This window comes from Rattus rattus, chromosome X, assembly GCF_011064425.1.
Source record: "Rattus rattus isolate New Zealand chromosome X, Rrattus_CSIRO_v1, whole genome shotgun sequence".
NCBI classification, from domain to species: Eukaryota; Metazoa; Chordata; class Mammalia; order Rodentia; family Muridae; genus Rattus; species Rattus rattus.
In genome coordinates this window covers 67,472,273-67,544,361 of record NC_046172.1, presented here as the reverse complement: position 1 = coordinate 67,544,361, position 72,089 = coordinate 67,472,273, and the positions used below count along the sequence as shown (strand labels likewise).

Below are 72,089 nucleotides of genomic sequence, written 5' to 3'. Positions count from 1 at the left end.
CTGCCCTGTTTTTAAAAATGAGATTGTTTCCTTGGTCTTGGGATTCCTTAACCATCCCCAACTACTGGACACTTTTAATTTCTGTCCCTAGTCTATATTTGTCTCAGCAGACTTTGACCTGCTGACAGACTCCATCCAGGGATCACCGATATAGCTGCTGAACTTCGGACTCGCTAAAGCTGATGTTAACCAGTCCAGCCAATGTGATTGTTCCCTGTCTTTCATCTGGATCAGCTAATCAGATACTTCTGATAAGTGTCTTTCTGCCTAGCCTTTGCCTAGCACTTCAGCCTTCCTGGGTCCTTTTTCAACGTCCTAATGTTCACAGGAAACAGCTATGGAAGAGAAATACGTCCCACTTTACAGGCTAAAATACTAGGTCAAAATGGAAATCCCCTGGATACACTCTGAAAAGGACTCCACTTCATGAGCCTGACCACTCTGACGGCCATAAAAATAGAAGAGATCCAATCATAAATTCATCACACTCATCTAAAGTTCATCTCCTAGAAATGTCAGGACCCAGACCAGCGATGAGTCATCAAATAACACCCACAGGATCCATTAAAAATCAGACTAATAAAAGACTCTAGAGACTAGTTTTCCCTTTTGTGTTGCCTCGAGCTGCTGAGTCACAGGCTGTAGTACAACACATATGAACTTTGATTAAAACTACAGAAAAGAGTCTAATTACTAATATTCTTATGGTTTCTCAACCCTCACCTTTAACTTAAATAAGTTATTTGGACCAAAATAAAATAGGTATCCAAGGACTTCAAACATATATCTTCCCCATTCTCTAGGTCTTTTAGATATAAGATCCAAAATATAAAAAATAATTTAGCCACCTTTTAGATATATGCCTGTCCCTCAAATAGAGACCCTGATTGTAGGGGACAAGATATATATTTTTCTGATATATGGTGCTATAAAGCATTAGCTCCCTAGATAAGTGATGAAAACAGTTATACTCAGTTACAAAAAGTTAAGAGCCAGTCTAAAAACCCTAAAAAAACAACCCCATTTAAATAAAAATAAAAACAATATAAATAATATAAAACAGAGTACAGGAAAACAGAGGATGTGTTTTAGATAGGACCACCTGTTGAGAAAAACTATAGCCCTTTTAGACATAGTCATTACATCTACCTAAAAAATGTCCTGTGCTCACTTAGACAAAGGACAAATGACACAATAAACACTTTTGGTCTGAGAGTGCCAGAAAGGGGCACTCATTGATACAGTAAAGGGCAATGAGCCCTCATCTGCCAGACATGGGCTTGGTTACCTCACTGGCCACCACAGCCTACTCTAGATCTCTTCACCGCTGCCTCTGCCATTCCTGCCCAAGTACAAGCTCTGTTGGTGACTGACACTGCCAGCCAGACTCTAATATGAGCAAGGGCCCCGAGCTGCGGGGTTCTGCTTCTGACACAGGACCTACCAATGGCCATATTCAGCTTGTTTCCAATATATGAGATAATATATAAATACAGAAAAGACTCGGGGGCTCTGCCTTTTTACATCTGCCAGTGACCCTGAGATGATGTTCACCGTCCAGAGATTCCAGACCACTAATTACAAAGTCCCTACTTATACACAGGCTCTTGTAAAACATGAAGTCTTGATACCTTCAGCACTGTAATGTAATATGTTAGCTACACAGATTTCCCCTTACTGTTTAGTACCTCCAAAAGGCACTTGATTTACTTGTGCCTTAAGAAGAGCTCTCTATATCAGGCACTTTATCCTCACTAAAACTTCTGACTCTTGCTTACTGGTCCATCTGTGGCCTCTGATATACTATTATTTTAGAAAAGGAGAGTGAGAAGCCTTGGACTTCTACACTGATCCTGGATGGCCAGGGCAGCTCCAATACTAGTAGCCCTCCTAATCGGCATGAACAGCATAAGAGGTCTGCCAGCATAAGAACAGCACTTGTTAATGGAGATCAAAATTTCTAATATTTAAGACAACAAAGGGCGTTGGGGATTTGGCTCAGTGGTAGAGCGCTTGCCTAGCAAGCGCAAGGCCCTGGGTTCGGTCCCCAGCTCCGAAAAAAAAGAAAAGAAAAAAAAAAGACAACAAAGGCTGATATAAAATTCTGTCCTACTGGCCTCAGAAAATAAAATTGAGCCAATGATTTGGCTCATTGGGACAACTCAAAAATTGGGGCATTTTATGGTTACACACCCCCACTTAGAATAGCTACAGCCATTTTGTTCCATGACTGCCAGCGATTCCTTGTTACTGTGTAACATGCCTGCCAGTTATTGATGCAGAGTCGTGATTTGGACTGCTGACCACACACCCTGTTTTGATCTTTATGTTCTAGACGTTCTATAGCAGGTTTACTAATCTTAAAATATTCCACAAAGCTTTATGTAGGAACCATCAAATCAAAGGTCAATATAAACTGTTAGGTCTAAAATGGCTTAAGTCAGAGCTGACCATTGGGCACCTGTGCCTACACCTATTTATGAGCTCACTATGCTTTTTTGGCTGACACTAAAAAATGCTACTAATAAGCCCAAAAGGTTACACTATTCAAGCTATGTTATCTCGATGTTCTGAAACTCCCCTGTTTACCACCCATACATACCTCCCTTACTTTACTCAGGACCAATCAGCTTAAAGGTTAGCTGTTAATACTTTGCCTAGTAAGCCACCTGCTCCTCTTCTTGCCCTTTAAACTTTTGAACCTGGTTTTCCTTTAAAAAGTCTACTCTGAGAGCAGTCCTCTTTACAGTCCTGGGCATCCAATATTCAGGTTGCTTAACCGAGATGGTCTATTTATGGTTCAAGTAATGACTCCTAAACCACAACAGCTACAGAGTCCCTTGTCAGAAGGGGATGGTGCAGATTGGCTCCACTAGAAGGAGAAGGGAAGGGAAATATTCCTAGAGATAACAGCTAACTGGGGTTTGATGAGGTTGGTAATTCTGCCCCCCTAATCCAATAAGAGAGGAACAAGAAGGAGATTGGGTCACCAAAACTCCATCAGGACTGAAAAAGTCGCCTTGGTGTCCAGAAGGAAGAAGATGGATAGCCCTGATCCTGTGGTTACTATCCAAGGCTCCCTGTCAGAGATGGCAGTGGTTGGGCGAAGGGAGCCTGGGTCCTTTCAGTTATCCATGGCTAGACTTCTGTCACTTGGAAGGTGAAGTATACTTAATATCTCCATGCCATGAGGGACATGTGGACAGTCAGCACCCCAATGTCCCCTTTGATGGCACCATAGGCATGGTTGGAATTGTTTGCTGGGGTTTGGACAGCCCATGACCCTCCTGATCTAATTTGAAGCAGGGACCAGGAAGTTTTTGTGCTTTGGAGCCTGGGAAGCTGCTATAGCCAACTAAAAAGCTTTAGCCAGCATCAGGTATTTTAGTTTTTTAACTTTTTACCTCCCCCATGGTATACCATGAAGACCACAGCTATGGAGTCAAGAATTTATTCTCTATACATTCAAGTTTGACCCCAATATCAGGGAAACTCTGAGTAGGTCATAAGGAGTTGTTTTCCATTTGGGGTCTCAGAGTACAAATAGGTATATTGTAAGAGGGACTTTGTAAGGCCTTCTAGGAATTAAGATGGGTTTTCATGTTTGTCCTATATGGCCTCTTGGATGTTTTCATAACTTACAGCTTTAAGGATGGCCTGTGGAGACTGACCAGAAGGCAAGTTCTAAATTGATCCCTAGGTAGGATGCTCCCTGGGGTATCATAATTCCTTTCTAGGTCCTGATTGGTGACTGACTCAGCCACAGCTGAGGGTGGCATTAGTTTAGTAGATTTTGTCTACATGGGCTCTAGCTTGTTCCCAGACTCACCTGCACTCCTTGGAGAAGATTGTTGCCGAGAATCATATAAACATCATGAAGTGAGGTTGTAAGATTGGATAACATACTGGAATTCTGCAATAAAGGTGGAAGCATTAGCAGTGTTGGACTCCTATCTCTTTTCTATTTGGGAAGGTTCACTTAATGAGAAGGAAACATTGTGATGGCTATTCCTGGTTGTCAACTTGACTGTATCTGGAATAAACTATAATCCAGAATTGGAAGCCACACCTGTGATCCAGATCTTGAGGCTAGAAGACACAGGCATCTGACCCAGATTTTGATATAGGATGACACATGCTTTTGGTCCAGATCCTGAGGTGTAGTACCTATGAAATGTTTAGGCCCCAAGCAAGATGGTACATACCTTTAATCGCAGGAGACTGAGGCAAGCATTTTTCTGAGATCAAAGGCAGCCTGGGACAGAACAAAAGGGGTGGTGGTATACACCTTTAATCTGGGTCATACCTTCTGCTGGAGACCTATAAGGATGATGAGAGGAGGGAAGACTCACTCTTCTTCACCTGCTTGCACTTACTTTCCAGCAAACTGTAGGAACCTACTTCTTCAAGATTCCAGTTTATACAGAAGGCCAGCTGAAACAACCTCATGGGACTAAGCAGCTACTAGAACCTTGAACTTCCCATCCACAGTTGCCCATTGATAGCTTAGTTGAACTCCACATTGTAGGACATTACAGTATATTCCCTTTTTTTCTCCATCTTTATTAAATTGGGTATTTCTTATTTACATTTCAAATGTTATTCCCTTTCCCAGTTTCCAGGCCAACATCCCCCTAAACCGTCCCCTCCCCTTCTATGTGGGTGTTCCCCTCTCCATCCTCCCCCCATTGCCACCCTCCCCTTATATGTAGAGATATTCCGTAAGTTCTGTAACTCTAGAGAACCCTGACTAATATAGATGTGCACGCTGACCAAGATGAACACTGCATGTCAGTTTAGTTTGAGTAGGGGGAGATAAATTGGGCCCCATGAAGGACTGGGAGTAGTAGATGGAATAAGGACTGATATGGACTGAAGGTGGATACACAAGAGGGTTGATTTGAGCAGTTGAGGAGGGAAAAAGGGAGAGCAAACTGGCTGGAGAGGGAAAGAAGGGACTGGACTGATGCTGGTAAGGGGGAGGGCTGTTAGTATGATCAAAAATAGTGGAGGCCTCATGTGGTTTTGGCTTCATTGCTTGGAGGAAGCATTTTCATTGGTTTATGCCTTGTGGTGACTTAATCAAGATGGGAGTGAAGTCACATGGCAAAATCCATTCTTTCCAACCTAGCAAAGATGGCTGTCAGCCACAGGGCTGCCTCCATCCTAGTGGAGGGGCAGGGACTAAGATGGTGACTAGTCACGCTTCCTTTAAGATTACCTATGTTTATTTTTAACTATCAACTCTGGTGTTATGGGCTTTAACTTAACCCTTTTGTTATAGATTTTACAGGTTTTTTCTTTAATTCATTTATTTATTCCCTTTACATCCCAATCACAGCTCCCTCCTCAACTCCTCCCAGTTCCATCCTTACAAATCCTTTCCCCACTACACCCTCACTCAGAGAAGGGGAGGCCTCCACTGGGTATCACCCCACTCTGTGACATTCAGTCCCAGCAGGATTAAGCATATCTTCTTCCACTGAGACTCAGCCTGGAAGTCTAGTTAGGGGAAGAAGATCCAATGGCAGACAGCAGAATCAGAGAGAGTCCCCATTGCAGTTGTTAGGGAACCCATGTGAAGACAAAGTTACACATCTGCCACAAATGTGTCCAGCCCCTGTATGCTCTCTGCTTGGTGGTTCAGCCTCTGAGAGTCCTCATGGGCCCAGGTTAGTTGACCCTGTAGGTCTTCTTGTGGAATTCTTGACTCCTCCAGCATGCTCAATATTAACCCCCACCCTTCTAGAAGACTCCACGATTTTACCTGATGTTTGGTTGTGAGTCTCTTCATCTGTTTCCATTCACTACAGGATCGAACCTCTCAGGCGACAGTTTTGCTAGGTTCCTATTTGCGAGTATAGCAGAGAACCATTAATAGTATTAGGGGTTAGCTCTCTCCCATGGGATATGCCTCAAGTTGGGGCAGTCATTGGTTGGCCATTCCCTCAGTCTCTGCTCCATCTTTTTTCATGGAGATCTTGTAGGCAGGGAAATTTGGGGGTTGAAGGTTTTGTGAGTTGGTTGATGTCTCCTTCCCTCCAGGGGAAATCTCGCCTGGCTACTGAAGGTGGACACTTTAGTCTTCATAATTCCTGGTGGTAGAAATCTCATCTAGAGTCACCCCATAGACTCTGGAGCCTCCTCTGTCCCAGGCCTCTTGTTAGTCTCAGAGATGCTTCCTTCTTATTTCTGTTCTCACTCCCAGCACTCTCCTACGCCCTAGTTCCCACACCTATTCCTGAACCCCTTTTCTCTGCTCACCACAACTCCCATGCAGTTCTCTTTCTCTGATGACTGTTCCATTTCCTCTTCTGAGTGAGAATCACACATCCTCCCTTAGGCCTCCTTATTATTTAGTTTCTCTGGGTCTGGATTGTTGCATGGTTATCCTCTACTTCATGGCTAATGTCCACTTACTCTTGAGTACACACCATGCATGTCCTTTTGGGACTGGGTTACCTCACTCAGGATGGTATTTTCTAGTTCCATCCATTTGCCTAAGAATTTCCTGAAGTCATTGTTTTTAATATCTGAGTAGTATTCTACTGTGCAAATGAATCACATTTTCTGTATCCATTCTTCCATTGTGGGACATTTGAGTTGTTTCTAGCTTATGGCTATCACGGATAAGGCTGCTATGCACATTGTAGAGCAGGTGCCCCTGTGGTGTGTGGTGGGGCATCTTTTGGGCATATGCCCAGGAGCTGTATAGCTCAGTAGAATTACTTTTAGTATTCTGAAGAACCGCCAGACTGGTTTCCAGGGTGGTTGTACAACTTTGCAATCCCACCAGCAATGGAGGAGTGTTCCTCTTTCTCCACATCCTCACCAATTAATTGGGAGACATTCTTATTCAAACCACCATATTAACTTTGCTCCCTTCCTGTTTATTGTTTACTGTTTCCTGAGTACTGACTCAAGGTGACCAGATAGCTTTCTGCTGGTATGACTTCTCTGCCATTTACTGTATTTAAAAAAGTCTCCATTCACAAAACCAATTTTTTGTAGTTGAGAGTAAGGAGATATGATATGGCTGTGGCAGCCCTAGAAATTGTTTTTCTGGATACACTGCTTTTTGAAACTGTTGGGTGGGAGAAAAGTTAAACTGCCTATTTTTGCCACTTCTGTATTCCAGGGTATGTGGAAAGGGGTTAGCTGCTTTCCAGAAAATACATTAGTAGTGGGCTTTTTGAACCTTAGGACAGGTTTTAGGACCCTTGTTTTGGGTGAATTTTCCTTTCAAAATAAACCTTTTCTCTGTGAAGTTATTTTTATCAGGGTATTTTAATACAGCAACAAGAAATTAACCAAGAGAACATCCTTTCTTCCTCCCTTCCTCTACTCCTTAGTAGAAATATGCATTCCTCGGTGAGAAATCATTCCCTACACTCAACAAAATAAAGATAAAACTCTTTATGAATAGAGTCTGTCTGGCTCTGGCTAAAGCTCTGGCAGAAGCCATCCTCAACTAGATTTTACTATGTGAAAGATATCCTTCCACACACAGAGTGGGCTGCCCTCTCAGACCCTAGATTAGGCACAAGCCACGCCCAAACACCTGTTTTTACAGAGAGATCCTTTATTAAGCAGGGAGAAAAGTTAAAGTGTCTACTTTCAGACTCAGAACAATGACCTTGCTCGAATAATATTTTAAGAAGAGAAAAGGGGGAGGATGCTATCAGAAAGGGAAAGGATGAGGTGGAATATTTTGATTGGGAATGTTAATTAGATGTACCAACAGGGGATTTTGATTGGTAGACTTTCGTAGTCAGTCTCAGGAGGAGGAAGTGTCCAAATAAGGGAACAGACCTTGGCGGCTAGCTTTAGAAAAGTAATCTAACCGTTTTTAGCAAGGCATAGGGAATGGGGGAGAAAGGTAAGGCCTGCCAGAGCCGTGCTTGCCAGGCAGGGCTGTCTGGAGTCCCTTCACTATGTATATTATGTATACTATGGGTTTATACATTTCACAAACACTATCATCCTATCCTAGATTACACTTTGAACAATTTAAGTAAAGACAAGAGACTGCAAGTTTGCACTTTGGCAGATGGGAGATTTACACAGCAAAGATATTGCACATTGTCAGAATTGAGTACACCAGGATTCTTCCATTTCAAATACTTGCTATCCAGGGTCATCTTGCCCACTTAGCAGAGTTGTGCTTTGCTTAAGAAGAGAACTTAGAGTGAGGTAACCCAATCACAGAAAAACACACATGGTATGCACTCATTGATAAGTGTCTATTAGCCCAAATGCTCAAATTACCCTAGGTGCACAGAACACATGAAACTCAAGAAGGATGACCAAAATGTGAATGCTTCACTCCTTCTTTAAAAGGGAAACAAGAATACCCTTGGCAGGGGATAGGGAGGCAAAGTTTAGAACAGAGACTGAAGGAACACCCATTCAGTGCCTGCCCCACATGTGGCCCATACATATACAGCCACCAAACTAGATAAGATGGATGAAGCAAAGAAGTGCAGGCTGACAGGAACCGGATATAGATCTCTCCTGAGAGACACAGCCAGAATACAGCAAATACAGAGGCGAATGCCAGCAGCAAACCACTGAACTGAGAATGGGACCCCCGTTGAAGGAATCAGAGAAAGGACTGGAAGAGCTTGAAGGGGCTCAAGACCCATATGAACAATGCCAAGCAACCAGAGCTTCCAGGGACTAAGCCACTACCCAAACACTATACATGGACTGACCCGGGGTTCCACCATCATGGGAGGAAATGAATAGCCTGGTAGGAGAGGCAGGGGAAGGGGAGGCCCTTTGTCCAGCCAGGGTTGAACTTCCGGTGATGGTGATTGTTGGGGGGGGGGCGGTAAGGGGGGGAGGATGGGGAGGGGAACACCGATAGAGAAGGGGAGGGGGAGGGGTTATGGGGATGTTGGCCTGGAAACCGAGAAAGGGAATAACACTGGAAATGTAAATAAGAAATACTCAATTTAATAAAGATTAAAAAAAAAAGAGAACTTAGAATCTTATGGCAGGGCAGGACTTATGCATAATTGTCACACTGTGTTGCCCCCTTTAGGCTGCCTGTTAGAGGCATTTTCTCTGATAGAGAAATAGGCCAATTGACTGATGATAGGTCAAGGTCGTCTCCTTTGTTATGGGCATGGACTTAAGGTCTGCTCAATCCTGGTGAACAACCATTTATATCCAAGAATTCTCAATTTGCTTATCTATGATAGGTCTGATTAGCAAGTACTTATATTCAGGTTGTTGTGTTCCTGTGCTAAATTCTATCTTTGTGACCCAATGTCTTCTAATCAACTCTATTAGTAAAATCACATAGCATAAATTATATCACTTTGAGTTTCTTCTACATCAACTTGAGGTCCGATGTTTTAGTCATTCCAAATCTGTTTATTTTCATTCACAGACATAATAAAAATCTTTATAAATTTAACTTCATTTTGTCCTACACTACTCAGAAGTCTCCAATTAATAAATTTCTATTAACAATTCATCTACAGGTATTTAGTGTGCTGAACAAGGAAATATATACATACAGAGGTAGTAAAGTAGGACATGACACATATGTCCAGGGAATAAATAGAAGAATACTGGACAACAGATATCAGGTGAGTGATGCTTAATTATCTCTTGCTTTAATGAAAAATAATGTATGAATTTTACAAAGCTGGAGAAAAAAATCCTCAATCAATCTTAGTGGGAATGGCTTGATTTGGAGAGTTCTCCATTTTTACTTAGAAAGTGGATACCAATACAGACCAGTGGAAGCCATGGATTCATGCACACAGGCTCAGAAAAATCTCATTGTAGTTTTAGTCGTGGAGATTTTAAATAGCAGAAGAAGATAGGGAACCAGACAGAAAGCGTGTAAGAGCAGCCCTAGAGGAGGAAGGAATGGTGCCAGGAAAATCCTTTGGACTTGGTATGCATAAGAGCAGCTGCAGAATACCATTTTTAAAATATCTCTGCTGAGTCAGTTGCTAGACATTCACATCCCCTCTGTTTAGAGGACACATTCATGAAACTCTGAGAGAATGTCCCAGAAGTAGATATTTAACATGGTCAGCAAAATACTGCTAAGCAACAAGCAAAACCCTTTGAATCAGAACCATACAACAATCAGTAAGTTTGGATACTAGTTGGAATCAGAATCTTCTGAAAAAAAAAAATGTTCCAGTGGGGTGCCAGACTTACAAGAAGAATTCCACAGGAGTGGGGACATTTTTAACCCAACCCATGAAGACAGGACATACCATACATAGTACTGCCTTGGGTGGGCTCAGCACTCCCCATTTGTCTTCTAAAGCACTGCCCAGAATGTGACCAGCATTGGAATCCAAATAACTTAAAGCGCAAGCCTGTAGGCAGGCAAGACAACATTCATACTTTGATTTCAATTTCTCTCTTTTTTCTTCTTTATTCCTCTTTAATTTATTTCCCAGGGTCAATTGAGCAAACCAACTCTCTTCTGTATTCTGGCCCTCTCATCTCATTTTCTCCCTTATTGATTCTTTTGTTGTTTTTGGATTCTTTGTTTTGTTTTGTTTTCTATTATGTAAACTTCCCAACAAACTTTGCCTAGATTCATTTACTGACTCTCTTTGTCCTAGCCCTGTGACTTGGGACAGCTATGACTCTCTAATTGTGTTAATTTACTTGTCTTTTTCATTCCAACTTTAGTCAAATCTGCCTTATCTATCTATCCCAGTTTGTTGTAACTGTTTCACCATTTACACCTCTGTTCTACACATAAGTAACAAATAAATTAATGCATACAGTATTATCAGTACTTCCTTAGTTTTTGAAATAATTAGTGCTTATGAGGTGAATGGTCTTTATTTAACTATTATTGTACCTTCACAATAGGATAGTATTTTGATAATGATTATTTTAAAGACAATATCCTAATTTCGGGGGTTTTCCTGGTGCCCTAATCACCCGTCTAGATTAAAAAAACCAAACATCTAACTAAATTGGGTTCTTCTTGAACATTGCAAATATTCTTCTTAAAGAATAAGGATAACTGAAAAATGAAAGCTAAAATAAATTCAACGTTTTCATCTTATTTTTGCTTTTCATAATGCAAAAATAGAAGAAACATACTTTTAGGAAAAATCAAGTCAATATGACTCCTCCAAAAATCACTAATCTCGCAGTAACATCTGCCAATGACATTGAGATTAAATCCCAGAAAAATAATTCAAAAAGAATTATTGTAAATTTAAAAATGAATCACAGAGAACACAAATCAATTATTGAATTCAAGAATGAGAAAAAGATATCAATATGGGATATGAGGAAAAGGAAGTAAGTCAATAAAAGAACACACTAAAGGAAAATTAGATTGAAACACTACAAATGAAAAATACAACCCAAATGAAAATTTATGTAGAAAGTGTAACCAGTAGAATAGATCAGGAGTTTTGGGTGTGAGGGAAGAAGATTGACTCTGAGACCACCATGGTTCATGGGAGTCAAGAAGGTAGTTTGGTTCAATGAGATCTCATACCACTGTTGGCTCACACTTCAAGAGTCTGACACCGAGTCCTTTATTTTAGGCATATTTAAGTTCAGAACAATTTGGTGAGAAGTTGCCTGGTGATAAATCAATCCTTTCTATATAATGAAGCTTAGGAATACATGTCCATAAGCCCCTCAAGGCAAGTGAGTGTCCAAGCCCTACCCCTGATGACCTCCAATAGTCAGACTCCACCCACAGAACATTCTAAAGGCTAGAAAGGCCAGATCCAAAACCTTGAGGTGCAAGTGGCCAAGCTCCTCCCTACACAATAAAAAGTCCAACCTTAGAACTTAAAAACCCACCAAACTGAACTCAAAATCCCACCATTCCATGAGCTATTCCCAAGATTGGAACTTGAAATCCTACCAATCTTCATCTTGGAAATCTCCATCCTGAAAAAGCCGGAGAATCAGGGGGAAAGGCTTTGATAAAATACTTAAAGAGTTTAAAAAAAAAGAGTTTTACTGTTTGCTTTTTCCAGTCCTTTCCCAGAGGTACCTACAGTCTTTTCTCAAGGATAATTATACACTGGGGGAAAGGAAACAATCAGACTTTCTGGAGTCTATATGTTACTGGTTCTGAACTGACACTGGTTCCCAGAGAACCCAAGAAATACCATGGCCTCCACTTTAAGTCGGGGTTTTTATATATATCAGATGATTAATAGTTTTTTTCTGAACTCCAGCTCACAGTAGGTTCCATGGTTTCTCAAATTTATCTTGTGGTTATTTCCTCAGTTACACACACACACACACACACACACACACACACACACACACACACACACGCAGAATTCTCACTCTGGTTCCCTGACCTGTGGAGGAAATGTTGAAAAGGCCAAATGGGAGTGATTGGACATGCCTCTACCAGGGAAAATAGTGAAGCACAAAACATCATCGCATACATGGAGAAACTGCAGGCATTAGTACCACTATCAAGGAGAGATAAGCAGAACTTGTGGTTCCCTTTAAGTTTCTTATCTGGCCATTGCAAAAGACAGATGGACTGTGGAGAATAACAGACTAATGGAAACTTGATCAGGTAGTAACTCTGATAGCAGCTGCTGTATCTGGTGTGGTGTCCTTACTTGAGAAAATGAACACATGTCCTGGCACATGGTATGCAACTGTTCATCTATTAAACGCTCTTTTCTTTGTATCTATCTATGAGGACCACCAGAAGGAATTTGCTTTCAGTTATGGAGACCTGCAATTTACAGTTTTACCTCAAGGGCTGTATTAACACTCCAGCCCTTGTGATAACTTAGAAGTCTCTTCCATAAAATATCACATTGGTCCACTGTATTGGCAACATTATGCTGATTGGACCAAGGGAACAGAAGGTAGCAACAACCACTTTGAACTTATTGGTAGCACAGTAACAATAGAAGATGGGAAATAAATCCAACCAGAATTCAAGGGCCTTTTACTTAGGTGAAATTTTTAGGAGCCTTTTGGTGTGGGGCATGCCAAAATATTTATTTTAAAGTGAAGGATAAGTTATTTCACTTGACTCCTCCCATGACCAAGAAAGAAGCATATTTCCTGGACCTATTTAGACTCTGGAGATAGCGCATTCTTCTCTGTACTCTAGCTCATATACCAAGCCAGTAGGAAAGCTGCTAGCTTTGACAGGGCCTGGAATTGAGGGCATTTCAACAGGTCCAGGATACTGTAAAGGATACTTTACTACTTAGCCCATATGACCCAGTGGACATGATGGTACTTGAAGTCGCAATGGCAGATAGAGATCATGTTGGGGGCTTTGGCAGGCCTGATGTAGGTAATCAGAGGATATCTTTGGACCAAGGCTCTACCATCATTTGCATACAACTATACTCCTTTCAAGAGATAGCTCTGGCCTGCTTTTGGACCTCAGTAGAAATTGAATGCTTGACAGTGGGCCACTGTGTTGGCTACTTTCATGTCAACTTAACGCAAACTATAGTCATTAGAGAGGAAAGAGCCTAAATTGAGAAAATGCCTCTGTATGAACCAACTGTAAGCAAGTTTGTGGAATATTTTAATTACTGATTGACGGGGGAAGGGCCAGACCATTGTAGGAGCCATTCCTGGTCCTTGATTCTATAAGAAAGCAAGCTGAACTAACTCTGGAGAGCAAGCCAGTGAGCAGCACTCCTCCACGTCCTCTGCATCAGCTCCTGCCTCCAGGTTCCCACCCTGGAAGAATTCCTGTCCTGACCTCTGCCAGGGATGAATAGTGATGGAAGCATAAGCAAAGTAAAGCCTTCCCTCCTCGGGTTGCTTGGTCATGGGTTTTCATCACTGTAATAACCCTAACTAGGACAGTCACCAAGCGTCTTGTTTTATTTTTTAATACTTTTGGGTTCTTACTCTTTCTCTAAAGCTCACTCTCCCAGCATGTGGTTATCTGGCGCCTTGTGGGGGACCTCCATGCTGGTATGTCAAATGGCATGGCTTTTTCCCTTTACTTCATCCTCAGGGCAGCTGCTGAGATGTACAGCTTTTCTGTCCTATTTTTTGTTTTTAAACTAATAAAAATGTCAAGCTAGAAAATACATAACTCCAATAAAATTCAAAAAGTGTCATATAGGTCTTGATATAAAAACTGAACTTAGATGCATATTAAATCTGATATTCATTGCACTAGGAAAACCTCTGCCTCATTAAAAGGTTAAATAGAAACAAAAATGTGACTTGATTCTTCTCTATGATTTTATATTAGAATTTCATACTGTGAAATTTTCTGGTTTTCTCCAAGAAACATTCTTCTGTATCCCTTGTACTAACAGGCCTTTCTGTGTCAATATTTATTCATGAGTAACTTTGATATTCACATGTTCTAAAAATGAATGAATCATGATTACTAATGACTGACAGAGTAACTTTTTATGAACACTTTTCTTACTCCATTTTTCAACTACACTCTAACTTCAAAAGTTTATGGACAGAAATTTCTGAGCACAGAAGAAAGAACTATAGTAAAGTTATAGCTGGGTAAGGTAGGAGTTTGTGTTTGCATAAATTATGAGGTTTAGGTTGCACATGAATAGGTTGAGTAATAGGCTACTCAATATTTAAATTTCTTTAACAAACTTAATTGTCGCTGTTTTAATTTTCTCTGTTTTGTGGGGTATGGAGTAAGTTCTCAAATTTTCAAGTAACTGTATTCATATTTTCTTGTCTTTATTCATTTTTCTATTTGTTTCCAGGAAAGTGATTTGAGATAGCACCTCACTATGCCATCTTAGCTAGCCTGGGAATCACTGTGGAGACCATCAGGCTGGCCTCAAATTCACAGGGGTCCTCCTCCTCTCCCTCCCACGTGCTGAGATCAAAGGGCACCACAATGCCCAGCTTCTTTTTTTCTTTAATTTTAAGTTATGTTTTAGTTCTGTTTCTATAGGAAATGTATTTTAATTTAATTAAAAATTTAAAACTTACCCACTTCATGTCCTCACTGTTCCCTCCTGGTCACCCCTGCCACAATCCTTCTCCTCTCCCCCCTCCCCTTCTCCTCCAACCAAAGAACATACATGGGCTGGACCTAGGCCTCCTTGCTCATGTGCAGTACATATGTAGCTCTACTTTCATGTGGGTACTAAACAACTAACTGGAGCAGGGGTTGTCCCAAAAGCTGTTACCTGTCCATGGGATATGTTCTACTAGCTGGGCTGCCTTGTCTGGCCTCTGTGGGAAGGGAAGCACCTAGCCTCACAGAGGCCTTGAAGAATACTTGAAGTGCCAGGGTTGGGGGTCATACTCAGGGGGCAGGCAGGGGATAGAGACTCCACAGGAAGACCAACAGAGTCAACTAACCTGGTCCCTGGGGCTCTCAGAGTCTTATTTTCCTTCCCTTTCCTCCTTCCAATCCTACCCCTGTCAGCCTCCTTTGCCTCCTTTAACTTTATGACCTCTTTTATCTAACTCTCCTCCTCCTTCCTCCCTCCCCCCTCCTTCCCTCCCTCCCTCCCCCCCCTCTGTGTGTGTGTGTGTGTGTGTGTGTGTGTGTGTGTTTTGTGTGTGTGTTTGTGTGTGTAGTCTGTTTAGTGTTACCTGTATGTATGTTTCAGGGATGAGCACTTGGTATTGTAAACAATTAGGGCTCCCAAGGGTGGAAATTAGTAAACCTGAAAGTAAATACTTTCTATCTTCATATTGAGAACAAGGCAAGGATGTGTGCTTTTACCACTTCTAGTCAATGTTTTATGGGCTGCTCACAACCCAAACAGAAAAGAGGTGATTCTGTAAAAATAATGAAAACTACATGAGCTGATAACTAACACAGTATATGATACTTATGGGAAAAGTCAATTCTATTTCTCTATTCCAGCCACAGACAATTAAAATTTAAATAAAAACTAGTATCATTTACTATAAGCACAAAAGCCATGTGATGTGTGTTGATGCCTAATTTAACTTAACAAAGTATATGTAAGACTCATACGTAAAGTTTTGCAAAACTTAGGTAAAGGAAAATGAATTTTTTCAACTTTTATTGGTTCTTTGTGACTTTCACATCATGCATCTCAATCCCACTCATCTTCCACTTTCCTTGAACCTGCCCGCCATCCTTGCAACGTCCCCCAAACATAGGAAAATCTCATTGTGCAAGCTGTAGTGTGTCACAGTGTGTCCCGTGTATAACCTGTCTATCTATACTTTGCTTGCAATGAGTCATTGGTCTGGTATGAGTGCTATGGCTTCTGCTACTCTATCAATACTGGGACCTCAGTGGGTTGTGTGCCATGGAGATTCTATAGTTTTGGATGTAAGAATAGCCTCTGCATACAGCCCAGCTTCACCAGTGGGGTAGATTGTGAGTGGGTCAACGAAGCCCCGGATCTGGCCTGAGAGATATCTGACTTGGTCAGCCCACCAGCTGCCCTGCTCTCCCACCTCAGAGCCTATTCACCCACAACCTCAGCAACCAGGGCCTGCTCTACCTGCTGCCCCTCAAGGTGCACGGCCTGTTCTCCCACGTGTTGCAGCTGTTTAGGGAATATGTTCTCCCATTCTCATGATTCCAGAGGCAGCTCTGTCACAGGTGAGTGAAGGATGGCAGAAGGGAGGAGGGCATCTTTCCCTCATCAGCACCACTTTCCAGCAGACAAGAAGCAGGGCCAGTCTCCTGCCCTCACTCTCTTGGGGCTGACTCACCTGCAACCCCCATGTCCAGGGACAGCTTGATTATTCTACCCAAGTGACATGCTGGGCCTGCTCTCCCAAGTGCTGCAGCAGGTGAGCGGCAGTGCCAGCTTTCTTGCTCTCATGGCCCCATCAGGGCCAGCTCTCCTACCTGCCACAGGTGGCAAAAGGGAGGGGTGGGCATCTTTCCTTCACCAATGTCACTGCAGAGCAGACAAGAGGCAGGGCCAGCTCTTCTGCACTCATGCCATCGAGGCTGGCTCATCCACAACCCCCACATTCAGGAGCAGCTGTATTACTGAGTGGAGTTGCAGTAGGTGAGGAGCAGAGCCTGATGACCTCAGGGCTAGCTCTCCTGCCCACCATAGGTGACAAGGGGAAGGCTTGGGGGAGCATTTGTCCGTCATCCATGTCGAGGCACAGCAGAAAAGCAGCAGAGCCACTTCTCCCCTACTTATACCTTCAGGGTCAGCTCGCATGCACCCCTCCGCCAGGATCAGCTCTACTGTGCTGTCCAGGCAAGGTGCAGGGCCCACTCTTCCAAGTGCTGATGAAGAACCAGGCAGCTCTCATGTTCTCATGATCCCAGGGTCAGATCATCCACCTGCCACAGGTGGCAAGGGGCAAGTGCAGAGGAGGGCATCTCTCCTTCATCCATGCTGCAGCATGGGGGATGAGTAGTAGGGCCAGCTCTCCCACACTATACCCCGAGGGGAGGAGCACCTACAACTCCCGCAGTGTGCAATGCTCGATGTCTGGAGTACTGCAGCTCGCTAAGGGTGGGGTCAACTCTCCTGATTTCACACCCCAGGGCAATGTCTCCCACAATGTCCAGGTGAGTGGTGGGGTCTCACCCTCAGACATTAACTTGTCCCCAGGCAGTAGCCCAGACCAAAGATGGCCATCTAACAGATCCCTGCTGCTGCAGGGCCACAGACCCAGACATGATCCCCAGTGGCAGCACAGACCAGGATCCCACTATGGTCCCAGGTGGTGATCATCTCGGGCTAGCTCCCTGTCTGGGCCCCATGGAGCAGCTCTGGTAGTCATCTCAAGTCTGCTCCTCAACCTGGCCCACCCGAGTGGCCTCATGCAAGGGTCATCTCTCTTGGGCTCATTCAGACCTAGGGCCCACAGTCCCAGGGATGCTTCTTCTGTCTCAGGAAATGTTCTTAAAAGAAATAAAAACAGAAAACAAAATATTTGAATGCAGATGACACCATTTATTGAAATATCAATTTACATATGAAGTATTTAAAGCAAAAGACAATTTCAATTCAGGAAGAAATATATTACTTTCACAATTATGTCAAATACTTTTCTAGCAGATTCACTAGAAAAAAGAGCAAATTGCAACACTTTTGCAATGCACCTTACACATCATTGTTCTGGATTGGAAATCATGAGGACAGCACAATGGCATTAGCCATCAATAAAGTTTACCAGACACAAAATATTAACAAGGCAGTTGGCAGAAATATAGTATAAGAAAGTGACATCAATCACAATTAGTATCACAATTTACTTGAGAAGAAAGAGAAACAGCTGACACTTATAGATTACATAATTTAGAGTACAAGTCTCAACAAGATACAAATAGAAAATTGAAAATACTTAGGCAAAAACATCATTATCCAAGAGTTGAACTTTAGTTTTAAGATGTAAGAGGGGGAGTGAGTTGATATTTTTATTTCTGTAGCATCAAACACTTCTGGGGCTCTACTTAATAAGATTTGTGCAATGAATATTACAGAAGAGTCTATATTTGCATCAAGACAAACTGGATTTTAATGAGATTTTGAACATAAATAAAACAGGCAAAATACTTATACAAACCAAAGATTTCAATGTGTAAAGTTGAAGATTAGCTGTCTTGTTTTTATTCTCAACTGATTCAGACATTAAAATCAATGTCTGAAATCTCCATATCCATGTTTACCAAACTATCAGAGCGAAGGTTAGGTATATATGACAGGTACAGATTAAATAACATTGGAGTTGAAATAAAATATAAAATCATCCTTTCAGGGTAGTTAAGGAAAAAAATTATGACAGCAAAAATTGTCAGTGATTAAATAAAAGTGCTGCTGCTGCTGTTGCTGCTGCTGTCTATATTTCTTTCCAGATATTCTGTGTTTCAAATACAAGCAGAGCAATACTGAAAAACAAAAGTGCCCACATAATGTCACTATATTTGGACAAAAGACTATGTAATAGAAGGAACAGCTACTTCAAAGGGTATAGAATTAATATTGTTTTTAGTTTTTAACATTGTCCCAATAAATATATGGTGAGTTATGCTACAGAAATAAGATTGATTTAGCAATTTACTTTTTAAATGGATACCACCCCTCTGTAATATTCTTTATTTGAATTTTAAATTAGTAAGATATTAAAATACCTGTTGTGAATTTTACAAGATTAGCATAATCATATAGAATGAGCACCAGGCGTTCTACACTCTAGTGCTGCAATAATTCAACCCCTGAATAAATGAAAAGATCACATCAATCTACACCACAGTTTGTTTAAAGATACAATACAGGCCAATTCACACACATTACATATATATTACGATATCACCTTGAATGGTACTTTGTTCAAACATATCACAATAAATATTTAGTAAACAAGAGAGAAGTCAAATGGCCAGCAAATAAAGGCAGTACACAGTTCAGGAACTTAAATACAGCAGTAGTGTAAAATGGACAATGTCTCACCATACTAGTGCACTTCACTGTCCTGGTTTTCTTTGAAAATAAAATCCAGTTGTTTCCTTCACTTTCAAAAGGTGGAAATTTACACTCATAATAAATATTAAAGTTAAAAGCATCATATAGCTTTTGCTGCTTTTAGACAGATTTGTTCTCTAGTCACTGGTGATAGGTGTAGAAAATGAGAAATAAAGAGCTACTAACTTGAAACAGAATGAATGTACTAAGAATAAACTGAAACACTTGGTCGGCGTGTCTGATGAGTGTGAAGACTGGGGAGGTATAATGTGTAGAGGTGGTTTGATTTTTTTACTGAATTTTGATAATAGTCGGTGTTTCCAAATTGATACTACTTAATGAAAGTTTTCTTGTCTTCAAATCCTACTCTGCACTGCAGATGTATTGGTATTATGTTGTACTAAAATGTTAGGTTTTAAGAAAGAAACTTTAGAACCTATTATTTTATAACTTTAGAATCAAATATATGTGTGTTCGTTTAACGACTAGTATATTTATGGAGAAATTATAAAAAATAGTTAATATCATCAAGGATGATCTTCAAAACATTGAGCATCTGGGTAATAATCATAGTATTTTATCATAATTAGGAATTAACTGTGTTAAAATGTCGCATTTTATAGAGAATTTATTTGAAGATGATCTTATCTACTCTAATATATGTATAAGAATAAAGAAGTTGGTTTGTAGGTGAATATTAGCTGTTTAAGATAATGGAAATCTACTAAAGGTGAGTCATTTTAAAAATAAACTCTTAAAATATTATTTTAATAGCAAAAATATGCTCTAGGTAAATTCACAAAGTGCATCTTTTACTGTTTTCCATCAACATATTTTACAATTTAGATGAAGTTGGTATTGTATGTCCATTTATTTTTTTCAAAGAGCCTAAAATAGAATGTTTTTATAATATATAATAAAAGGAAAAATTGGAGACTTTCAAAGTCATTCTGTATATGCTTTCATCATTTTTGAAAATCGGGCATAAGCCATCTCATTTTAAATATCAAGGACTTTTGGTTGGGGGAGTACATGGTATTCTGTACCCTACATTTTGGCATCATCATTCCTACCTGGATATTTTAATACTATAGATTTTTATCTTTATAAATCAAAAAAGGTATTAAATAAATATTTTTATTCCATGGTCTTTACCTTTACCTTAATCTTTATTTCATCATTGATTCCTGAAGGTCAAAATGTGGGGAGAATTCAAGATTACTGGATTACTGCTGGATTGGAGTTTAAGGGTTTAGGTGGGGGGGGGTTTGAGAGAGTGGAGGGGGATATTGGTATGGCAGGAATTGGAAGGAATCTTGGGAATAGGCTGAGAGAAATGATGATAAAAAGGGTGGAGCGAACATGCAGAGAATATCATTGTGGAGTCAGATGGGGAAAGGGAGAAAGCAGAGATGATTCTCAGAACAGTGTAGGGGTGGGGACAGAGCTAAAGTCGCGATGTGGTATGGAGGGTATGGAGAAGGGCTGGGTTGGGGTTAAGTAAGGTAAAGGATGTACTGGGTTGAAGAACACTTCTAGAGGATTAGTGTATCTCAGAACAGTATAAACTTTAGGGCTATTTGTTCATTTTATCAATTAATGAGAGTTTCAAACAGCAGCAGGAAATATCCTCTTAAATAATAACTTAGAACTTTATTTAATTTAAAGCTATACTTTTATTTTAATTTTGTTTTCTTAGATTTCCTTTCATTTTCCACAAAAATTTGTCTTCCACATTAGTGAGGCTCTCTGCTCTTGAAATATTTACTGAAAAAGGCACATGTACTTTGTTAAAAGCACTTTGCTGTATTTTGGATTTTTACTTCTAAAACATACTTAAAACATAATGATTAGATGGAAATATCTTATGTAATTAATGAACATTTCCTGAAAGTTATATTAATTTTTGTTATGAAGTATTTTTATTGAAAAAAACTATGGATCTTACTTTTTTGTATAATTCTGATATTTTTGAGTGACTTAGAGAATTAATTTGATATGGAGAACCCTAAGAAGATAGAGAAAAATCTTGGGAAATAATGATATGCTACTGAACATTTGCACTGCTCAGTTCAATAGGTACTAACAGTAATCAGAAGAATAAAACCACTCTAAAGAATAGTTACAGGATTGAGAATCATCTTCTTAGACCATCTTCACGTTTGATTCTTTACTTGACAGTTTCATTTAATTTCTTAAAAATTGAGAGAGAAGCAGCTGGCCACTGTACACATATTATTATTTAAATTTTAAGCCACTAATCACAACATCCAAAATTATATAGATCATGAGGAATAACACTCACATAGCAGGGTTTAGTTTATAATGAAGTTGGTGTTTTCATGACTGTCTTCAATTATATATTTGTGTTATATATAATTGAACCAAATTTTGTTTACTGTCTTTCTTTCTACTTGTTTATGATAAACATTAGTTCCTCGTAAGTTATTTCTCAGTTTTACTGACTTATTAGGTGTTTTTCACCCACAAGATGGTTTCCTCTGACATTTAGAATGCAATAGCGCTGTTTCCTAAAGTCAGTATTACAAGATAGCATATAGAGTAGACTATCCGTTAAGCAAAGTGATCTGTCAGTTTAGTTTTTTATTTTATTCTCAGTCAAATATTGGCAGTAACTTAAGTAAAGTAGCCTGTATCCTTCTGTGATTTCTGTGGTTTTGCCACCCTGTGAAAAACTCAGGTGACTCAAGACTGAAATGGTATCCCATCTTCTGGGTTGGTAAGAAGTAGGAGAAAACCTCTCACTACCTTTCCTTATTTTCTGAGGCCAAAACCCTGGTTCATAAAGCACATGCTGAACCATGGGGAGTGAAGGGAGGCTAGCCAGCCTCTTTACCTCCTTCTTCAGAGGCCAAGTAAATCTTCTAAAAAGGCAAGTTTGCCTTCAGACCCAAGATTATCACCCCTTGCACTATGTGTTAAGGCACATAATTAAGGGGTTAGGTGGTAACCTATTCTTTAAATTGCCCTTGGTATTGTAAAAACAACAGCAACCGTTATTCAGGAAAGTTGAAATTTTAAATATACAAACTGAATAGTGGCCCAAGTGCCCTAAAACACAGCACAGGATTTATTTTAGGTATGAATAGAAATATAATAGCAGGGTTTTGTTTGTAATGAGATTACCTTCCCAAGCAATTTATCAGTTAATCTCATTACCTTCTGGTAATATTTTATCTATCTTACAAAATTGGTGGAATAAATGTTCCACAAAGCCATGTCGTATAGATAAACCAGGTTGGGTAATTTTAATACTGGGCTGATCATCTGGGCCAATGCCTTCTTCTTTTCTCTAGGAAGAACATCCTATTCATTCATCTCATAAAGTAGTTCAAGAATCCCTATCTTCTATCCTGAATCCTCTTATGCAAATCGACAAGAGTGGTTGGGAAAGGTAAAAAAAAAAATGACTTCTAAACTAAAACCCCTGTTTTAGCATGCAGTATTTTAGGCATCATGTGGTGCTGTTACTGTTGTCTTAGATTAATCTCACAACAACATACGCTATTTACAGTTCTACAGTTAGTTGTCTCCTTGTACTTTTAAGGCTTACTATAAATATTTACAATTTTTCTGTATTTATGTCAGAAAACAAATAGGTATATTTAAATACTTTTGTTAGTGAACATTTTTCCAGATGTCTTTTAAAAATAGTTCACAAAAGAATTGTATTCAAGAATCTTTTGGCAAATTTCCTGGATTCTTAGCTTTCAGTCAATAAACATCTTGGACATTAAGCTAGACCCATTAAAATAAATGTCACTACGTCTGAAATCATTTTCATTTGCCTATCAAAGTATCCAAGAAGATCTGAAATTACCAGGACACATTGTCATTTTAAAATTACTTAGTATTTTGCTCAATGAAGAAGTACACATCTACAACACATTTCTACCAACAGATTACTCTGTATGAATTGAGGACTGCATACAGAATAAACCAGATAGGTACAATCTAGTATATCCAATCTAATAAACAATTATCTCGGTTTGGTAATTAAGTTCTTTGTGTATTCAGAATTTAGATGTCCCATGTAGCATTTTGAGCTGTCAAGTTTGCACATGTCTGTTTTGATGTTAAGTGTCTCTGTTTGTTTCAACTATCATGATAGCTTTGTAATGTCAGTTTTATAACTGGTGTTCACCTATCTTTGAGAGCTCAGTAAGTGGAGAAGATACGATAGGTCTGGAAGCTCTACCACTGCTGCCCACATAAACTCTGAAACCACTGCCCCTGGAAACTTCAGTATTTCCTCCAAGAACTGGAGGATTATCTACGGGAACGCCGACATTAACCATGGGGATAGTATTGACGCCGACATTAACCATGGGGATAGTATTGATTATTACTTGGGAATTCTAATATCGCTTCTGGGACATGCAGAATTATCCTCAGGAATTCCAAAGTTTCCTTGAATTGCAGAATTGTCAAATCTTGGCATAATGTGAAGTTGTTCTCCAGATTGTGATGGAATTGCTCTTTGCCAGTCTCCCTCCATGTTGTATCTTTTCTTGATATTTTCTAAAACACAAAACAAGAAGTTTTAAGTGACTATAGGATTGGCTTCAATTTTGAGAACAAGCTAAGATTAAGAATGAGAATTAATATTTCTAAGTTTGTTTTCAATTTGATAACCTCAAAATGACATGGTTATTATACCACTGTATAAAACTATTATTTAGTAATTACACTTTGGGATGAAAAGATGGACAAAGGAACAAAGTGAGTAAATACTTATATACCGGAAGTTTACGTGGACTAGAAAGTAGAGGCGGTGAAAGAGGAGGAACTAGAGTATAGTGAGAAAGGAGCTACAGGCTGAAGGGCTTTTAGGAACGAAGGCTGAAGGGCTTTTAGGAATGAAGGTTTTTAGTATGCCATTTTATTTCTTTGGTAGTATGAAAAATTAATGCAATTAGGAATTTAATGCAAACAAGAAATTAGATAAGGGGTAACCATGAAAATTAGACACACTCAGGAATTAATTTATTAATTTATTTATTTCTTCAGTGGTGTGTATGTGTGTGTGCACGCACATGCACCTGTGTACCAGTGAACATGAAGGCCATAAAACAACCTAGAGTCTTATTCATCAGGAGTTGCTCATTTTTAAATTTTTTTTTAAATTTTTTTGAGGCAGTCTCTCCCTGGCCTGGGATTTCCTAAATTGTCCAGGGAGGCTACTAGCAAACTTCATTTCTAGGATAACAAACACACACTATTAAATATCTTTTTTTTTCAATCTGAACTTTAAAATCAAACTTGTAAAGCAAGCTCTTTACTGACTAAGCAGTGTCCTGCTGCTAACCCTCTAGCACTCTTAAGAAGGATTTTCAATTTAAGAATAAGTTTGAATCAACTTTACCTTTCAAAGGATAATGTTATCTGAGCTGACCTTAGAATAAATTCTAATTTCTTCATTTGATAACTAACTTCTTAGAGTCCCACATAGAAATATTACAGAATGGGCTAAATTTTGATTTCCAAATAAACTTTGGGTTAGATTTCAGACTTTTCATTGAAACTATCTTTAGTAGTTTGGTGATGCTACTTTTAAAGAAATATTTCTATTGGGCATAATTTTCAAGAAGTTATGGAATTTGGTTTCTAAGAGAAGTTAGGCATGAAAACTCCTAATACTATCCAGCATGTATAGGATCATTTTTGGATAGGCTTACATAGATATGATGATAATTCAAAAGGGTTATTATATAATTAGTAGTAAATTTTAATCTAGTATTTAAAATGTTATAAGTTATGTTAATATTACTTTTAGTCAACTATAGGTTAAAAAATTAGTTGTTGATTTGCTGAGTCATCCTCTCTTGTCAATAGGTGCTCAAATAGAAGAGGAAATATTTGTTTGTTTTTTTACCAGTTTGCTTAGCAATGTCCATTAGTTCATTCTTTGTTCTTATCTACTACTTAATTATTAGCGAATGAATGTGTTAGGGGTTTTGCCCCCTGAATCTATGGTTAAAACAGAATGAGTAAAGATTAGTCATTTTCTCATGCTTTTAGGTTCTTTTTAAAAGGTGAACTTTAATCCAAATTTGAAGTCTTAAAAAAGTTTGTATAGCCCTGCCTGCCCCACACACACACACACACACACACACACACACACACACACACACACATACACACACACAATTCATGATTAGGTGTGGGATTGAATTAAACCTAACTTAAAGTATTTAGGCTTCTTTTAATCAACAAATGTGAATATAATGGTTAAATTTATAGAACAGTAATTAATGTCATCATAAAATGTTTTATGATATAGAAATAACAGATAATGTAGGTGGGATATAAGTTGATTTACTAGTGAAAGTCTACTTATATGAAAATTTTTATTTAAGTTACAAACATAGTGAAAGCAACTTAAGAAAAAATCTTCAATCCTTTCTCTAATTCCTCCAACGGGGACTCTGTCCTCAGTTCAATGGTTTACTGCTAGCATCCAGGGCTTACATCCCCATAAGAACAATAATAGCAACCAACAAGAGCTCCCAGGGACTAAACCACCATCCAAAGAGTGCACATGGTTCAGACCCGTGGTCTAGCTATACTGTAATCCAGAACCATCTATATTCAAGATGACTAGTAATGAAACCCTTTGTATTTTGCCTTGTTATATGTAATTAATACAAAAACCATTGAAGTCTACATATCAGATTGTCATTTTAAAAAAAAGAATACCCAATAAACAAAAAAGAAAAATCTTACCTTCTGTTAGTAAACTACGATCACCAGTGAAGAAGAGAGTTTCTTCTGCGTTTGCTTTGAATTCAGGTGTATTTAAATACTGGCCTCTGACTTCACTGTATCTTGGTAAGCTTCTACTACGCTGCCTCTGGAGCTTAGGGCGCTCGGGCAACAAGGGGAAAGGGCCTTGCAAAGCCTGGAAATGCTGATCCTCGGGATAGGGAATTCCTTGACTCTCTTCCTGTGGTGTTAGTTTGTTCCAACCCATATCTGTGTTTTCTTCATTGTGAACAGTTTGGAGAATATGGAGCCCCTCACTGTTTAGTGGTGCCTCTAAGAGCTCTGCCCAGGAACGCCGGAAGATGGATCTTTCTCTAAAAGGATACATGCTTCTCGCTACTTCCATATCATCACTTCCTGGGGACTCTGCATTTTCTGGAGATTCCATCCACAGATTTCCTGGGGTTCCTGGGCGACTGTATTCTGAGGATGGTGAACATTTATTTATTAACACCTCCAGGTGTACAAACCCGGTGAAGTGCAAAGTTGGAATTTCTGTATCGTCTAGCTCTTCCTTTCCAGGCACACCGGCAACAAGTATTGCGGTGCCTTTCCCCCTTTCCTCTGGACTGGCAATTCCTGTAACGTCTAAGCGTTCAAATTCTAGGACCCATGTAGACATAATTGGTATTTTCTCTAAGCGAAGAAGCCCTGAAGTTTTGGGTTTTACAAGGGCAGCGCTTTCTAACTCCTTAGCTGGTGGGGGGGTGGTAACTGTCACCACCTGATTCATAAGCCCCAAGTCCCCCTGATGGATACCTTCAGGGGTGGGCTGCTGGGAGGCCAAAGATGGATTCTGTTGTTTTTGTTTTCTGGCCCTTTCCTGATTTTCTGCATTAATAGGACGGAAATAAATGAACTCATCAGAAATATTTTGAGTGCGTCTGTATTCGAAGTTTGGATTCACAGAAACAATCTGAAAGAAAATTCAAGTTCAAAGGTACAGTTTATTATGTAAACATTTTGAATAATATTCTTGATTCTAATATATCTTTTATTATAAGGACAGGATAATACTAACAAAGACATTACAGACATGCATTAATTACTCCAAAGTGAGAAATATGAAAGATTTCCACTAAAGTGAACTATTTCTTTCAGGCATAGATTATTTTAGTCTAGTGTTTTCCAAGTTTATTTTCTAATAACCTAATCAAAAACTCTTTGCTATCCTCTGAAAACATACATTATCTATGGCTAATAGTTTGGAAAATAATTTATAAATCTAACTTCCTAATATGTAGTAGAACTCATTTAAATGTTCCTAGAAATGATTTAAAATGGTTATTTCTATTTTTGTATGTATGTCCACATGCTTGCCATGTTGCATCTGTGTGTGTGCGTGTGTGTGTGTGTGTGTGTGTGTGTGTGTGTGTGTGTGTGCGCGCGCGCACGCGCAAGAACATTCAGGCCATAGCAGCTGTGTGGAGGACAGATAAAACTTCCTGTAAATCAGTTCTCTCCTTCCATTTTGTTTCTGAGGCAGTCTTTCTTGTTCTTTATGTTCCTTGGATATGTGCCACAAAAGTGCTGGAGTTACAGGAGCAAGCAACCATATCTGGCATTTTTTTAAGAGTACTGGGGGTCAAACTCAGCTTATTAGGGATGAGTGGATAAGAGCATTTACTTGATGAATCATTTTTCTCGTTTAGAAATATATTGCTATTATTTATTACTGGTTTAGAAATATAATTGTTATATTGCTTATCTTGACGGTACTGATCCCTCAGGGTGGCTAGTTCTTAGAGACAGTAAACAAATTGTCTTTGAGAATACTTTTCAAATGCAAGTCAACCAAGCTACAGTCCATACTTTCAATTGCCTCAGTCTCCAGGCCACTATCACATGAATAGCTATTTTAGGGACAGGCATTGGGCAACTAGAGACAGCTCCTAAGTTCCTGAATCCACAGAAAAAATTTCAAGCATCTGTTTTCCTTGATGTGTTATTACTGATTTTGGTGTTTTCAGTGTGTCTCCTACCTAATATCACCTTTCTTGGGATGTGTGAGTATAGCAAACTATATTTTTAGTGGCTGTCATATACTGATATGTTTGTTAACATCATAATATATAATGATATATGAAAAATAAATTTATACTAAACATCTACTTTTGCATATGATAACCACTTTTAAACTCTGTACTTTGATCTTTGACCCATCACCATTATATAATCCTGGAATATTTTTAAAACCTCTGGGAAAAATCCTAAGACATCAGCAAAGGTGGGAGAAAAAAGACACAAAAGTTCTCCCAAATTATTAAACACACACACACACACACACACACACACACACACACACACTCACTCTCTCTCTCTCTCTCTCATGCATGTACCACTTGTGTATGGCAGCCAGAAAATAAGTGTCAGATTCCCTAGAGCTGGAGTTGTGGTGGTTGTGAGTGCCCTATATGAGTGGTAGGGGACGGAGTTGAATTCTTTAGAAGAACAGCAATTTTGATGGACTGCTGAGCCATCTCTCCAACCAATGAGCACCATTTGTTTTAGTATAGTCTTATGAGCCATTTGTGTGTTTTTACTCCTGTTGGGGAAGAATCTGGAGATGTGGCCTTGTTGCAGGAGATACGTTACTAGGGGTGGGCATTGAGGCCATTCCTGGCTCCATTCCTCATTATCTCTCTCTGCCTCATGCTTGTGGATTAAATGCAAGCTCTAAGCTACTGCTCCAGTGCCATGCTTGCTTGCCTGCTGCCATATTTCCTACCATGGACTTATCTTCTGAAATTGTAAGTCCTCAATAAACTCTTTCTACTGTATACAAAAGTTCTTCTAATAAATGCACTGAAAAAAACCTGGCAGAAAAATAAAAATGAACTTTCAAAAGTCTAGAAATTAGCCAAAGGCTTGGAGTAATTTCTGGTCATTTGTTCAATGTGAGTGGCTGAATTGAAACTGTGGGCTTCTTGTGTGTTCATTTTCCCTGTCCCAACATCACTGTCTCCTCCAGCTTTACAAATCAAAAATGTAGGATCATGGTGGAACCTCAGGACCTAGCAAACACTGAAGGAGATGAAATAGAGTTAAAGGAGCTTCAAATACTCATTCTCACAGAGTTAGTATTAATTGACTTGCCTGTCAACTACTTCATATTGCATTCTAATCACAAAAGAAACAAGACAAGAAAAAGCAAAGAAGATACACACTTGCACACACCCAAGCATTCTATGGTAAAGTTCATCACATTCACTATCTCTGGGTAACATTTGATGATGAGGCTACTGGCCTTTTAGTTTTTTCTCTACCTTCCACCATATGTAGTTGTATAAATGAAATCAAAGAAAAGAGTGACATTAAAGACAAAGTATTATATCGAAAACTTGTAGCTAGCATTTATCAGTTACTTGCTGTATTAATAACATGAATAGGAGTTAATTTTTTCATCTTCAAACTCTGTAGTATTTACTAATTTAGTTTTGAATAAATCGTGTGTATGTGATAATTTTCCTATTTTGTTCATTGGGGTGTTAATATGAAGAGCTCTTTGTTATTTGATTAGAACCACTTTCTCCCAGGATATTTACATGTGATAGTTCTAAAACAATATAAGTGTTTCTATACAGTTGTTGCATATTAAGCTATATTTTGGAAAAAAACTAAATTAAATGCAATTTTAGAAGACTTTCCTGGTTTATGCTGCCATCAGTTGTAAATCAGGCACATATCCTTACCAGCATTTTGTAAATTATTTTTGTTTTTGATAATAGCCACTATAATTTTGGGTGAGATAGAGTTTCAAAGTATTTTTATTGTTAAATTCCACTATAGCTCAGGGTATAGGGTATAGAATATTCTGGAGTATTTATTGGCCATTTGTGTTTCTAATTTTGAGAACTGCCTCAGGTGTTCATTGGCTGATTTAGTGACTGCCAGGTCATACATTCTACATATTAGTTCCTTGTCTGAGCTATACCTGGTGAAGACCTTCTCCCATTCCATACCATTTCTCTCTATTCTGTTGATAAATTCTTTTGCTGTGCAGGTTTTAAATTTTGTGTAATCCTATCAATTCTATTTAGTGTGTTATTGAGGCTCTAGTCAGAAAGCTGTTGCCTGGAACTATGTCTCAAGGTTTGCCTTATGTCTCACATCAACAGTTTCAGTATTTCCAAGTTCAAATTAAGGATTTTGATCCATTTTGGATTTTTCCAGGGTTGATTTAACTTAATTTTTTGTAGCTGTGTGTTCTCTTTTGCTGCTACTATTTACTGAATAAGACACCTTTTTTCAGTAATGTTTTGATATGTCTGTGGATAATTAGATGTACATGGCTATATAGATATACTTTGGGATTACCTATGATGTTGCATTGGTCTACACTGCTTTTTTTTTATATTACCATGCTTTCTGTGTCACTCTATTTCTGACATATATTTTGAGGACAGGTCATCTTATAATTCTGACTGTGCCTTTTTTGCTTCAATTTTTTTGTCTCTGTATTGCATTTTGTGTTTCCATATGAATTTTAAGATTACTTTCTTTTTTAGTTTTGTGAAGGATGTCATTGAAATTTTGAATAGGATTGCATTGAATCTACAGCTTACTTTTGATAGTATAATCATTTTTAAAATATTAATTACTTTAATCCAGGAATGTAGAATGTCCACTATATAAAATCCTCAAAAATTTTTCAGCATCTTAAAATTTCCTTGTAGAGGTCTTTTACCTTATTCATTAGTTTGATTTTTGTTTATTTTTAGTTCTATTATGAATGGAAAGTTTTTCCAAATTTCATTCTTAATGTTTGTTATTGGCATGTATAAAAGCTCCTGATTTTTGTATGTTTATTGTGTGTCCTTTAACATTACCGATAGTGTTTATTGTTGAGTCCTTGGGTCTTTTAATAGTATTACGTTTTCTGTAAATAGGGATAGTCTAACATCTTCCTTCCCAACAGTGTCTGCTTTACATCTATGTCTTGTTTTAATTTCTCTAACTAAGATTTTAATCTCTATATTGAATCAAAATGGAGAGAATGAGCACTTCATATCAATCTGGATTTCGATTGAAATGCTTTTAATTTTTCCTGTTATAATATAATGTGAACTATAGGTTTGTTATATACAGCTTTTATGCTGAAATATGTTGTACTTTATTCAGGGCTTTTATCATGAAGGCATATTGAGAATTGTCAAATGCCTCTTCTCAATTAAGAAGATTAGATGATTTCTATTTCATAACAATTAATATGTTGCATTATATTTATTGATTTGTGCATTTTTATATTTTGGATGAAACTAACTTTGTCAAGATGTATCATCTTTTTAACTCAATTTTGAAGTAAATTGGTCAGTAATTTTTTGAGATGTTTTATGTTTATGTTAATCAGATTATATTGTAATAACTCCCTTTTCATCTCTAATTTTATTAATTTGGGCTTTTCTCTATATCTTTGGTTTGGCTTGCCAGTCTTCTAAATCTTTCCATAGGACCAACACTGCTTGACTTTTTATTTCTCTAGAGCCTTGAGTTCTATCACTAGGTCATTTATTTGAGGTCTTTTGTCTTTTTAAAATGTGAACACTTATAATATTTCTTTCTTTTTTTTCTTTTCTTTTTTTCGGAGCTGGGGACCGAACCCAGGGCCTTGTGATTGCTAGGCAAGCACTCTACCACTGAGCTAAATCCCCAACCCCTGAACACTTATAATATTAATCTTTCTTCTTAGAATTATGTTGGCAGCATGCCAGAGATTATGATAGACTGTGTTCTCATCTTCATTTGATTTTATGATTTCTTTAAACTCCCCTTTTAATTTCTTCTGTAGTATATTATTTGGTCTCCAAGTATTTTATAATTTCTGAGGTTCATCTTACAATTTATTTGAAGTTTAATTCCATTGTGGTTTGATAAGAGGCAAAGGAATTATTTTATTTTTTGTATTTGTTAAGGCTTTCTTTATAATATGTATATTATATTTATAATATAATATGTACACACAAATACACATATAATAGTTTTGTGTTTCAATGAACATTAATACAGAGAGTCCTTAAGTGGTCAAAGTCCAGAAAATAAGAGAATGTGGTAAGCTCAGCCCTGAATGGGTTTTAGTCCTATCCCCAAGGCTCAGGAATCTTTGACAAAGAGGGGGCAGAGTATTTTAGGAGCTAAAAGTGGTGGATACCTGTAGAGAAATTTTAATCCCAAACATGGCTGCTCTGACATGGGATCGCATCCAAAGATATGATCTGGCCCAAATGCAGACAAGCTCTGGATTATAGTATGATCCGCTCAAACACAAACATGCCCATTATACACACCTTCAATTCCAAGCAATGAAGAAAAGGTTAGCTTGTATAATGAAACAGGAATGTTTGAAAGTGAGAGGTGGGGAAAGGGGATAACATTTTAAATGTAAATACATAAAATATCCAAGAAAAAATTATTAAAAAAGAATATTGATAGGCATTGACAACTTATCACCCAGAAAAAAAAAGAGAGTAGCATCTAATTGAGGAGCAGAAAATGCGATGAATCAGAGAAAGACTTGACAGAATGAGTCAGAGCTAGGATACATCCAACTCACTTGAGAACAGCACAGGAAATAGAGACAATTTAAGAGAGAAACAGTTAGCAAGGAAGGGAGAGAAGGAAGGACACAGAGAAAGACAGTGAGATAAACAGAGAAAGATACACTCAGAGAGACACAAAATATACAATGAAAAAAGAAAGCATCTTCAATAAATGGTGCTGGCCTAACTGGCAGTCTGTATGTAGAACAATGAAAATAGATCCATATTTGTCACCGCGCACAAAGCTCAAGTCCAAGTGGATCAAGGACCTCAACATAAAACCAGATACACTCAAACTAATAGAAGAGAAAGTGGGGAAGAGCCTCGAACACATGGGCACAGGAGGAAATTTTCTAAACAGAACTCCAATGGCTCATGCTTTAAGATCAAGAATTTATAACTGGGACCTCATGAAACAAGAAGAAAGCCTCTGTACGTCAAAGGATATAGTTAATAAGACAAATTGGCAACCTACAGATTGGGAAAAAAAATCTTCACTAACTCCACATCTGATAGAAGGCTAATACCCAAAATATATAAAGAACTCAAGAAGCTAACCACCCCCACCTCAAAAAAACAAAACAAAACAAAACAAAAAAAGCCAAACAACCCAATCAAAAAGAAAACGGGGCATAGAACTAAACTGAGAATTCACAACAGAGGAATCTTGAGTGGCTCAGAAGCACCTAAAGAAATGTTCAAAGTCCTTAGTGATCAGAGAAATGCAAATCAAAATCACCCTTCGATTCCACCATACACTAGTCAGAAGGGCTAAGATCAAAACCTCATGTGATAATACATGTTGGTGAGGATGTGGAGAAAGAGGAACACTCCTCCATTGCTGTGAGATTGCAAAGTGGTACAACCACTCTGGAAATCAGTCTGGAAGTTCCTCAGAAAATTGGAAATAGACCTACCTAAAGATCCAGCAATACCACTCTTGGAAATATACCCCAAAGATGCTTCACCATGCCACAGGTTCACATGTTCCACTATGTTCATACAGCCTCATTTGTGATGGCCAGAAGTTGAAACAAACCTAGATGTCCAACAACAGAGGAATGGATACAGAAAATGTGGTTCATTTACACAATGGAATAATTATTCAGCTATTAAAATGGAGGACATCCTGAGTTTGCAGGCAAATGGATGGAACTAGAAAATGTCATCCTGAGTGAGGTAACACAGACTCAAAAGAACATGCATGGTATGTTCTCACTAATAAGTAGATGTTAGCCAAAAAAAGTACAGAATAGCCAAGATACAGTCCACAGAACTCAAAAAGGTCAACAAGCTGAAGGGCCCAAGTGAGGACACCTCAGTCCCACTTGGTAGGCAGAGAAAGCAACCACAGTGAGGGAGGGAGGAAGGGACAGAGGAATGAAAAGGGATATTTTAATGAAATTAGGGACTCTTGAGACTTGGTACATAAACATTTACAGTAGTTATATCCCTTGGGGTTGAAGTCTACATTATGATATATGAAAACTATTATTCTAATTTGTAACTTTCATTTGTTTGTTAGACTGATTTTTATACATTTTTCCTGTTTATGTGTTTTGTTTTGTTTTTTAGACAAAGGATAGCAGAAACTTATTATAATCCATTTACTTCTGTGTTTTTATTTGGTGAGTTGAGGCCATTTTCATTCAAGACTATTTATTGTTGAGAAGTGTTTGCTATTATAAATGCTTTTGCTGGCTGTTCTAGTTGGGTGGTTTATTGGTAGGCTTTTCATCCTGTCCTGGTAGTATTGGATGTTTGCTAATTTGCTGTTTTGATCATGATTAATTTCTTCCTGGTTCATTTCTCTCACCCATTGCTTTCATGAATTGTATTCAATTCTGTGTGCGGGTCATGGATTAGCATAACTTAAGCCAGTAATGAAATATTCTTATTTCTCCATCAATTTTTTTTCTTTTTTCTTTTTCTCTTTTTTCTTTTTTTCGGAGCTGGGGACCGAACCCAGGGCTCTACCACTGAGCTAAATCCCCAACCACTCCATCAATTTTAATAGATAACTTTGACGGGTATAATTGTCTTTGTTGACAATTATTTATGTTCAGGTCTTGAAATGTATCATTGTTCCTTATTTTATGGTTACTGATGTCTCTGCCTCTATGAACTGGCACTTTTCACTAATAGCTTCAAGTTCTATGTCTTTACACTGTAGTTTTGACATCTCGACTATGCTATGATATGCTATAGAGTATATGCTATAGAGTAGCTTCTCTGATCATGTTTATTTGGGGGTTTAAATACTTAGATATTTATTTTGTTCTCTAGATTTGTGAAATTCTCCGGTATAGTTCACTGACTAAGTTGTCCAAAAACTCTTAACTCAGATACTTCTAGACTATGGATTCTTAGATTCAGTCTCTGGAATGTATGTCAGAATTTTTGGAAGTTTTGGTCATATTTAATTGTTTTCTTTATATGTGTGTATATTGTCTTCCATTAAAATTCATTATCTGTCCCCTGATCTTATCTGTTAATGGGGGTTTTGCTGGTGGGATGACTGTTCTTGGTTGTCAATTTGGCTATATCTGGAATTAACTAAGACCGAATCGAGTAGGTACACTTATGAGGGATGTTTTCCTAATCACTTGAAGTGGATAACCCACCTTTACTCTAGATCTTTTGAGGTGGGAAGATCCACCTTTAATCTGGGCCATACATTTTTTGGTACCCTATATAATAGGAAGTTTTTGCTCTTTGCCTGTTTTCCATCATTCTTGTTGGCAAGTTAATTTATTTTTACTGGCATTAGAGCCTACTTCTGGTTTCTGTTGTATACTGAAGAACAGCTGAGAAATCTAGTCATGTGAACTGAACAACTTCTAGATTTTTGGACTTTTCATTGCCAGACAGTAATTTTAGCTGGACAACAGCCTGTAAGCCACTGTAATAAATCCTTTTTACAATATACCCATGTGCCCGCACACACACACCCACCTACAATATAACATACATGCGCACATACACACATACACACACATGCATGCATGCATCTATGCATACATATATACACAAATACATACATACATACATACATACATACATACATACATACATACATACATACATATCCATTCCACCAGTTATATTTCTCTAGAGAATCCTGACTAGTGCAGATAGGTTTTTTTAATTTGGTTAATTGATTCATTTTGTGAATTTTTTCCTTTTTTCTCCCAGCATTTCTGGTTCCTTGCTGAATCTTCCCCTCCTTTGTTTATTTGAGTCTCCTGTTTGGTTATTAAGATGGTTATTATCAATTGTAAACTTGAGAAAGTCTAAAATCACCTGAAAGGTTGGTCTCTGGGCATGCCTATGGGTGGTTTCTTGGGTTAACTGAAGTGGGAAGATCAACCATCAACTGTGGATGGCACTATTTCCTGGGATAGGATCTTGGACTGTGAGCTGAGCGCACATATTCATCCCTTTCTGCTTTGTGATTAGAGACGTGAAGAGATGTGATGTGATAAGCTGTGTCAAGTTTCTGCTGTTGTGGGTTCCACAGCACAGTGGAGAGTAAACTTGAATTGTGAGCCTTTTCCCCAAGGTTTTGTTTTTATTGTTTTTGGTGGTGGTCAGGGTACTTTCATTAAACCAACAGGAAGAGCGATTAAGACAGGTTATTGGTATCAGAAATGGAGGTACTGCTGATATAATTCTGTTGTCCCTATCCTTTTTAAACTAGTTTTTGGGAACCATGTGGAAGGGTTTGAAGGCCCTTGGAATGATATTAGTAGAGCTTAATGGAACATTGTAATGGGATCTTGAAAGACAAAAAATGCTGAGAGAAGTATGGCCAGTGAAGGCCCTGCTCACAAAGTTTCAGAAGAGAACAAGGACTCCATCAGAGTTTAGCTTATTCATGTGATAATTTGGGAAAGTATCTGGTTTCATTCTTCTCTAATCTTAAGAAGTTCAGTGAAGTTACATTTGAATATAATAAATGAATTTGTTTGGCAGAAGAAATTTTAAGCCATCAAACCTTCAGGCTGGAACAAGAAAGCAACTTTAATGTTAAAGAGATAGGAACCATCAAAGAGAAACATTCTATGATAAACTGAGACAATAGGAAAGGGATCCTGAGGACAAAATCCGTATCAAGGGAGGTTCTATCTTGTGAAGAGTCGAATTCATTTAAAGAAGGAAAGCCTGAATTGAAGGGGTGCCTTGCTCATCAAAGGCATAAGGAATTGTTTTCCCAAGGTCAGCACAGAGAAGCTCTGGCTCAAGGAGACTAGCCTGCATCTCAAGGGCGAAGCATAACTTGGCAACAACATCTACATAGTTGCAGGAATTGGGAGATAAAGGACTGAAAGGATCAACATGTGGCAATATTGAAATTCTTCCAAGTAGTAGTCTCTGAGAAGCCATTGTGTGATGCTATAAAGGTGAAACTTAAGTTGCAATAGAGAACTTAGGATACTGTATCTTATAGGACCGTGGGATGGATGTCTGTCTGTTAAGGAAAGCTGGGGAATGGAGTAGAGCTAGACTGAAAGAGAGGCTGTAGCAGATCTAGAGTCACAGGGTTGCTTAAGCTCTTTGTACCCCAGCCAATTTCATTATATGGTCCATATGCCTGGCATGGAGCTATGGGACTTGATATTTGAAGTGCTGAATTTTGTTTTTTTTTTATTCTGTGCCATTGTACATTGGAGGAATGTGACTTTTTTTTCATAAAAAGCTTATAGTTAAAAGTTTGCTTTGTGTCTAAGGTGAGATATCAATTAGGTATTTTTAAACTGTTGTAATTGTTAAAAGACTGGAGACTTTTAAAGTTGGGTTGTATTTTATATTAGGAAATGAACATGAGAAAAAAAAAACGGGAACAGGGGTGAAAGGTTATGATTTAAATCTTGTTCTAGATTTATTTAATTTTATGTGTATGCATATGTATATTTGTATGCCTGCTGCCTGTGAAAGCCAGAAGGGAGTATTGAATGCCCTGGAAATAGATTAACAAATGGTTGTGAACCAGCAAGTGTGTGTTGTGAACTGAGCCAGGTCCTCTGCAAGAGTAATAAGTGCTCTTAACCACTGAGTAATATGTCTAGAACAGTGAAGGAAGTTTATAATCTAAAGGTTTGTATTTGTACTAATATCAACTGTCAATTTGGTTAAATCTATAATCAGGTGGGAGGTGGGTCTCTGCAGCTGCCTGTGGGTGAGATGATCTTTATTAGGTTAATCGAAGTGGGAAGACCCACCCATGGTGAGTTGCACAATTGCTGTTGCTGTGGACTTGAACCAATTATTTGGGGTTATAGCTCAATGCTGTTTTGATAGTGCCATCTATTCACAATTAACTCATTCATTCATTTCTTTTTCCCCTCACCCCCTATTTCTTTCTTCCTTCACTTCTTTCCTTCCTTCCTTCTCTTTATTTCACTCTTCTATCCCCTTCCCTCTTTCCTTCTGTTTTGCCTTCCTTCCTTTCTCTCTCTCTTTTCTTCTTTCTTGCTTGCCTACCTCCATCTGTCTCCCTCCCCCTTCCTTTCTCTTCTCCCACACTTTCTCTCATTCCATGGTCTTACAATATATCCCAGCTAACCTGGAACTTACCATGTATCCCAGGCTGAACTTACGGCAATCCTCCTGCTTCCACTTTCCAAATGGTGGGATTATAGTCATGAGCTCCTGTACCTAGCTTACTGTAGTTGTTCCCTCTAAATTCTGTATTGTATACCAACTGTGAAGAAGGGCTCCAGAGATGGCTCAGTATGGAAAGGTACATGCCACCAAGCCTAACGACCTAAGTTTAGTTCTGGAACTCACATGATAGAAATTGTTCTCTGATGTCAATACAAACACTGTGGAGTATGTACAAACACACACACACATACACACACACACACACACACACACACACACACACATACACACACACACACACACACATGCATGCACGCACGCACACATGCACTCACGCAAAGTAAAAAGTCATCAAGAAAATAAAAAGAAACCTACTTGAAACTATAAGACTTCTGAAATTGTTTTGTAAACTAAAAAGAAATGTTATAATAAGAACTTTATTATGTGAAAGTATACTTCCTATACTCAACTTAGCTTGACACCATCCTTTTAATAGTCAAATAATAAAAATCTGTATCTTAAATGGCCCAACTATTAGACCATTGTTAATTAACCAGGACACAAAAGTGAAGGCACTTTATTTTGTTATTTTTTCTCTATGAATTCTTGTAGTATTAGAAAGAAATTCATATTTCACACTAAGGATGTTTTATACATAATCTCTGAATTATGACACAAATATAGTTTTTTACACTGCTGACTATAAAGTATGAGTTCAATGCATTTGACTGCTATTGATGAGTATATAAATAGTGATATTACTTACGGTAGTTGCTTCTTGGCAGTAGTTACACCAAATCACAGGGAAGTTTCTCTTCAAGTCCACAAGACATTTTGCGTAAGTTGAAGCACTTGCAAGTCTGTATTCTGTAATAAAACATGGCCCTCTGAATTGGAAGACTCTTATAAACAGTAAAGTTGGAATCTTACAAATTTTGTAGTAGTATTATCTATATACTAGATATTGAACAATGGCAATATAACACATTTGAAAATAAACATTGTTATTGTCTTCCCTTCTATCACATAGCCTATTTAGTGTGTACACAGGCCACTGTATTCAACTACCCTTGATATTTTAATTGCTATTGCTTTTGCTGTTGCCAGAGTTTTTAACTATATGATGATATTGCTTGCTGGTGCTATTTTAAGACAATTGAATTGAACTCAACAATGCAAGCATTAGTGAGTAGCAAGTGAGTATAGTATGAAGAGATTGTGCTTTCCTACGCTTCAGTATTGAGTATGTGTGTGTTTCTGTGTGTTGGGAGAATAGTCCTCTAAAAAAATTAACTATTATAAATAACTCTAAGCATTTTTTATTCACTCCTATTAATGAACTCTGCTCTAAGCCTGAAACAATAATGCTCTAATTCTGCAATAAAAGTTTAGTGTAACTTATTATCAACAAATATTATAATTTTGTAAGTAATTTTAAATTTCTTCTTGATGAATATGCAAAGGATTAGAAATGCATTTACTTCCCCCATTAGCCTTTCCAACCTTCATTCTTTTTCTTTTAATTTCTAGATCAGATTATATGAGTGAATTTTAAAAATTATTGAAAAAAGTATATTATAATATTTTATAAAATTATTATTGTTTCATTGATCTCAAGGAAATTTTAAGTGATTCTATGACTGAAAGTGATCAAATAATATTTACTCAATTTGAAAGGAACTAAGTATCTCCAGGTACTTTTTCCTGTTCTCAAATTTTTATCTAGAAAGAATATAATTATATTAAGTATTACAAAAGGGCGCAGACATGATTATCCACTATATTCATGATCATGAAATCATTAGCAAACACATCAGACATTTATTTGTTCTTATGTGGCATTCAAGAAAGTAATAATATTTGAATAGTAACTGTTTTGTATTTGATAAATACATTATAGCAAAACTTCTGGGAAACTTCAAATGGTATAATGTTTGGAAAGCTATAATAATGATAAATTTATACTTAAACCATTTCTTAAAATATTCAAGACAGGGTTTTTCTGCATAGCCCTGGCACTCGCATGGCCATGCTGTCCTTGAACTTAGAGATCCACCTATGCCTTGCTGGGATTAATGTTATGCCTGCCACTGCCTGGCCTATTTCTGCATTTTAAATGTCATAAATATTTGGAACTGTGGAATAATTACCTGCATTAGCAGCTATATCTCCGAAGGAGGAACCAAATGCTAACTGTATTGTCTGACAAACCCAACTGAAAAATAAAAGGGGAGAGCATTAGTTAGTAGAAGAGCTAATAAGTATTGAGTATAATATTACAAGATTTAAAAACTGTTGTTATTATCATTGAAACATTAAAATTTAAAAGGAAAAAGCCTTCACATCAAATGTCAATTATGCCTTTTAATGATACTACTTCTACTGCTAATAATAACAATAATAATATAGTAACAACTAGAATAAAAACAAATGAAGATCATAATGTAAGGTAAGTACAGTAATTATAAAAGAAGCATCTTTAAGTATAAGAGAAAGCTGCATGATTGAAAGTCAAATCTTCTAAGCTATGTTATCAATAAGGAAATAAATGGCTGATATAACAATAATTATATTTATGGCCAAATTTTCACAGTGAGTTAGAAGTAGCATGATGGTATACGAAAATAAAAAACAACTATGTCATGATTTCTTATTCCTAATATACATGAATCATAGTTGTTTTGTCTTGCTTTGTTTTTCTTTTTTGAGACAGATTTCTCTGTGCAACAAAGCACTGACTGTCATGGACTCACTTTGTAGACCAAGCATGCCTTAAATCACAGATATCTGTCTGCCTCTTTTTTCCATGTGCTGGAATTAAAGATGTGAGTTATGGAACTAATTATTATTCATAATACTATGAATCATAGTATTAAAATCAGGGTAAATACTAATAAGCTGAAAGTGTGTAATGATACATTGGCTGATTTAGTCAGACAGTATCTGTGACAAATTGTTGCCAGGCAAAAAGCATGTTTTAGATGCCTACACTAAGAACAGAATAAGACAATCACCCCTTCTACTCATGTAAATACTGTTATTGATTTCATTGAAATTCAAGAATCTGTTATGTGAGTACTAACAAAGAAAGGTAGAAGTTACCTGTCTGAATTGTAAAGAATATTAAACACTTTTACCAGAAATATTGTTGCCTTCATAATGTAGCATTTATAATGTTAATTATGAATAGCTCAAAATTTCATATTTAGTTTTCTTTGTCCAGCCCCAAATATTTACTATCATGTGAACTGACATTGAAAATAGAGATTTTGAAATAAAATAATATAACATAATTAGTTACTATAAATTGGATTATAACAGTAAAAATTATGATACTAAAGGTTCTTATTATTATTGATGAGATACATATACAATACAGATTTCTGTTTCTTTTTTTCATTTTTTATTGGGCATTTTCTTTATCAACATTTCGAACATTATCCTCCTTCCTGGTTTCCTCTCTGGAAATCCCCCAACCCATCCCTCTACCAACTGCCTCCATGAAGGTGCTCCCCGACCTACACACATACACACTCCCTCCCACTTCCCTTCCCTGGCATTCCCCTACACTGGTGAATGGAGCCTTCACAGGACCAAGGACCTCTCCTCCCACTGATGCCTGACAAGGCCATCCTCTGTTACACATGCAGCTGGAGCCATGGGTCGGCTCCATGTGTACTCTTTGGGTGGTGGTTTAGTCCCTGGGAGCTCTGGTAGGGTCTTGTTGATTGACATTGTTGTTCTTCCTATGTTTCTTAGTGACAGACTATAATTTAAAAATTTATGGCCAGAATAATTTTTAACTTATAGTATTTAATCCCTTAGAAATATAAAACACATTCTTCACAGGCCTATTAAATCAACAATCAATAGTAATGAGGCTAGAAATTTCATTCATATTTTAGACACATCCTAATATCATTTTATTAGAATTTTCAGTTAATATGAAAAATAATATAGTATTTTAAGTTATTTTATGGACCCATGCATACAGAAAACCAGATAAAGTTGGAATTCTTGTTTCTTTTCTTAATTTCTAGTATTTGACATTTGTGACTAGTGGTTATATATTGTAGTTTGAAAGTGAAATGATTTGAACATTTGATCTCTAGCCATCAGCACTATTTTGGAAGTTTCAGGAGGCAAAAATTGGCTTGACAAAGTGAGTTTCTGAGACAGCTCTTGGTTTGTGATATCCAAGCTCCATGCCTTGTCTATTCTGATTCCTGACTTTGAGTACAATGTGCCAAGATTCACATGTTCTTCCTGAAATGCCTTTCAACCCTGATAAACCGTATAATTTTAAACTGTTCCCAAAATAAAGCTTTCTTCCTTAGTTGCTTCTTGTTATATATTTGGTCTCAGCAATGAGAAAAACAATACCAACTTTTGATATTGAGGAATGCAGATATTGTCATGGTAAAGTTGATCATGTGGCCTGTAGGTCTTTGGAAATAAATGTTCTGTTGGAGGAAAGTAAAAGAACTTGGAGTTATGTGATACAGAATCCCTACCATGCTGTAAACATAACTTGAGCTATAACTTAGGAGTTCTGAATACCAGGAGAAACAGGGACAGTGGAGGCCCAGTTCTTGAGGTTTCAGAAAGAAAAAGGACTCTATCAGAAACTGTGAGAGAGAACATTCATGTTACATTTGGTCATTTTTCTGGTTTCATTCTGCCTGTGCATTGAAAGGTAATAAATTAATTTGTTAGGCAGAGAAAATTTCCAGATAGGATAGCATTCAGGCTATGCCATGATCACTCTTTATCTAGGTCTACTATGAGAGAAGGCAACAAGTAAAATAAAACAAAATATATATGCAATTTAGTGATGTAAGGTATATAAATGGGGTTGGGGATTTGGCTCAGTGGTAGAGCACTTGCCTAGCAAGCGCAAGGCCCTGGGTTCAGTCCCCAGCTCCCGAAAAAAAAAAAAGAAATTGATCAACTAAGGTATATAAATAAGTTTAAAGTTTCAGATAAGTCAGGAATGAAAATAATTTTGTTACAGTGATTGACACAATAAAAAGAAACTCTAGCCAGAGTATGGTGGCATAAGCCTTTAATCCCAGCAGCCGAGAACCAAAGACAGGTAGGTGGACCTCTGTTCTAGGCCACTCTGTTCTACATAGTGAGTTCCAGGCCAGCCAGGGCTACAGAGGGAGACCCCATTTCATAGGCACAAGCACTGTGGAAGAGATAGAGAGCTAGAGCCAGAGCTATTGATAGATATAGAGAGGGGGAGAGAGGAAGGGAGGAAGAGGAGAGGAAAGAGGGAGGGAGGGATGAGTGGTACTCTTTACTGAAATAGAAAAGTGAGCAAGACCTCACCTATTAAAGTTGCCAACTTATAAAATGCAAATTCATTTGAAAGGAATGGGCTTGAATTGAGAATGCTACTGAAGGGGTTCCTTGTACAAAAATAACTGCTTATGGAAATATTTTTTCTCAGATTCCGTCAACATTGCCTACTACAAGGGGCTAGACTACATCTTGAGTTGTCATTAGAATTTGACAGCATTATAGGTACTAGTTTTGCAGATATGGAAGCTATGAATGAGAGGGTAATCAAGTCTGTTACCAAGGACATAGAAAGACATGATGCCAGGAATTGCATTAAATGGCCATATTCCCTGCAAGGAGAACACTGGGTGAAGCCCAAGTTCCAGTAGAGACCCCAGGATGCTGGAGATACCAGGATCATATGATATATGCTGAAGAAAGTTGCAGGCATGGAGTGAATCTGCCTTTACTTAGAAGTTATGTGTGCTTCAGGTGTCATTATTTGGGGGGGGGCCACAGCTACTGGAACACATTTGAGCCAAGATAAAAGTATCACGAGCTCCAGATGCTGGACAAGGACTCTACAATTTGATAATTTCCCTGTGAAGTTTCTTTCTTTTGTCCAATATTTCTTTGTTATGTCCCCATTCTTACTTTTTGAGATGGTGACATTTAATCTATGGCTTTATAAGATGAAATATGTAACTTAATTTATATAACTTATAAGAGATCACAGTAAAAAAATAAGGCTTCAGGCACTTCTGAAGTTGAAACAATATGTTTTGCATTATCAGATGGCATCAGCCTATAGGGATTAGAGGCAGAAGATTTGGATTTGAATGTGGGTGTATCTATATGCTAATATATTTGAATATTTGGTACCCAAATAGTGTTGCTATTTTGGATGGTTTTGGAACTTTTAGGAAATAGAGATTTTCGAGAACAACTAAATTACTAAAGGTCACCTTAAAATTTAATAGCTGAGACCCACTTCCTGTCTGGTCTCTGCATCTTGACTATAAATACAACAAAACCAGTCACTTCTATTCCTGTTAACTTGCTTACACTGTCATAATGGATTATATCACTTCTTTTACCATAAGTCAAAATAAATATCTCCTCCCAGAAGTTGTTTATTGTCAGGCCTTTAGGTATCTCATCATAATGAAGATCTGTCTTGAGCCCATGTGACAACAGGTTGTGTCCTCTATATTTAGAGGGGCTTGGGGTATTGCCCTAATGTGACTGATGGCCTCAAATCTATGGAGGACTGTGGCTAGTTACAGGCCTGGTTCCCTGGGAGTCAGGCGAAACACCTACCGTCCCTTCAGGGTCACCAGGGTTTCTAGCCTTAGCTCAACCAGGAACCAGACTGCCTTTCTCAGTCCCACAAATACCCAAGATATAGTCCACAGAACTGAAGAACGTTAATAAGCCAAAGGGTCAAAAAGAGGATGCTTCAGTCCCATTTGGGAGAGAGAAGAAAGCAATCACAGGAGGCAGATGAAGGGAGGAACATGGTGGGAGAAGAAAGAGGGGACATGATCTAATATTGGGGGGAGTGAAGCCCTGAGGACCAGAAAGAAGAATGGAAACAGGCAACCTTGGGATGTAGGAGTTGGGGTGACCCTCCAGAATGTAACAGAGACCTGGGAGGTGAGAGACTCTCAGGATTCAAAGGGAGGGACCTTAAATGAAATGCCCAACAGTGGAGGAGAGGGAACTTGTAGAGTCCACCTCCAGTAGAAGGACAGGACATTAAGTGAAGAGATGGGGTTGCTATCCCACAGTCAAAAATTATGACCCATAATTGTTCCTGTCTGAAAGAACTGCAGGGACTGAAATGGAGAAGAGACTGAGGAAAAGAAGGCTCAGTGACAGGCCCAGAGTGTGGTCTAGCTCAAGGGGAGTCCCCAAGACCTAACACTATTACTGAAGCTATGGTGAGCTTCCAAAAAGAGGCCTATCATGACTCCCCTCCAAAAGATCCAACAAGCAGTTGAAAGAATCAGATGCAGACATTTACACCCAACCAATGGACAGAAGTTTCTGACCCCTCTGGTTGAATTAGGGAAAAGCTGGACAAAGCTGAGGAGGAGGGCAACCCTGTAGGAGGACCAGCAGTCTCAATTAACCTGGACCCTGAGATCTCTCAGACACTAAGCCACCAACCAGGCATATTACACAACTGATATCAGGCCCTTGACACATATACAGCAGAGGACTCCCAGGTCTGGGTTCAGTCAGAGAAGATGCACTTAACCCTCAAAAGACTGGAGGCCCCAAGGAGTTTAGAGATCTGGTGGGGTAGGGTTTGGGGGGCAAAATCCTCTTGGAGACAAGGGAGGAGAAATAGGATGTGGAACTGTGGGAGGGCAGACTAGGAGGGGGATAATGACTGGACTGTAAAAAAATAAAATAATAAATAACCTCTTAGAACATTTTTGATCCTTACTGATTGATATTAATTCATATGAATATATTACTTTTAGAAAATATTTCTAAAATTAGATTTGAGATATTCTAAAGATAATATATTTGCACTCATTTGATAAACTAAATCAGTATTGAAATCATTTCAATGCGTTTATTCATTGCAAAAGGCTGTTACGTTTAGACATAGACAAACTATTACCGATAATTAACATATGAATTTGCTTACACTGTTAATAGGTTTGCTTATAAAATGTATATTATAGTTCCATCTGTAAGAACTGGTGCTTCTGTAGATTTTGCAATAATAGTAGATCAATAAATGGGAATAAAATATTTGAAATGACTGACCTCTCATTCTTCTTTGTCAATTGAAAGGAACTAAACTATGCAAGCAATTTCAAAAATGAAACAACGACAACAAAATGTCCTCTTTAAATGCTTCCATTAAAAAATGGAACTACAAAATATCATCCTGAGTGAGGTAACCCAATCTCAGAAAAATACACATGGTTTGCAATCACTGATAAGTGGATATTAGTCCAAAAGCTTGAATTACCCAAGATACAATCCACAGACTACATGAAGCTCAAGGAGAAGGACAAAGTGTGGATGCTTCAGTCCTTATTAAAAGGGGGAACAAAAATATTCATAGGAAGAGGTATGGAGACAAAGTTTGTAGTAGAGACTGAAGGAATGGCCATTCAGAAACTGGCCCACCTGGGGATCTAGCTCATATACATACAACCACCAAACCCAGTCACTATTGGGGATGCCAAGAGGTACATGCTGACAGGAGAAAGCCTGATATAGCTGCCTCCTGAGAGACTCTGCCAGAGTATGACAAATACAGAGGCGAATGCTCACAGCCAACCACTGAACTGAGAATGGGGTCCCCATTGGAGGAGTTAGAGAAAGGATTGAAGGAGCTGAAGGGGCTTGCAGCCCCATAAGAACAACAATGCCAACCAACCAGAGCTCCCAGGGACCAAACCACCATCCAAAGAGTACACGTGGACAGACCCATGGCTCCACCTGCATATGTAGCAGAGGATGGCCTTGTTGGGCACCAATGGGAGGAGAAGCCCTGGGTCTTGCTGTGGCTGAACTCCCTAGTGTAGGGGAATGTCAGGGTTGGGAGGGGGTAAGGAACGAGTAGTTGGGTAGGGGAACACCGTCATAGAAGAAGGAAGGGGAAATGGGATAGAAGGTTTATGGACGGGAAACCGGGAAAGGGGAAAACATTTGAAATGTAAATAAAAAAAATCCAATAAAAAAATCTTAAAATATCTTCCCAGTGGGTCTTGGAGTTGTGGCAAATGCCTGGAATCTCAGAAGTTGTGAGACTGAGGCATGAATATGGGTTATTTGAGGTGAACATGGAAAGCTATCTTTTGAGAGCACAGCCAGTATAAACTACATAGTGAAATTCCGTTTCACAATGTTTCCCCCACTGGTTGGTTGAACTGATGTTCTCATCTAAAGCAGTTACCTTGTTCTTCTTATATTTTCCAACCTTGAATCAATAAGGAAATTTTTTTAGTCAAATACAAATTGAATCTGGTCTTCCTGTACCACTCTTTCCCATATCTCCTCTCTACTGCTCCCTATCTTCCACCAACTCCTTTCCCCTTCCCTCCCTCCAGCCCCCACTACCTTCTCTATAGGCCACTTCTCCCTTTTCCACTTTAGTCTGTTCAAAAGATGTTCATTGTGTTCTCAAAAGAATGACAAATATTTCACACCATAGAAAATAAGCAAGAGACATCCAATAAACTGAACCACCAGCATTGCTTTTATTATTACGGCCATGAGATTACATGTTGACATCACATAGCGAATTTCTCAGTCCACTCTCGAGCCAGTCTATCATATTTTTTCTTGTCTTTGCGGTAGATTTTTGCAATTTCAGGAACCAGTGGATCATCTGGGTTAGGATCACACAATAGAGAGCAGATAGACAGGAGAACTTTAGATACTGTCAGTGCTGGTGACCACTCAGATCTCAGGATGTCTAGACAAATGCTTCCCTTACGGTTGATATTTGGATGGTAAATTCTTGTGGTGAATGTAATCTTGGGTGGTTTGAATGGATAATCTGTTGGAAAATGGATGGCCAGGAAAAAGACCCCGCCTTGGTAGGGGCTGTCATCAGGCCCCATTATGGTCGCTTGCCAATGAAACATATCTTCCCCCACAGGGCCTGCAGAGCACTGGGTTGGAGGATCACGAGCCAGGTCCAGGAGCTCCTTTTCAATACGCTTTAGAGCCATGGTCCCCAAGAAGAAATAGACAAATTCTTCGTACTGGGTCTAGGAAGTGGTAGATGGCTTTGGTGATACAGGACCCAGTTATGAGAAGCCAGAGTGGTAGGTGGTTGGAGCAAGGGCTGGGTTTCGGTGAGGAGTAGGTAGGCTGGGTTGGGGTGATGGGTGGGCTGGGTTGAGGTAAGGAGTGAGCTGGGTTCTTAAGGATATGTCCAGGGAGGTGGATAGGAGTAGAGAGTACCAAGGGCTTCTTAATTGTACCTGAAGGGCTACACAACTCCTGGGACTTGGAATTTTGGCTGATGTGCTGTCTGTAGCTAGAGAATCCGCTGTTGTGGGGAGGCTGTTAAGCCCCAAGGCCGCACAACTGCTGTCAGACACCGCTGCCTGGAGAGGCCAGAGCTCCTGCTCCGGGCAGCCTGCTAATGGCTCTAGACCTGGATGGGCACCTCCGATGCCTAGGCAACAAGCAGGGGCCTATTGTGAAGTCACAGAGGATGCAATAACAGTGCATGTGCCATAGGAATGAGGGGAATGTGGGCCCAGTTGAACATGGGTAGCAAATATTAGAACAGTGGAAAATGGCAGAAGGCACCACTGGATGCACACCTTTTCTAGCACTTATTCTTTGGCCTGGCAAATAAGAACACAATGCACTCTTTCAACCAATTATTAGAAAAATAAGATTAATGAATTTTCTACTCATTATAATGACTTTATCATACTCCCTTTCCACATTATATGCTTACATTACACAGACCCTTACTTCCATGTGTATTTTTTAAGAATATTCTCTAATTTAAACAACTTAGCAAGTTTAATATTTATATATCTTGGAAATATTTTGGTATTATTATCATCCTGAAGATTTTAAAATCAAAATTTTAACATTCTAAGAATGTTGTACAGAATAGGGTAGTGAAAGAATAAAAAAGGGAGGAAAATAGCTAAACATTATTTCTATCTTGTATATAAGGGCTTTAGTAGTGCTTTATAAAACCAATTATATTTGTTTACAATTATTGTCCTAATACAAACATAGTCACACAACACAGTATGTCCTTCCTGGGGGCCTCACAATTATATGTATAGAAATGTAAAGACAAATAATTACTAGGAAATACGTTGGTGTGCAGGTATATAAATTCATTTTGGTTAATTAAGCACAGTAATTTAATAAAACAATTTGTAATTTTTGTTAAGTTATACACATCAGGTCACAGTGGTACTTATCCTTGATATTCTTCAGTTATGAAAATCTTTTGTAGATCTAGTCATCTAATGTATCTATCATCATAACTTAGGGGGGCCCTAGTTTGACAATACTTTACAAAGCAGAGGGTAAGATGTCAAAATGGCGGGGTTGGGGATTTAGCTCAGGGGTAGAGCGCTTGCCTAGGAAGCACAAGGCCCTGGGTTCGGTCCCCAGCTCCGAAAAAAAAAAAAAGAACCAAAAAAAAAAAAAGATGTCAAAATGGGTCTTCCACTATTAAGATAAAGATATCCTCACTGAAAGGAACTTCTCAAAATTTCTTGTTATATGGTTTGTGAACATAGTGTATGTGCTCTGAATGAGCTGTTTAAATTATTGTGGTAAATATTAAATTTTAAAGGCTAGTGGTATTTTAGATAAGATGTATATATAGCATTGAAAGTTTTGAAGTAAACTTCCAAAGTTTTTTTTTTCTGATGAGGATGAGATTAAAATCAAAGATTAGATGTCATAAATTCTAATACGTTTATTGGGTAGGATACTAAGAAAGTCAATTTTGAGTTCTCTAAAGGAGAAAATGTGATCATGCTTTCCAGATCCTTTTTTGTGATTATGTCCTATGGAATGTTCATTTCTATATCCAACAGTATTTCATTCTCAGTGTGGCAGACTTCAGTTACAATAGAAACATTTGCTATCTGGCTCCAATTATATGTTTTTCAGTCAAAATATTGTTAAATTGCCTATACAGTCCAGGCTGGCCTTATCTCAAACTCATATTTTTTCTTCACTCTCCCTAGTGGCTAGAACTGTAATTGCATCCCACCATTTCCAGTTACAACTTTATGTAGATATTTCATTCCCTTTGACTCAGCCTCCTGAGTACTGGGTTTATGGGCATGAATCATGACACTCACCTAAGATATTTTTTTTTTCGGAGCTGGGGACCGAACCCAGGGCCTTGCGCTTGTTAGGCAAGCGCTCTACCGCTGAGCTAAATCCCCAACCCCCACCTAAGATATTTTTAATGATCATGTATGCTGCCAATTTTCCACTATTAAATCTGTCTTCCATAATATCATACAGTATGATCTCCTTTAAACATAAATCAATCACTACCATAGTTGATGGTTACGAGTTTTCAGTAACTTTCAATCTCTTTCAGGGTAAATTCAAAATTTCAGTGCTGCCTCACGTAAGTCCTCTGAAGGGAGAACTATCTAAATCTCTATAACAGCATATATTATACTGCTTCACCATTTTCCTTTAAATATTCATCCCCTTATCCTATCTCATGGCATGTTGACAAGGGGAGTTGGCCTTCATTTTTGTCCTCTTATTACATCTATATATTATACACTTAGAATGTTCTGGGTGAATGCATGCACTTACTAAAAGCTGAGTGATATAATTTATAAAAACACAAATTCTAGTCTTCTATAAATGGTGCTGGTCTAACTGGTATGTCGGGGAATAAAAGTAGATCCGTATTTGTCACCTTGCACAAAGCTCAAGTTCAAGTGGATCAAGGACCTCAACATAAAACCATATACATTGAATATAATAGAGGAGAAAGTGGGAAAGAGACTTGAACACACAGCAGAAAAAAATTTGAACACAACACCAATGGCTAAAGCTTTAAGATCAAAAAATTGATAAATGGGATCACATGAAACTGAAAAGCTTCCATAAGGCAAAAGACACGATCAATAGAACAAATTGGCAACCTACAGATTGGGAAAAAATATTCAGTAACTCTACATGTGACAGAGGACTAATATCCAAAATGTATAAAGAACTCAAGAAGTCAACCTCTGAGAACCCAAATAACTCAATTAAAAAGTGAGGTATACATATAGAAGGGGAGGGGGAGGGTTAGGGGGATGTTGGCCCAGAAACTGGGAAGGGGAATAACAATCGAAATGTAAATAAGAAATACTCAAGTTAATAAAGATAAAAAAAAGTGGGGTATAGATCTAAAGAGATAATTCACAACAGAAGAAAATAGAATGGCTGAGAAGCACTTAAAGACATGTTCAAACCTTAGTCATTCAGGAAATTCAAATCAAACCATCCTGAGATTCCACCTCATAACAATCAGAATGGGTAAGATTAAAGCCTCAGGTAACAGCATGTTGGTGAGGATGTGGAGAAAGAGGAACACTCCTCCACTGCTGATGGGAATCCAAACTGGGTATACCAGACAATTGGAAATAGTTCTACCTGAAGACGCAGCTTTACCACTCTTGGGCATATACCCAAAAGATGCTCCACCATACCACAAGGACAAGTGCTTCACCATGTTGACAGCAGCCTTATTTGTAATAGCCAGAAACTGGAAACAACCAAGATGTCTCTTAACTGACAAATGTGGTTCATTTATACAACATCATGAGTTTTTGAGGCAAATGGATGGAATTAGGAAATATCATCCTGAGAGAGGTATGTCAGACCTAAAATGACATGCATGGTATGTACTCACTTATAAGTGGATATTACCCAAAATGCATAGAATACCTAGGATAAAACTGATCTTAAGAAGAGTAATAAGCAGAAATGCCCAAGTGAGGAGGTTTCAACCCCACTTAGAAGGGGGAGGGAAATGTTCATGGGTGGTGGAGGGAGGGAGGGAGGGATATGGGATGAGAGGGGAGGAAGAGGGAAAGGAGAAAAGGAGAACAGGATCTGGTATGGGGGCCAGGAGAGAAGACTAGAGGACCAAGAGAATGAATGGAGATAAGCAGCCTCAGGGACTGGGGAGTTGGGAGGACCACTAAGAGAGTGCCAGTGATCCAGGAGGTGAGAGACTCTCAGGATTCATTGCGGGTGACCTTAGCCAAAATGCCCAACATTGGAGAAAGGGAACTTGAAGAGTCCACCTCCAGTAGGTAGACAGGTCCTAAAGCAGAGGGACAAGGTTACTAACACACAGTCAAAATTTCTGACTCAGAATTGTTCCTGCCGGAAAGAACTGTACAGACAACAATGGAGAAGAGATTGAAGGAAAGGTCCAGTGACAGGCCCAACTTGGGATCCAGCTCAAGAGGAGGCTCCAAGGCCTGACATTATTATTGAAGCTATGATGTGTTTACAGACAGGAGCCTAGCATGGCTGTCCTCAAGGGAGGTCTAACCGGCAGCTGACTGAGGCAGATGCAGATACCTACACCCAACCATTGGACTGATGTCAGGGGCCCCTATGGTTGAATTATGGGAAGGATTAAAGAAGCTGAAGGGGGAAGTAACCCAATAGGAAGTCCAACAGTCTCAACTTGCCCAGACCACAGGGAGCTCCCAGAGACTGAGCTACCAACCAGGAGCACACACAAGCTGTGCGGAGGCCCTGGTATATATGTAGCAGAGATCTACATGTATCCAAGCTGGCACCAAACATGTTCTACAAAGGATGACTTTAACATGATCTTCCTGTGTTTGCCTCTAAGTCCATGCATTAGAAGGAAGAGAAACCGTACCTGGTTTTTATAGTGCTGAGGATCAAATCAGGTGCTTTTTGTGCTTTATGTATTACTAAACAATCACTCAACCAACTGAGTTACAACCTCAGCCCTGATTAATACGACATTGCCTTTATTTATTAGTTTTATATAGAGGTCATGGTAGATATAAAATTTTGTTTTTAATTTAATTTAATATATATTAATAATAATATAGATGTTATAATATAATAAATTATAGCATTAAAATATATGTAATATATAAATTTTTGCCATCCCTTATAATACTTAGATTCAGTTTGCCATCTTCTATTTTAAAGGCTATTAAAATTTTGGCTTGATTTACAATAAAAACAATAAATAGCTTTAGAAAGTAAAATTGTCTTAGTATTACTGAGCCTTTGAACCACGTAATGGCATGCTTTCCCCTTAAGTGTATTTTAAATACTTTAGCAATGTTTTTCATTTTTTAATGTATACTTTTTACACATATTTTTCATGGAAATCTCTAAAGAGCTAAAATATTTTAAAAGTGATTACCTTTTAATTATTTTGAGTGTGTATATGCATGTGTGGAGGTCTGAGGACAACTTGCAGGAATTGGTCCCTTCCTTCAACCATGTCTGTCTTGAGGATGAAACTCAGGTCTGGCAGTAAGTACCCTTATCTGCTGAGCCTTCTTGCTCAATTATTCAAGTATTTAATATGTCTGGATACTATTTCAAATGGAATTTTAGAATTTTAATTTCTGATTGCTTGTGGTTGAAATAAAAACAAATGATTTCATACATTGCTTTTTAACTAGAATCTTGCTCATTTCATTCATTACACATATTTTCAAAATGACTTGGATCAATTTTCTGTATAGATAATCATATTACCGGTGATTAAAAATCCTCCCACTTACCTCCACATCAAACCAGATACACTCAAACTAATAGAATAAAAACTAGGGCAGCATCTCGAACACATAGGCACTGGAAAAAATTTCCAGAACAAAACTCCAATGGCTTATGCTCTAAGATCAAGAATTGACAAATGGGATCTCATAAAACTGCAAGGCTTCTGTAAGACAAAGGACACTGTGGGTAGGACAAAACGGCAACCAACAGATTGGGAAAAGATCGTTACCAATCCTACAACAGATAGAGGCCTTATATCCAAAATATACAAAGAACTCAAGAAGTTAGACCACAGGGAGACAAATAACCCTATTAAAAATGGGGTTCAGAGCTAAACAAAGAATTCATAGCTGAGGAATGCCAAATGGCTGAGAAACACCTAAAGAAATGTACAACATCTTTAGTCATAAGGGAAATGCAAATCAAAACAACCCTGAGATTTCACCTCACACCAGTGAGAATGGCTAAGATCAAAAACTCAGGTGACAGCAGATGCTGGCGAGGATGTGGAGAAAGAGGAACACTCCTCCATTGTTGGTGGGATTGCAGACTGGTACAACCATTCTGGAAATCAGTCTGGAGGTTCCTCAGAAAATTGGACATTGAACTGCCTGAGGATCCAAATATACCCCCTCTCTTGGGCATATACCCACAAGATGCCCCAACATATAAAAAGACACGTGCTCCACTATGTTCATAGCAGCCTTATTTATAATAGCCAGAAGCTGGAAAGAACCCAGATGCCCTTCAACAGAGGAATGGATACAGAAAATGTGGTACATTTACTCAATGGAATATTACTCAGCTATCAAAACAATGCCTTTATGAAATTCATAGACAAATGGTTGGAACTGGAAAATATCATCCTGAGTGAGGTAAGCAATCACAGAAAAAACACACATGGTATGAACTCATTGATAAGCTGGTAGCCCAAATGCTTGAATTACCTAGATGCATAGAACACATGAAACTCAAGACGGATGATCAAAATGTGAATGCTTCACTCCTTCTTTAAGGAATAACACTCGAAATGTATATAAGAAATATAAGTTAATTAAAAAAGGGGGGCAAGAATACCCTTGGCAGGGAATAGAGAGGCAAAGATTAAAACAGAGACTAAAGGAACACCCATTCAGAGCCTGCCTCACATGTGGCCCATACATATACAGCCACCCAATTAGACAAGATGGATGAAGCAAAGAAGTGCAGGCCGACAGGAGCCAGATGTAGATCGCTCCTGAGAGACACAGCCAGAATACAGCAAATACAGAGGCGAATGCCAGCAGCAAACCACTGAACTGAGAATAGGACCCCCGTTGAAGGAATCAGAGAAAGAACTGGAAGAGCTTGAAGGGGATCGAGACCCCTTATGAACAACAATGCCAAGCAACTAGAGTTTCCAGGGACTAAGCCACTACCTAAAGACTATACATGGACTGACCCTGGGCTCCAACCTCATAGGTAGCAATGAATATCCTAGTAAGAGCACCAGTGGAAGGGGAAGCCCTGGGTCCTGCTAAGACTGAACCCCTAGTGAACTAGATTGGGGGGAGGGTTGGGGGGAGGGTGGGGAGGGGAACACTCATAAAGAAGGGGAGGGGGAGGGAATAGGGGGATGTCTGCCCGGAAATGGGAAAGGGAATAACATTCGAAATGTAAATAAGAAATACTCAAGTTAATAATAATAATAAAAAAACAGAAGGATCCAGAAAAAAAAATCCTCCCATTTATTCACCTTTCTCGTTTGACAATAGAGAATAAAAATCTGAAGTATAATATTGAATATATAATAAGAATAGACACTTCAACTTTCTTCCTGACCTTAGAATGAAATACTTATTTCGAGATTAATTCTAATTTTAAATATATTTTATTTGTGGCTATTTTTATCAAATTAAGATACATTTTTCCATTCCTTCTATGATGTGAATCCTCATGGGTAATTGATATTGTCATAGGTGATTTTTGTTTCTACTGAACTAGGATAATTTTTGATGTATTTACATGGCATAATTATATGGAGTATTTTTCACACTGCTGTAGTTAAAGAAGCCACAATAAAATTTATCATTTGAATTATTTTCCTATATAGTTCATTGTGCTAAGTTTTATATATATCAGAAGTTTTAAATCATGTGGAATTGAAATGTATCTCCACTAAATGTCACACACTTGTTGTGCTTCCATTGTTCAATTTTCTATTATTTGTGAATTTAATTAATTTAGGAATTTTGTAGTATTATTACTTTTATGGCTGCCCTGTGTGAGTACTGGGAACAAAACTCATTAAGATTGGTTCTATCAAGAACATGCCCTTCCTTCTTCTAGATTTAGGGTTACTTTGTTTCACTGTTCTTACAAGGGTGAATTATAGTTGTTAATTTGTGATCATTCTTTTTTGTATATGTGTTCATTTGTGTTGATTGGATTTTATTTTTGGTTTTTCAACTTGAAACAAATGAGAAACACTGGGGAACAAGGAATCTTAATCCAGAAAATGGCTTCATATGCTTGACCTACACAGAGGTCTATTGGGCATTGTGTTGCTTAATGAATAATGCAGGAGGTGCCTCCTAGGTTCGTGATTCTGGAGTACATGGTAAGCACTCTGAGCCATCCATGAGGAATAAGCCAGTATGCAGTATTTCGCTATGGTCTCTACTCAAGGTCACGTCTCCACGTTCTAGCCTTGAGTTCCTGCTCTAATTTCTCTTGTCATTGGTGGGGATGTGAAAGCCAAATAAACGCTTGCTTTGCCAAGTTGCTTTTGATATGGGTTGTATTACAGCAGCACAAAACAAAATACCACAGTTTATGGTTATAACTTCCTTCTTAGCCCTGGTTTTGTTGCATCTTATACGTTTTTGGTATATTTTATATTCTTTATTTTTATCTTTTTCTACATCAAAGTATTGTTAAGTTTCTCATTTGACTTCTTTGATTCATGTGTTTAATTCCAAAATATTTGTGGATTATTTATTTTTCATAAAATAATTGAGAGTTGAATTATTATTTTGAACAAACATGAAACACAGAAACTAGAAATAACAATTCAATTATATTTCTAACCTCTATTCCCACCAGACAGAACTTAAATAAGGTTGAATTTGACATATATTCACTGGAGAACAAGAGTTTATGATGCCTAAAATCTGTGATCAAAAAATTTGTCAGTCCTTTATACATGTGTACTCTTGGGAAATTTTCTATATAGAACTTTTAGCCTTGTCTTTTTGCTTGTCTAATATGTCTCTTAACTTACCTAGATATCATGGTGATACCTATTATAAAATGAATAAGCAAGTGGTAATCATAAAAACATCACATACTGCAATTTTTTGCTGCATTAGGGACTTGTAAATTCAGTCAGGTTTAAGAACAATGAAAACCCAGCCTTACTTTAGTTGTAATATGGGTGTGTTTACTAGAGTCATCTGTACAGTTAGCATGACATGCATTTCTATATACTTCATCAGATAATAGCCACCATTTTGAATTTTCAGTTTATAATTCCATTACTGGCTTTTCCAATACTGTTTATGAGTATTGAATGAATTTACTGTTTTTTAAGCTTTTTGGTCTCAAATGCCATGGTCCTTCTCTAGTGAGATGAAAAGAGTGAGTGAATTAACTTTCAGTGGTTTAGGAATGACCAAATTGAAAACAATATTGACCTCAAAGTTTTAATTCTCTTACTCTTTTGATTTAAAAGAGTAGATTAACATATATATTTTTAATAGTAGAAATTAATGTGTTGAGTGTTTTTATATCAAATTAAAGATTCTGAATTATTTGTAAGGATTTTTATTTTTCTTTCCTTTAGTTAAGGAAAGACACTTGTAAACTTTAATCCTTTTAAAATATACTAAACCTTATTTTATGATCAACTTAGTGGTCTAACTTAGAGAATTTCCCATGATTACTTAAGAATGTGTTTCTGTTTATTTTTCTGTATTTGCATTTGTTTGTGTGTACATGTTTTCATGCTTGTATAGTATATGTGACACAAGGCATGTATGTCACATGCATGTGGAGGTCAGAGGAAAACCTGCATATTTGGGAGTCCGCATGTTCCTTTCATCATGTACATCCAGTGATATACTTCAGATCACCAATATTGACAACAACTATCTTCACCTTGCTCTTATTTTTTTTAAAAAGCAATTCTTGACTTAAAGTTCATATTTTTCCTGATTAAATTTGGGCATTTTTGCTTTCAATTAGTTTCCACTTTCTACCACTGTGCTATATACAGCCCCAGCACAGTTTTCATTTTCAAGGAAATTTTTCATCCTTTCATTTTCTATATGCACTTATATAATATGGTTTAAATCTGCTAGTTTTTAAAAATAAATTGAGATGATCTGTCCTTTGACTGTAGAATATATTCCATTTAAATATAATTTCTGATATCGAAGGACTCACTATTGACAGTTGTGTGTTTTATTTTCCTCCGGGTATTGTGGGTCTTGTTCTTCTCTTCCTTTCCTCTGAATTTCATTCACTTTTTATAATTATATTCAGTGACATCTATTTCTTTTGTATATGTCCAAAGATACTTTGTTTCTGGTTACCATTTCAGTTGCATAACATATATTAAAGTTACAACCTTATATTTTAAATTGACAATTATTTCCATCAAGTTGAACAACTCTACTGAAGGAGTTTTCTTCTGCATTTTGTCACTAAAACAAATACATATATTAATTTTATATACTATGAATATAGATTATTATTTTTTAATAATTGTTTTAACATAAGATCTCACAATGTAGTTGAGGTGTCCTTGAGAACCTACTGCCTGAGCAGAAGCATTGGGATTATAGATTTGTGTTAATAGACCACTTAAAATATTGTATTCAAATTATGTATAAAAATTAGAATTTAATTGGTAGACAAAATTATACTAATGTAGCTACTCTTTTTGTCTATGTGTCTAATATTACCCAAAATGTGATTTTACATTAATGCAAAATCAAATTTATGTTAGAAGTTTTTGCTATTACATGTTTTTGATATTAGATTCACAACTTCGATCAGTGAAACTATACTGAGTTAGGTGACATTTTAGTCAACTCCTGAACTCAGTTTTTTTTTTTTGTTAAGTAGTTAATTTTGTTTTCGAAGTATGAAAGTATCTCTTTCCCTAATAAAACGGAAAAAATACTTATTATTTGTTAAAACTGCTTCCCATCCAAGTACTATCAAGGTTACACCCTACTTAGCATCAGAGAGCAAGTGAGATAGGTGAATTAAAGGTGGTATAGCCATATATGACTTTCAATGTTTTAATTTTCACTTTCCAATTATATATGTGAAGGCAATTATATTTCAATGTATTTATCTTAATTTAAACAGTTTTAGGTATCCTTTCTTTCACTTCTATGATTTTGAGGGAAAAATAATAGTAAATACTGAAGATGAAAATAATTATTGGCTAGCTTTAATTATTTCTTTCTCAATAAATGAGACTTGTTAAATTTTTACATTACATACAATCCCTGCAAAAAAGGAATGAAGATTTATGGGTTCTTACTGCACATTGTGACATAGTAATATGAATATTTTACATTTAACCAACAAAGACTTATCACAGAGTACTTTTAGCATTTGTAGACTAGAAAAGATTGTTATGGAGAGAATGCCATGGAATACATTCACTTAGAATGCACTTGAACATTAAAAGATAAGGAGAATGAGTCACATGTTAATTGCCAGGGTTAAAACACTTTTGCTTTGAAACAGTTGAATTGTTTTGATGTTATTTAAGCAGCCAAATGTCTAAGATTTGTTTCTTCTAGTCATTTTGTATCTAATGACACATTGTAACTCTTTTGTAAGCCATTTAACGAACATGTAATGGATTTAACTCTTTTGAAGCACCACAACTTCTTCTTCATGAAGACAAGAGGCCAAGAGGCATGATTATACTTAAACACTGCCCTTATTCTCTATTTTCTTCCAAATGCCAATCTTCTCTTACTTTCTGTCTTGACAGCATAAAATGCACTTATTTAGGTATATTTTTGGTGCCCTTTCATGAGGATTCTAGCTATTCTAATTAGAATTCCCTTTTCTGAGAAAGCTCATATAACATCTCTGATAATTGTTAGAATTTGATTTTCTTCTTATAACAAGTTATTAGTTAAGTGCTGTCAAGAAGGAGGTTATTTTTTTCCTCCAGACAATAAGAAAGTTGTGTTTGGGTCTCTAAGGCATAAATTATAGACAGTAGCAATGTACCAGTATTAAATTAAACATAATTAAAAATTGAGATTGGGATATAATAAACTCACTAAAGAAAGAACAACCCTTCCTTCCGGCATGTTGAATACAAATGTTAGCAATATTCTCTGAAATTAAGGGTAATTTAATTTAATTTTAATTAAACATGAATATAGAGCATGCTATAGATGAAAATTCATTGTTAATGTTAGTTAACTCGCCTTAAAATTTGTAGGATGTAGCTTAAAATACCAAAAAGCTTTTTTAATTTGAAATTAATGTCTGGCAGGGCATATTTTATTCACATGAGTTTTTTTGTTACAATGGTAAAATTGCATCCATCTACTTCTATAGACATGGTGTTTAATATACACAGATTAAAGGTGATATACTTGAAAGAATAATAAATTTTCAACTAATTTGTGGCACAGAGGTATAGTCAATTCATGGACAGCAGAATAATGAAGATAAATAAGAAATGATTTGTCAATTGTATTGTGTAGTATTTCAAAGATCCTAGCAAATTAATGTAAAAGTAATTGAATAGCACATATTTCTTCATTATACAAAACAATATCAGCCTGTAAAAGGCAGCTGAACAACCACTTTGATAAAGTTATTTTCAACAATTCTCCAAAGATTTTCCAAAGCACCAACTATAGTACATAGAATATCCTATTTGTTCTGTAGTTGCCAATGCCAGTAAAAACACTGTGATTATTGATGAATGTTGAATGAAACTATTGTATAAGGTATCTAAAGGTATTTTTGGTTTTACCTTTACAACGAGAAAACAAAGTAACGTAAATATTAGACAGCTCTGATTAAAATCATTTGGTTTTTGAATTTAGGCATATTTTTAGATAATTTAGGATAGGGGAAATGGGCATTTATGCCTGTATCTATAGATACTTACACATTAACTTCTGAGACAAATATCATAAATACAAATAAATTGTAGTTGGAAAAAGCATTCAGTTAGAAAGTATAATCATTTTTTCTTCTTTAGGGCATAATACTGTCTCTGCTACAGAATCTCAGAGTATATAAAATAATTATGTTTAGAATCATTGCAATTATGCCTGTATTCCTGAAATTTTTATTTTACAGGCTATACTCAGGTATTAAATGTTTAATTGTCCAGAGGTCCCTTTTCACTCTTATTTTTCTTATGTCCTCTTTCTAGGTCAGTGTTTCTCAGAGCCCTAGAATCATCAAAATCCTCATCATTACCCAGAGGCTTGTTAAATGATTAAGTTGTATGAGTTAAATATAGGCCCCAGAAATATGTGTTTTAATAATATCTATGGTATATTCTGACCTTGTGAACCACTGTACAGATTGTTCTCAAGTATTCCTATGGCTTCAAGTATTATTATCACTGTAGATGATATCTCCATTTGAATCTTTTACTCTGAGATCTACTCAAAAGCACTGTTCACTTTAAATTCCATAGGATATATAAAGATACCCTACATGCTCTCAGTCAAAACTCATACACTTGTCCCAGAAATATGTTCCACTATTCCCCATATTATTGAAAATTATGATGAAATCTATCTTGGTTTATGTATCAGATATCTAGTCATCCTTGACACTTTCTACATTGTCTGGTCCCGTAGAAAACTGAGTTGATTTTCCCTCCTAAAGTTTTCTTAAGTATATCTACTGGTTTTCAACTTCATTGCCACTGTTATAGTCCAAGTAATTCTTTTTACCTATCTCACTGTAAGGCCTTTAATCTTTTTTCCCCAAGCTTCTTCTCTAAATGACCTTACCTATTTCTGAAATGTGTTTAACTATTTCTTTGCCTCTTGAAATAGTTATTTATTTGATTGTTCATAAACATTTCAAGCACCAATGTACCTTACCTGTAAATCTTATCTGGTCTTATTTACTTCCTCACACTGGCGCCCTGAACTTATACTACACTATATCACAATAGAATGAAAATGAAATATCTTTTACAATGACGTTATTTTCTTTATTGAAGGATATACCTGTAACATAATTATTCTTCAATATACATTAAGTGAATAAATTAACATAAACTACTTACTAATTCATCTCATCCGAGCATGAACCAGCAAAGTAGAAATCCTTGATTCTTGCATGGGTGGCTTGGAACGCACTATGGGAAAAAGACAAAAAGCAGAGAATTCATTTTTCTTTCTAACAATGATTGGAACACTTAATGCTATAACACTCTGAAAATATTGAAGTGGTCATATAGTAAAATATCTAATAGAGTGGCTTTCAAACTGCGGGTTGCATACCCATTGGGGGTTGAATGTTCCTTTCACAGGGTTCATCTAAGACTATCAGAAAATACAGTATTTATATTATGATTTGTAACAGTGGCAAAATTACAGTTATAAATTAGGAATGAAGGTAATTTTATGATTGGGGGGGTCACCATAACATGAAGCGCTATATTAAGCATTAGGAAGGTGAGAACCAGACTATTCATATATATATATATATGTATATATATATAATTATTATATATAATTAATATATATAATTAATTCTTTAAAGGTTTAAATTAACTTGCCAAAGGTAATATGTTAGCAACTAAATCTCAAGGAGGACACTGCTTCTTTATCAGGTACTCTGAGAATATTCTGGTTATTGAAAGGTTTAAAGTACTATTATTTTTTAAGCAAGCTGATACACTAGGATGATTTAAAATAACTGAGTTATTAATCAGATTCTATGCTTCTGAAAAATAATGGAATTTCTCTTAGACAGTTCCAGTAGGCATTTTTCTATAGATATATAGAAACAAATAAATATGACCATCTTCTTTCTTTTGATCTATGTCTTACCAATAATGAATGAGGTATCTGTACCTAGGAAGTAATTTATATCTATCCATCCATCTATCTCTTATCTATTTGGCATATATATATATATTTTTCTTATATATTATATAGCTGCCCAGAAAGAAAGATGGCACTCAAATACTAGTGTCAACTTAGCAATAATATAAATTATGCTTTAGTGGAATAAACAAATTTTCTGAGGATCGTACTTTGTTTAACTAACTCATTAATATCACTAGCAATTATATATGAATATAATCCCAACTCTAATATTTTGCTTGCATTCTAGTTTTACATGTATTTAAAAGTTATTAGAACTAAAAGAAATTTTCTATGTACCTCTTATTCATTAATTAATATATTTCATGGTTTATATTTCCATGCATAAAATATATGCTTTCTAGAAGTAAATTATGGAAATAAAGACAAAACAATGAACATTTTTAAAATGTTCTGTTAAAACAGAGCCCTTAGAGTATCAAATTAAAAATAATTGATGTAATATAGAGCACTCTGTAATATTACAGGGTATTTATAACACCAAGTTTTTTTTTTTGGTCAAAATCAAACTATTGTATGATTCCTATCACAGCATTTTCTAGTCAATGCAATATAATTTGATAGTATCCCTAGTAATAGAAGCTGTGATTGCTCTCTTGGAGATTTTATAAGTTTCTCCACAAGGCTGAGTTTTCTGATATCAACTTTTAGACAGAATTTTTTTTTCTATACTCACCTTGATTCTACACATTTGTCCTACTCTAGCAAGAAAGGATCACCCTCATACTGCTTCATTATTAGAACATTATTTTCAATTACTATAAATTTTATAGTTAGGTAAGTTCTTTTCTATTCATTATATGTGTTAAAAGGTTACTTGGTGCCAGACAATGTTCTTAGGAACTGGTAGAAAACATCTACTCTTACTTATCTCTAAAATAGGGATGTTGGCTTTGAGTAAGAAAATATCTATAGGAATTTTTAAAAATCATTTTTAAGTAAGTCTGGAAATACACATAAAAGCTTAAATCCAAATGAATTCTTTTAAGGGAAGCCTTCATTTTTGAAAAACATTTTAAACCTTTGGCAGTATGATAATGAATTAAGAGTTCAAACTTGCTGTGGCTATAGCTTAGCAGTAGAGTACATGCACAGTGCGTTCAAAACACTTAGGTCTATGAAAAATGGTCAGCTTTCCTTAAATCCACCAGACTGCCAGTTGTGAAATGAGTTTGGACAAGTATATTTAATCCCTCACTCATCTCATCTGTTGAAGCAGGACTAAACACCTCTTGAGAGATGCATTACATTACACAACATACGCAAATTGCTTTGCATGCAGAAGTTGGTAGAAAGTGTGTACTGAACAGCTAATAAATAATCAGGAATTTCATAGGAACAGACTTTTTCAAATATTTTTAAGGCTAGCAACAGGAACATTGTGTGTCAAATGGGTTCATTGTGAGAATTGAGACTACATTTGGCTTTTCAAGTTTTATTGTAGCAATAACTATAGATGAAGCATGTTTGATATTGCTTTACATGGATATACATGTACAGTGGACTTTTTACTTTCTCTTACCAATTCAGGTCTATAACTTACTAAATTCCACCAGTTATGGTTTGTATATACAATAAAGTTTATATTGAGATGTTAATTCCAATAACTGACATATATTCAAATTCAGATATAAAATTCCAATTCAAGAATGAAACCTCAAGAAGGAAAAGCCAATTTTTCAACTGTCATTTACCCATGACATGGTTTTCGTTTTATGGTTCATAGCTTACAATTTCCTGTACTGCTGCCTTAATTTGTGATACCCTCTTTAGTAACCTAGCAACCAATGTATTACATACTTGCCTACTTCCTGCTATTACTCCCTGGGCTATGTCATATATTTAGATGAGTGCTACTATTTTTCAATCAGGTTTGTAGTTATAGGTTATGTTCCTATGGTAAATCTCTCAAAATACCTTAGCTTGTTTCTTTTATGAAAGGAGAAGATGGCTTTGAAATAACCCCTCCCTTTCTTGGCATTTTAAAAGAAGGTTACAGTAGAGCTTTGTCAATAAAATTTTGTTTTTAATTTTCTAGATAACCAAAAATAGTGTTTTTAGATTCTATACATCAGTTTATACAAATTTTCATTAACTTGACTTGTAGAAAATATTGTGTTTTACAAGTTTTTAGTTTATCCAAGTCCAAGCAGAGAGAAGGTGACTAGTCATCTCCAGAAAGACCACTTTTAATAATTTGGCAAGGAATTAGACACTTGGTTTTAATATGAAACAGTCACTGATCTAGTCTTTTTCACTTTTGAATAATAGCACTTCTGTAGAATAGCTTCATAAAGGATAATGCAAAACTTATATAGAGATAAACAATATTATCAAAAACTTCAGTAGTCTGTGTTTATTTAGAAAATTACTGTATGTATAAATTCCCAAACAACAGCATTCTCAAGAATTGGATCTTCACATGAACAGATACTGATGATACCAGGCGTGGTCATGACAGGATGGCTATAGACCATACAGTCATGGTCAGCCTTATTTTACCTAGTTCTAGAAATATTAAAGAAATAAAGGTAAAGTTCTTTTGCTGCATCAAGAACCACACACCTATGGTCACTTGATATTTGACAAAGGAGCCAAAACCATCCAATGGAAAAAAGACAGCATTTTCAGCAAATGGTGCTGGTTCAACTGGAGGTCAACATGTAGAAGAATGCAGATCGATCCATGCTTATCACCCTGTAACAAAGCTTAAGTCCAAGTGGATCAAGGACCTCCACATCAAACCAGACACACTCAAACTAACAGAAGAAAAAGTGGGGAAGAATCTTGAACACATGGACACTGGAGAAAAACCCGTGAACAAAACACCAATGGCATGCTCTAAGATCAAGAATCGGCTAAATGGGATCTCATAAAACTGCAAAGCTTCTGGTAAGGCAAAGGACACTGTTGTTAGGACAAACGGCGACCAACAGATTGGGAAAAGATCTTTACCAATCCTACAACAGATAGAGGGTTTATATCCAAAATATACAAAGAACTCATGAAATTAGACTTCAGGGAGACCAATAACCCTATTAAAAATGGGGTTAAGAATTAAACAAAGAATTCAAAATGGAGGAATGCCAAATGGCTTAGAAACACCTAAAAAATTGTTCAACATCATTAGTCATAAGGGAAATACAAATCAAAACAACCCTGAGATTTCACCTCACACCAGTGAGAATGGCTAAGATCAAAAACTCAGGTGACAGCAAATGCTGGCAAGGATGTGGAGAAAGAGGAACACTCTTCTATTGTTGGTGGGATTACAGACTGGTACAACCATTCTGGAAATCAGTCTGATGGTTCCTCAGAAAATTGGACATTGCACTGCCTGAGGATCCAGCTATACCTCTCTTGGGCATATACCCAAAAGATGCTTCAACATACAATAAAGACACATTCTCCACTATGTTCATAGTAGCCTTATTTATAATAGTCAGAAGCTGGAAAGAACCCAGATGCCCTTCAACAGAGGAATGGATACAGAAAATGTGGTACATCTACACAATGGAATACTACACAGCTATCAAAAACAATGACTTTATGAAATTCATAGGCAAATGGATGGAACTGGAAAATATCCTGAGTGAGGTAACCCAATCACAGAAAAACACACATGGTATGGACTCATTGATGTGTCTATTAGTCCAAATGCTTGAATTACCTTAGATGCACAGAACACATGAAATAACGAGGGATGACCAAAATGTGAATGCTTCACTCCTTTAAAAGGGTAACAAGAATACGCTTGGCACGGAATAGGGAGGCAAAGTTTAGAACAGAGGCTGAAGGAACGCCCATTCAGAGCCTGCCCCACATGTGGCCCATACATATACAGCCACCAAACTAAATAAGATGGATGAAGCAAAGAAGTGACAAAGAAGCTGACAGGAACTGGATGTAGATCTCTCCTGAGAGACACGGCCAGAATATGTCTAATACATAGGCGAATGCCAGCAGCAAACCACTGAACTGAGAACGGGACCCCCGTTGAAGTAATCTTAGAAAGGACTGGAAGAGCTTGAAGGGGCTTGAGACCCCATAAGAGCAACAATGCCAACCAACCAGAGGTTCCAGGGACTAAGCCACTACCCAAAGACTATACATGGACTGACCCTGGGAACCAACCTCATAGGTAGCAATGAATAGCCTAGTAAGAGCACACCAGTGGAAGGGGAAGGGAAGCCCTTGGTCCTGCTAAGACTGAACCCCAGTGAGCGTGACTGTTGGGGGAGGGCAGGGGGAGGATGGGGAGGGAACACCCATATAGAAGGGGAGGGGAGAGGTTGGGGAATGTTGGCCTAAACAGGGAAAGGGAATAATAATTGAAATGTAAATAAGAAATACCTAATTTAATGTACTCACTAATAAGTGAATATTAAGCAAAAAAGTACAGAATACTCAAGATCCACAGAGCTCAAGAAGGTTAACAAGCCAAAGGGCCCAAGTGAGGATGCCTGAATCCCATTTGGGAGGGAGAAGAAAACAGTAACAGGAGGGGGGAGGGACAGAGGGAGGGACCTAGGTGGGAAAGGGAACAGAGAGGGAAAGAGGGGAACATGTTCAGGTATTGGGTAGGGGGAACAGGATTGAAGCCCTGATGGTCAGAGGAAAGAAAGGAACATTGGAAAGTGGGAGGTTAGGGAACGCTCTAGAGTGTACCAGAGCCCTAGAGTCCTAGGACATCCTTTAAGAGACAAGGGTAGAGAGGAGAAATGGGATTAGGAACTGTCAGAGGGCAGACCAAGAAGGGGATAATGTGTTAACTGCTCAAAAAGATTAAAGATAATTTAAAAAGGAGGTAGAAAAGGAAGAGGAGGAGGGGGAGGGAGAGGGAGAAGGAGAGGGATACGGAGAGGTAGAGAGAGAGGGAGAAGGAAGAAGGTGACAACTACTTTGTTTTGTCAACTTTCTGGCTCCAAGGCCCAGAAAATGTTGTCAACAAAATTAAAGAAGAAAACTTTTAAAACCTAAAGAAAGAGACACCTATAAACACACAGGAAGCTTATAGAAGAACAATTAGACTGGAGCAGAAAAGAACATCCTCTTGCCACATAATAGTCAAAACACAAAATCCACAGAACAAAGAAAATTAAAAGTTCAAATGGAAAAAGGCCAAGTAACATACAAAGGCATACCTATCATACCTAAGTTCTCAACAGAGACTCAATGCTAGAAGGGCCTGAACAGATATTCTGCAACATCTAAAAATTAACAGGTGCCAACCCACACTATGATTCTGAGCAAAATTCTCAATCACCATAGATAGGGAAAACAAGATATTTCAAGACAAATCCAAATTCAAACAATATCTATCCATAAGTCCAGGCCTATAGAAAATAGTAGGACAACTTCAACCCAAGGAGGATATCTACATCCATGAAAACACCGGAAATAAATAATCCATACCAGCAAAAACAAGGGAATTTTGTGTGTGTGTGTGTGTGTGTGTGTGTGTGTGTGTGTATGTGTGTGCATGTCACAGGTGCACATGCATGCACACACACATACACATACACATACACACACACACACACACACACACACACACACACACACACACCACCACCCCCACCACCATCACCACCACCACAATTAAAACAAAAGGAATCAACAATCACTGGTCATTAATATCTCTTGACATCAATGAACTCAATTCCCAAATAAAAAGATACAGGCAAACAGAATGGATGTGAAAATAGGATTCATCATTCTTCTGCAAACAGGAAACATGATTCAGCAACAAAGATAGACATTACCTGAGAATAAGTGCCTAGGAAAACATTTTCCAAGCATATGGACTCAAGAAGCAAGCAGGAGTAGCAATTCTAATGTCTAATAAAATAGTTTTTCAAGCAAAATTGTTCAAAAGAGACAGGGAAGAACACTTCATATGCATCAAAAGAAAAATCTACCAAGATGATATCTCAGTTCTGAATGAATATCTGTGACCCAAACACAAGGGCATTCATATTTGTAAAAGAAATATTGTTCAAACTTAAGTTGTACATTGAATCCCACACATTAATAGTGGGTGTCTTTGACATCCAAATCTTACCAACTGACTGGTCATCTGAACAAAACCTAAATAGATAAATAATTAAGCTAACAGACATTATGAATGAATTCTCCAAATTTGACCATATAGTCAGTCAGAAAGAAAGCCTCAGCAGATATAAGAAAGTTTATGGGGCACATTTCAAAATGAAAGAATGCCTTAGATCTTATCAGACCACCGTGGATTAAAGCTGGACTTCAACAACAATAGAAACAACAGAAAGCCTGTACACTCAATGGAAACTGGACAACTCTACTCATTGATCTATGTGTCAGGGAAGAAATGAAGAAACTAAAAACTTTCTAGAATTTAATGAAAATGAGGGCAAAACATATCCAAACTTATGGGACACAGTGAAAACAGTACTAAGAGATAAGTTCATAGCACTAAGTAAGGAGAGCATAGCTAAGAGAAAAGTTCATAGAACGTAAAAGAAATTACAAAGTTATCATACCAGAACATTTTTTAAGTACACCTTCTGAAAGCTCCAGGAAAATGAAGTAGCCAGCACAACAAAGGGGAGTAGAAGGCAGGAAATAATCAAAATCATGACTGAAATCAATCAGTTAGATACAAACCAAACACCAAACCAAGAGCTGGTTCTTTGAGAAGATAGAAAACTCTTAGAAAAACTAACCAAAAAACAGAGTGACAGTATCCAAATAAGCAAAAACAGAAATGAAAAGAGAAACATAACAACAGACATGGAGGAAATTCAAAGAATCATTAGGTCCTAATTTAAAAAGTTGAAAATCTTAATGAAATGGACAGTTTCTATTTAGATACCAAAGTTAAATCAAGATCTAGCAAGCTATAGAAATAGTCCTATAACCCCTAAAAAATGGAAATTGTCATCAAAAGTCCCCCCCCCCAAAAAAAACCAAAAAACCAAGGGCCACATGGTTTTATTGCAGTATTCTACCAGACTTTCAAAGAAGAGCTAATACCAATATCCTTCAAACTATTCCAGAAAATAAAAAAAGAAGGCACACTGCCAAACTCATTTTATGAAGCTATAATCACCATGATACATAAATAACACAAAGACTCAACTAAGAAAGAGAACTTCAGACTGACTTATGGAAATTTATGCAAAATACTCAATAAAATACTTGCAAATGGAATCTAGGTATACATTAAAGACATCATCCACCATGATTAATAGGCTTGATCCCAGGGATACAGGGATGGTACAGTATATGAAAATCCACTAATGTAATCCACCACAGAAATGAACTGAAAAAAAATAATCCCATCATCATCTCATAAGATGCTGAAAAGGCCTTTGATAAACACAATCCCATGTTAAATGTCTTAGAGAGATCAGGTATACAAGAAACATTCCTAAACATAAAGCAATATACAGCAATTATTAACAATAAACTAAATGGAGAGAAACTTAAAGCAATTCCACTAAAATCAGGGACAAGACAGGGCTGTCCACTCTCCCTTTCTATATAGTAATTGAAGTTCTAGCCAGAGCAATCAGACAACTAAAGGAGATCAAGGGGATACAAATTGGAACGGAAGAAGTCAAAATATCACTATTTGTGGATGAGATGATAGTATATATAAGTGACTCCAAAAATTCTACCAGAGAATTCCTATAGCTGATAACCACCCCCAGAAAAATGGCTGAATACAAAATGAACTAAAAAAATCAGTAGCCCTCATCTATACAAGTGATAAACAGCTTGAAAATAAAATTAGGCAAACAAAACCCTTTATAATAGCCACAAATAATATACAATATCCTGGTGTAACTCTTAACCAAGCAAGGGAAACAGCTATATGACAAGAAATTCCAGTTCCTGAAGAACGAAACTGAAGAAATGTCAGAAGATATCCATGCTCATGGATAGGTAGGATAAACATAGTAAGAAAACAGCCATCTAACCAAAAGCAATCTACATATTTAATGAAATTCCCATCAAAATTCTAACATATTTTTTAAAATAGAACTTGAAAGAGCAATTCTAAACTTAATATGTAAAAACAAAAACCCAGGACAGCCAAATAATTCTGCACAATAAAACTACTTCTGGAGGAATCACAATCCTTGACTTCAAGTTCTATTACAGAGCAATATTAATAAAAATTGTGTGGTATGGTACAGAAATAGACATGTTAACCAATGGAATTGAATAGAAGACCCAGAAACAAACCCACACATCCATGGACACTTTACTTTGGACAAGAAGCAAAAAGTATATAATGGGGAAAGAGTTATCTTCAACAAATAGTGCTGAGCTAACTAGATTTCTGCATGGAGAAGAATGAAAATAGATCCGTATTTATCACCATGCACAAAACTCAAGTTCTAGTGGATCAAGGACCTCAATATAAAACTAGATATACTAAATCTAATAGAAGAGTAAGTGGGGAATAGCCTTGAAAACATTGGTTAAAGAGCCAGTTTCCTGAACAGAATACCAGTGGTTCAGGCCCTAACATAACAATTGATAAATGGAACCTCATGAAACTGCAAATCTTCTGTAAGGTAAAGGACACTGTCAATAGGATAAAACAACAGTCCATCTATTGGGAATGGAACATCACAAACCTACATCTGACAGAGGGCTACTATCCAAAATTTATAAAGGTCTCAAGGAGTTCAACACCCAAATAACCCAAATTTAAAGATGGGGTAAGGAACTAAATAAAAACAATCCTCAACAGAGGACTCTCAGATGGCAGAGAAGCACTTAAAGAAGTGTTCAAAATCCTTAGTCACTAGGGAAGTGTAAATCAAAACAACTCTGAGATTCCATCTTACCCTGGTCAGCATGACTAAGATCAAAACCTTGATAGCACATGCTAGCGAGCATGTGGAGCTAGGGGAACACTCCTCCATTGCTGGTGGGTGTGAAAAGTTGTATAATCAATTTGTTGGTTTCTCAGAAAACTAGGAATAGTTCTACCTGAAAACTGAGCTATACCACTCCTGGGCATATACCCAAATGATGCTCCACCCTCCCACAAAGACACTTGCTTACCTTTGTTCATAACAGCGTCAGTCATAATAGCCAGAAACTGGAAACAACCTACATGTCCAAAT

At 37.3% G+C, this 72,089-nt stretch overlaps 2 protein-coding genes across 3 annotated transcripts; both read right to left on the bottom strand.

The window, feature by feature from the left end:
- Positions 1-23,521: 23,521 nt before the first annotated feature.
- LOC116888455 lies at positions 23,522-26,979 on the bottom strand. Its single transcript, XM_032889735.1, has 3 exons — positions 26,121-26,979; positions 23,744-23,915; positions 23,522-23,711 (listed from the first exon to the last, which is right to left on the bottom strand). The coding sequence occupies exons 1-3, from the start codon at positions 26,890-26,892 to the stop codon at positions 23,522-23,524; spliced, it is 1,134 nt and encodes a 377-aa protein (XP_032745626.1). The 5' UTR covers positions 26,893-26,979.
- Positions 26,980-47,850: 20,871 nt separating this feature from the next.
- Positions 47,851-54,255, bottom strand: LOC116888619 (ubiquitin-conjugating enzyme E2 D2-like). 2 transcript variants are annotated; one of them, XM_032889916.1, is made up of 2 exons: positions 54,237-54,255; positions 47,851-48,209 (listed from the first exon to the last, which is right to left on the bottom strand). In XM_032889916.1, exons 1-2 carry the CDS (start codon positions 54,253-54,255, stop codon positions 47,851-47,853), a joined length of 378 nt encoding a protein of 125 aa, XP_032745807.1. The 2 variants fall into 2 exon arrangements, with proteins under 2 accessions (XP_032745807.1, XP_032745808.1); XM_032889917.1 differs by lacking the exon at positions 54,237-54,255 and having other exon boundaries at positions 47,851-48,297.
- Positions 54,256-72,089: the final 17,834 nt, after the last annotated feature.

What these genes read in the sequence shown, in the direction of transcription:
- LOC116888455 (XM_032889735.1), bottom strand. Translation starts at nt 26,892, where the DNA reads ATGAATCAGGTGGTGACAGTTACCACCCCCCCACCAGCTAAGGAGTTA. An exon ending in TCGTAGTTTACTAACAGAAG is followed by an intron (nt 23,916 to 26,120) that starts GTAAGATTTTTC and finishes TTTGTGTTTTAG; the next exon opens with AAAATATCAAGAAAAGATAC. An exon ending in AGCGATATTAGAATTCCCAA is followed by an intron (nt 23,712 to 23,743) that starts GTAATAATCAAT and finishes CATGGTTAATGT; the next exon opens with CGGCGTCAATACTATCCCCA.
- LOC116888619 (XM_032889917.1), bottom strand. Translation starts at nt 48,294, where the DNA reads ATGGCTCTAAAGCGTATTGAAAAGGAGCTCCTGGACCTGGCTCGTGAT.